The sequence below is a fragment of the Ipomoea triloba genome, chromosome 1 (genome assembly GCF_003576645.1).
Source record: "Ipomoea triloba cultivar NCNSP0323 chromosome 1, ASM357664v1".
NCBI lineage: Eukaryota > Viridiplantae > Streptophyta > Magnoliopsida > Solanales > Convolvulaceae > Ipomoea > Ipomoea triloba.
The window spans coordinates 2822029-2894117 of record NC_044916.1 but is presented as its reverse complement, the minus strand read 5'-3'; the positions used below and the strand labels follow the sequence as shown (position 1 = coordinate 2894117).

Below are 72089 nucleotides of genomic sequence, written 5' to 3'. Positions count from 1 at the left end.
TATTATGTCTGGTCATCTTTCAGACGGAGAAGAGTTACAAGATTTTACTCGGCTACCTATTGAATCCTGGAAAGAAGCTAGTCGACAGTTTACTGCAAAATTATCCAAGCCTGATCTTAATGGATTCATCACCGTCACCCATAGGAAGCGTAAACCAAGAAAAGATTACTCAGCCCAACCACCTTCAGTCACTACTCGTTTGGCAGCGGGTAAGATCGCGAGAGTCTCCTTCTCTCACAGATTAAAATGAAGATTCTCTGCTGGAACATTCGGGGCCTGCTCTCCTCGTGTCGCAGGCTCAAACGAATTATCAGACACGAGAATCTTGGTTTGATTGCTATTATAGAGCCTTTCCTTTCTCCTAACCGAATCGAAGAATTTGCTCGAAGGCTTAACCTGCAATTCTTCTTTGCTTCCACCAAATGTAAGGTATGGTTTTTTTGGTCAGAGGATTTCTCTATTAAAATTGTCACAGATGCTGAACAATTTGTCCACTGCAAAGTTTCATATTCTTGTTGGAATTTGAATTTTGATTTTATTGCGGTTTATGCTAATCATACCCGAGCCAATCGTTACGCCTTATGGTCACAATTAAATTCCTTAATCTCTGACACGGAACCGCTATTGCTTGGAGGCGACTTCAACACAATTTCCTCTATTACGGAATACCGTGGTAATGCAACACCAGATTTGGGTGGTATTTCAGACTTCTCAACTTTTATCTCAAATCAATCGCTACTTGATAAAGCAACAACAGGTGGTTACTATACCTGGACGGGCATGAGAAGTACCGGGAGGGTGTGGAAAAGACTAGACAGATTCCTTATGACAGCAGCTTACAGGGATCTTTTCACAGAAATTAGAACTGAGCTAAGGAGTAGAGCCACTTCAGACCACTCTCCTATATTGTTAACCGCAGACAGATCTGATTTTGATTTCCCCAAACAATTCCGCTTCCAAAATATGTGGTTATCTCACTCTGGTTTCAAAGAATTGGTCTCTTCCAATTGGACCCAACCTGCCGAAGGGGGAGGCATGAGAGCACTGGCTTACAAACTCAAACGTTTAAAGCAATCTCTTAAAACTTGGAACAAGGAGGTTTTCGGGAATATTTTTGATCGTGTCAAAGACCTGGAACTATCAGTTGCTGAAGCAGAACGCAATTTCGATGAAGACCCAACAGATGCGAATAGAGTAATCCTAAGTAAAGAACAAGCTTTACTTTTCCAGGCTCTTCATCAAGAGGAAATCTATTGGAAACAAAAGGCTAGAATAAAGTGGCTTCGTGAAGGAGATGCAAATACAAAATTTTTCCATGAAGCAGTCAAGGACAGACATCGTAGGCAGCGAATCAGTTCAATAAGGAATACTGATGGCATTACACTCACAAAACAGTTGGATATCCAAAAGGAGGCAGTCAATTTCTTCACTAATCTATTCACAGCTGAAGAATGCTCTGGCCTTGATATAGTGCTGCAGTCAATTACAAATGCTTTGACAGATGAAGAAGCCACGATACTCACCTCAATAGTCTCTCGCAAACAAGTTAAAGAAGCAGTCTGGGACTTGGACCCTGACAGTGCAGCCGGACCGGATGGTTTCTCTGGTTCATTCTATCGAAGCTGCTGGGACATAATTCATGAAGACGTATACATGGCGGTCTTAGATTTCTTTGCAGGAGTCCCGATTCCAAAACCAATTGCAAGTGCTCAAATTGTTTTAATTCCCAAAAAGCATAACCCGGATTCTTTCTCTGACTTCAGACCTATTTGTCTATGCTCCTTTGCAAACAAAATCTTCACAAGAATAATAACCACAAAACTCCGGCAGATTCTCCCCAAGCTGATATCCCGGGAGCAGACTGGCTTTGTTGAAGGGCGAAGTATTCAGGATAATGTGCTATTAGCCTCGGAATTGATCCATTTTCTTGACAAGAGATGTCGAGGCTCCAATGTTGCAATTAAATTGGATATGATGAAAGCATTTGATCGACTAGCATGGCCTTTTTTAAAAGAACTGCTTCTCAGGTTTGGTTTTCCAGCGGTATTTGTTCACTTAATTATGAACAATTTGGCAGCCACCAGGCTATCTATCATGGTGAATGGGATTAGTTGTGGTTACTTTCAACCTACTCGGGGAGTTAAACAAGGAGACCCCCTTTCTCCTTTACTGTTTATTCTAGCATCGGAGGCATTCTCATGTATGCTCATCAACAACATTGGGATAGGCTTAATTTCCCCATATGCAACATCATTGGGCTGCCCATCTATTACCCACCTCGCATTTGCTGATGACATCATTATTTTTGTTAATGGTGGAACCTCATCTCTCCGAAGGCTATCAAACATCCTTGAAATTTATCAAGCAGCCTCGGGCCAACGAATCAACTACCATAAGAGCTTCTTTGTCACTTCCAAGCACTGTCCCACACAACGTATTAATGCTATGGAACGCACTCTTAAGATGCAGCGATCGACTCTACCTTTCAGGTATCTTGGCATCAACTTATTTCGCGGCAGAAACAGAGTGCTTTATCATCAACATATTTTGGAGACAATTGATCGTAAACTGATGGGATGGCAACGAAAACTCTTATCCCCGGGAGGCCAACTGACTCTCATAAAACACGTGCTAACAACTATTCCTCTCTACTCATTGGTGGTTACCCAACTCCCCAAGCAAATAATCAAAGACATCGAACAGCGAATGGCACGCTTCTTCTGGGGAAACCTTGACGGTAAACCAAAGCACCACTGGGCCTCTTGGTCCAAGATGTGCTATCCAGTGGAAGAGGGAGGTCTGGGAATTCGATCACTGTCGGCGATTCAACAAGCAAATACAGCTCAGTTATGGTATAAATTCTGTAATAAATCATCCATATGGACTGATTTCATGCGGATTAGATATGCAGATGGAATGAGACATCCATCGAGCTCTCATGTCTGGAAGAGAATGGTAGATATATCTGAGACTATTGACAACTGCATGATTGCAACTGACAACAGCGTCATTTGGAAATTATCAAACTCTGGAGATTTCACAATGGATTCAGCGTACGAATTCTTCCGTCCAAAGGCGGGCATCACAATGTCATCAAAAAGCATATGGGTAAAGCCTCTTCCAATTAAACTTTCCATTTTCATGTGGAAACTCCTCCGCAGGCTTATTCCTCTACCAGACTGCTTGATGCGCTTTGGAATCCATCTGCCGTCAGTTTGTCCATTTTGCTGGAATGCTGAAGCAACTATGAAACATTGTTTCTTTAGATGTGACAAGGTAACTTTGATATGGTCTTACTTTGCTGCAACTTTCAATGTTTCTCATCATAATGCTTCTACAATTCGAGATGCTTGCCATTGTTGGTGGTTAGCAACATCACCATCATCAGCATCGGGCTTAATAATCCTTTTAATGCCATCAATTATTCTGTGGTTAATATGGTGTTCGTATAACAATGCTATCTACGATGGAACATCATTCTCCACAAGCTCGCTGATTAAAATGGTAAAACGAGAATTCCTACTGCTCTCTGTTGCTTCTCCTCTACGATCAAATGGTACTTCTGATTTGTTCCTCATAAAAGAAGGTTTTGTTGCCTCCTTCTCTCCCCCAAAACGCAGAATCACGACATGGATCAAGTGGTTAAAACCTCCCTCGGGGAGACTAAAGCTCAATACGGATGCCTCCTTCACTAGCTCTGGCGCTGCGGGTGGAGCTTGCATTAGAAATTCATCCGGTCACCTTGTAGCAGCCATTTCTTTTCCCCTTGCAGCTACATCTGCTCTGGAAGCCGAAGTCTTTGCTCTTGAATTTGCTCTTTCTTGGTGTGAATCTGCTGCCAGACTTCCATCTCTGATTGAGGTTGACTCTTATAACCTGGTTCATTTTGTTACTTCTGATCTGCCGCACATTCCATGGAAAATCAGAAATGCGATCCATCACATTAAGAGCTTGATTGCTTCATGGAATTCCACCCTGTCTCATGTTTACCGTGAAGTAAACCATGTCGCTGACGCACTAGCTACTTTTAGCATTCACCGTTCTCACCTTCTTTATTTTTGGACTTCTTCTCTTTACCAATTTTTGTGCAAAACGCTTTCATGTACGATTTCAGGGGTTTTTCAGCCCCACGACTGATGAATCAATAAACTTGTTTCTTGTTAAAAAAAAAATAAAAAAATCAGAAGAGTATATTACTATTCACACCAGATAACAGAGATAAACCAAAAGATATGAAAAGGTAGGAGAGACGACAAAGACCACAAGAGTAAAAAATCATAAATATGTTCTAAAAAGGTGACCGAGTGAATGGTACATGATTCTCATACTAAACCTTGATTGAGCCTGTCACACAATGCTTCACCCAAAAAAACAATCTTAAATGTCCACAACTTTTCTGGCTAACTTCTATTCAGAAATCTCAAACTTCTCTTCAAGAAATTAAATCTTCTCTTCTGAAAAAGCTTTCTTTCCAAACTTCAACACAACATTTTAGCCCAAGAAATTCCAGTTTCATTATAAATAACTCAACAATCCATGGCTAGCTCCCCTATCTTGGACAAAGTTCAGAAATTGATGCATCATTTATGGTTACGGACAATTCCAACTCTGTCTCTTTTGAAATCTTCTCACTTCCACTACGATAAAATGCAGGTTCACGAGGTGCTAACCAATTATTAATAGGATAACTATTGAGCATCAACATTACCTCTGGCATTGTAGGTCTTTCATCTACATCTTCTTGAACGCATAACAAAGAAATGTAAATGCATTGGATGACTTCATTTATTATATAAGACTCTGCAAGAATTGGATCAAGTATGTTTAATGGTGTGCCATCCCTCCACTGTTCCCAAGCCTGCAAATTATGTTTTCACTTTGAAGTTCATAAATTGGCCCCAATGACATAATGATATGAAGAAGAGTTTCCCACAAAATATAAACATCTCTATATCTGTACGGCAAAACAAACTTAAAACTACAGAGAAAATAGATGAATTTAACATGAGAGTTTCTACAATTCTACTCACATAGCTAAGAAGGTCTTGTGCTTTATTTGATTGGCAGAAGTTGCGATTTTTTGCTCCAGTAATAATTTCTAAAAGCACAACTCCAAAACTGAAAACATCAGACTTCACAGAGAACTCACCATGCATTGCATACTCAGGAGACATGTAACCACTACAAAGCAATATAATTATAAAATCAACAACTTGGTAAGGAATACAAATAAAAGTAGTGTTTCAAATAATGGCATTTTCTTATTTGCAATAATGGAATAGAAAACACTTGAATGTAAATGATATTGTTAACATAACTAATAATTCAGATAAACAATTCGACATGACTTACTATGTTCCCACAATTCTGTTTGTATTTCCTTCAGTTTGATTAACTCCAAATATTTTTGCCATGCCAAAATCAGCTATTTTGGGATTCATATTTGCATCCAATAGTATATTGCTTATTTTCAGATCACGATGTATGATTCTGAGACGTGAATCTTCATGAAGGTAAAGTAGCCCTCGTGCTATTCCTCTTATAATCTTGTAACGCATTAACCAATCCAGTATATTTTGTTTTTCTTGATCTGAATACATTAAAATATGTACCGAAATTAAGTTGAGAGTTTGGCAATGGCCATTCAAAATAAGAAGAATGGAATAATGAAAGATTTGCAACTAACCAAATAAAAAGTAGTTAAGGCTTTTGTTGAGCACAAATTCATAAATGAGTATCTTTTCTTCTCCTTCATAGCAAAATCCTAGTAGCCTAACTAAATTTCTATGTTGAAGCTTGGCAACTATTTCAACCTCATTCATGAATTCTTGAGCTCCTTGTGTTGAACCTCTCGACAGCCTCTTTACTGCTACATCTTGTCCATTGGGAAGCCTTCCCTGAGCACCATAAATAAGTATAAGTCGTCTAAAATGAGGATTATTCGATCTTGTAGATAGGAAGATTAGACATTGCCTTGTAGACCACACTACAAATAAGTATAATTATTAGTGAACGATGAAATTCATAAGTCTAAAATGAAGATTATTCAATCTTATAGATTGAAAGATTAGCCATTGCCTTGTAAACTGCACCATATCCACCTTCTCCAATCTCATTATCATGGGAGAACCAATTTGTGATAGCTTCAATTGTACCAAATTCATATTGTGTCGACTCCCCTGTTGGAATTTCAGTCATGCCTACACAAATATGGAGTATATAATTGGCAGACGGATTAATTAATTAGTAATACTAACTAGATTACTAGAACTCAGTTGATAATCACAAGCAATAATTGCGTTACCAGTAGTCGTCTCCTTCACATCAAAATGGGACTTCTTTGCTCTTTTCATTTTCAAGAAACAGAAGCTGACAGCGAGGAGTGATATGCCAGTAATTGACACTACAGAGGCTGCAATAATCACTTCTACAGAAGATTTACCTTTACTCCCTACATGAATATATATACACTAATGGAATTATTTTCTATTTCCCTTGAAAACTGAAATTAATCCTCACATACAGCATTTGAATAAAGAGAAAAGTGTTTTGGTTTTTTACACAATTTTTAAAGAGACCATGTAAGAGAGAGAATAAATGGGAGAGAAAAAGAAAAGGAAAAAGAAAAAGAAAAGAATCTAACAATTAAAAATAAATAAAAGAAAAGCAACAAAAACAGTCAGAGTAGCCGCCAACTTTGACGCCCCAAACGAGCATCTGAAGTTTTTTTTCTTCTCCTACAAAATTTTGTATTTGCAAGAGTAAAGTTTCTCCAAAAACCAAATTTCCCATCAGTTTTGTTCTTGTAAAGCAATTTTTTTTTTTTTCTGCAAAAAACCTAACAAAATCACATATATGGATGCACTAAGAGAATTCTCCTAGGATTTTTTTTGTAAGTAAAATTTTTTTGGTGAGACTCATTAAATATGATTAAAAGTAAATCATACAACTGCAGGTGCACGTTTGGCTCACATGCCGCGCTCAACTGGCCTGTGCACTGAACGCGGTCGTGGGGGTTTCAAAGCTAAGAACTTTTTTTATTTTTCTTTTTTGTTAGAATTTTGTTTTCTTTCTTCTCTTTTACTCCATTTTTCATCTTCTTTCTTCCATCTCTTTCTTAGTTGTCATGCACTGAAAAACCCCTTTAAAAAATTGCACTACTGAGGTTGATTTAAATTAAATAAATTTCCATTTGAGTACTTAATTGGGAAGAGTTTACCTTTGCTTCTAACGGACTTGGGAAGCGTAGTTCGTGGAAGATAAGGATGTACAAGAGGGGGTGGCGGGGGTGCTGCCAAGGCTGAGAGATAGTAGAAAGGGTATTGCTCATACCTAATGTTACAGCTTGGATACACGACTCTAGCACCTCTGGATCCAAAATCAAAACTAGGCAGCTTTGCAGTAACATTCCTCAAACATATCTGACATTCAACGTTAGAAAGGTCAGGAGTACACTGACCAAGAGCGTACACCATCTCAAACACACTAAAATTAGCTTCCAACACTGCAAATTTCTTGTCGGAGCCACTGGATGCTCGAGTGATTATCTGATCAAACACCTTTCCCACAAACTGCATGTACCTATTTGGTTCAGTGCCGTTTTCCTTGTTTGTCCATTCAACCCCGGTCGATAGGTCTATTATCCCCAGCATGGACTTCTCCGAGTAACGCACCATACAATTATCGTACCAAATGATAGCCGTCTTTCCATTGTTGCAAAGATCTGGTAGAGTGACACCCGCTTCTACAACGCAGCTTTTGCAAACTTCCGGTGGGACGTCGCCCCGGCACAAGAACAAGCCGTACACGGTGTCGTTGGAACCCTCGCCGCCGACTCTAGCGTGGTAGAAACCATTCTCACGGGTGTCATTGGAGGAGAGAATGGAGAGAAGAGAATCAAGGTTGGCTTTATAGGTGCTATTAGGAGTGTAAGTAGTTGTATTTCTGCAGTGAAGTAGCAGAGCAAGATCAGAGCTAGTTTTGGTTATGAGGCGCATCAACAAGCAAAACCAAATCATCATCATCGTCATCATATTAATTGTGAGGGCCGGGATATCATAGAACAGAACACATTGACATAATAAATTTATTAGGGACAATAGAGTGTATATCCAGTGAAGAAGATGCATATGGTAGGTTCTTTTATTTATTGTCGTGGGAACAACGTAACGTGAAGGAAGGAGTAGAGAGGAGTTGACATTGGTCAAGTTTTAATAAGTTCAAATATACAACCCTCTTAGTCAGAACAAGAATCAACCCTGTTATACTGTATCTGTCAAAAATGTGTATGTGGTTGTTGGTTTTGTGACCGCTAATGCAGTCATCCGGTGGGTCCAACACTACTGGAAATGCTAATAGTTTGTCGGAAAAAAACCCTTTCTCTTAACTCTAGTGTATATTTAAAATTTTTAACCCTTTTCTTTGAGTCCTCTCAGGCCTTTTATACATGGACAAAAAGAGTGAAATGACTAGTTTATCATCAATGCTCATTATTGCTAATAACTCCGCACTAATTACCCTCATTGCTCCCCTCCTGCTGAGCACTCGGGTTACTCTTCTCACTACCCTCTCCGGGCGGCTCCCTCCTCCACAAAGTCGGTTCTTTATCGACTCCTTGAAGACGGCTTAATGTAGCCATCCGATCTGCTCCTCTATCCGACTGGTATAACTAACCATGCTTCTCTCCCTGGCTGTCTACTGACTCAGTCACTCAACTTCTTCTAGCAGACTGGTTAACCCTCTCATCTGGCATAGGACTGACTCGGTTGTTTACCCTTTACTATGTTCCACCCAATTACCTCATCCGTCCTCTCTGTTTCGGTTGTTGTTTCGCTGCCTGCCCACCTCAACCTTTCGGGGCCAGGTCCATATATATCCCATAAGTGGTTATAACCATGGTTACGTTGCAGTAGGCGCTAGGTGCTAGTCGGGCGGTAGACTAGCGCCTAGCGCCTAAGCGGTTTAGGCGGCGACCTATAAAAACAAAAAATTAATTCATGTGTGTGGGTGTATGTCATATATTATATTATATATTATATATATATATATCTCTTACTTCTCTTACTTATATAAATAAATAAATTTAAATATATATATATATAAATATAATAATAAAATTAACAAGGCCGACTAGCTCGAGTTAACTCGGCTAACTCTGCCGAGTTGGGAGAGTTAACTCGGCCAAATTCGGCCTAGTCGGCTGCTAACTCGGCCCAGTCGGCCGAGTTAGGCATTAGGCGGCCTCCTAGGCGGCCGGCCACTGATTGCAGCATATTTTAACAAACAAATACCCGGAGTATTCTGGGGTATCGATCCACAGGGAAGCGGGGCGTACCGAACACTAGTTACTAACATATTCTTATGAAGCTAATCCTAACGAAAATGGTGTTTGAACGGTTGCAAATGTTGTAATAAAATAGAATAAAGAAAACTAGTTGATGAAAACAAATAGAGAGAGAGTGAGATTTCCGGGTTTAAGTGTTTAATCGCCTAGTGTCAAACTAAGGTGAGATATGCAATTCGGGTTCTAACAAATGTGGATGATTGCTTTCACAAAGGGGAAGGAATTACTCCCATAATTCAAACCCACAATAAAGAACTTTGGAATACTCACTCCCATGAGACAACCACAATAACAAATTAAGAACAAGCAATCTAGGAAACATCCCTTAACAAACTTGCCCTCTCCCAAGGTGCAAAAGTCAAGTGCAAATGTGAGTGCTCTAGTCTATGCCCTAACTCCCGTCAAGACACAACTATAGCAAGATACAAGTAATTTAGGCCTTTAATCACAAGCATCACAATAGAAATCACAATTGCATCATAAGTATAAAACCCAAATATAAAACATATATCATTAAAACATTAAGAACAAGGCACAATAGGTTCATAAACAACTTTCACCCAAAAATCCCTAAATAGATTAGCCACTCATGGCTAGTATTGAATTTAAAGCACAAATGTCAAAAGAGTTTACAAAAACTAAGAAAGTAAAGGAAAAGGGGAAGAGATTCTCCCGAATGTAGTCTTCAATTCATAGCCTCTCCTTGTTCCTCCTAAGCTCTTGTAGCTCCTTGATGGTGAGTATCTTCTCCAAAAGTGGTGGATCCCTCCTTGCCTCCTTGAAGAGGAAAACCCCCTTTACTCTCACTCTTTTTGTCTCCAAAAATGCAGCTTAGGTCTAGGGTTTTGGGAAAATGAGCCTTTTATAGTGGGAGCAAAAATAGGGGCAAAATAGGCAATTCCGCGCAGTAGATTTTTGTGTTGTCACAAGATTCTCAACGCGTCGAGAATGGGGCTCGACGCGTTGAGCCTTGAAGATTTTTCCCGAAAATTGTTACGGCATATTCTCGACGCGTCGAGCCCTGACCTTGGCTCAAAATTCTCGACGTGTCTAATTTGATCCTGGACGCGTTGCAGCCTCAATGTAAGCATTCTTCATCCATTTTGACTCCCAAACATGTCTTCGAACGTTCCTTTGCTTCGCGTTTTATCTAAAATGGTTTCAAAACGCTAACAAACGCCATAAAACACTCAAATCAAGAATGAAACCATATCTAATTAAGAAAGCAAGAAAAATGCATTGAAGATAGCAAATTAATACATTTAAGCTCAAAAGTTGATCCAAAATACTTAGAAAAATATGCACAATTAAGATCATATCAGCCACCTAGGCAGACGCCTAGCGAGCAATTCGCCTCGGTCTAGGAGCGCCTAGCACCTAGGCAGGTGCCTAGGCGGGGATTTTTGCAATAGTGGTTATAACAAACAATCTCTTGTGACAAAAGGTGGAATTGTCAATCCCAGACACCCACATACCCAGCCAGACGGTTTGTGAATCAACAAAGATTAGATTTTTGTTTACTGCTCACAATAAACCCCAACAATCTCTAAATGAATTAGAATGTAGTTTCACTGTTTCACTAGGTACTCATCTTGTCAAAGGATTTTGTTCTTCCTGAGTAGTAGTAATTAGCGTGTATAAGTGCTTTACGTACAAACGAAGACTCAAAGAGACTGAGGTTGTTTGTTTGTTTGTGGTGGAACCTCTGATAACGCGTTTGGTTCCGAAACGTGACGTACGGGTAAGGAAAATTATGTGTACAATAGCCGGTAAAATTTACACCACATAATTTATTTTATTAGAAGAATAAAAGAAAAAGATATATTGTGGCTTATTTATTCATTTTAATTAATTATGTTAATATATAAGTCAATATATTTATTATGTCAATATATAAGTAAATTTTAGATTAAAAAGTAAGTAATATTTTTTTTTTGAGTGACGATGGAAATTTCTAGCCACTATTCAAAGATGTGCACTAAGTAAATCTTATCTTGTAATCCTAGGAAAATTGTTAGGAATAATTACACTAACAATGTTTAATTTGGTGTACTTTTGATTGAAGGAAGAAAAGATCGAGTAATGGTGCAAGCAAGCATGAAAGGATGTTAATCTTGGAAAACACGAGGCATTAGAGTACAAGGCAAGCACATGAGGGCACACTGGCGGACGAAAGAGCAAAATGGTAGCGTGAAGGCAATTTGAAGGAGCTCACGGTTGGCACTCACGCCGTGAGTGCCAACATGAGTCCCCTGCTGAGTTTGTGATTAGGGGACTCACGCTAAGACTCGGTGTGAGTCTTAGCGTGAGTGTATTGATCAGATTCTTATCCTTGAGCCTCATGGAACCGTGACTCCTTGTCCAATGGGCTGCGGTTTGGAGCGAACGTCAGACTATAAATAGCTTGGAGTGGTTATTTTGTTTTTATTTTTTGTTAGATATATTTAATCAAATATATCTATGTATTTAATTGAGAGAAAGAGGGGAAAGGACGAATGGATATAGCTATGAAAGCTTTCTAAATTTTTTTCTTTGAATTAATTCTTCACTACATTCATTCACATCAATTCCTACGGCAATACATATATATATATGCATACAAAGATGACAAAAGCTACTCATTATTTAGTCACACATCACTCATCCACTAATCCATGTTTCATGCTTTGTGCCCCACATCCCTTAAAACATTCCATGATTTAAGCTTTCATGTTTTAAGGGATATATCAACTCCATACATCCATGTTTTCAGGGATTATGATCCACTTGGTTTAATAATAATAATAATAATATCATAACATTGCCTCCCTTAAACCAAGTTGGATATATTCGTCATCCCAATTTCCTTCTTCAGTTTGAGAAATGTCTCTGTCTTCAATGGCTTTGTAAAAATATCAGCAACTTGACATTCACTTGCACAGTACTCAATGTTAATTTGTTTTTCAGCTACCAACTCCCTGATCTTGTGATACTTGATATCAATGTGTTTGCTGCGACCATGAAAAACAGGATTTTTTGACAACGAAATGGCAGACTTGTTGTCACAAAAAATTGTTGTAGGTGCCTCCTGCTTTTGTTGCAAAAACTCCAAAATTCTTCTGAGCCAAATTGCTTGAGTAGCACAGTTTGCTGCTGCAATGTATTCTGCTTCTGCGGTTGAAAGTGCTACAATCTGCTGCTTCTTTGAAGACCAGGAAAATATAGCAGAACCAAGATAGAAGGCATATCCTGATGTGCTTTTTCTTGTCTCAACATCTCCAGCCCAATCACTGTCTGTATATCCAACAAGTTTCACTGCATCATTAGTAGAGTAAAAAATTCCATCATTACTCGTACCTTTGACATATCTCAGAATTCGCTTTGCTGCAACCCAATGTGATTCTTTTGGTTCCTCCATGAATCTGCTGAGTATTCCAACTCCAAAAGAAATATCTGGCCTTGTAGCTACCAAATACCTCAAACTCCCCATTAAACTTTTATAAGCTGTAACATTCACATTCTTACCACACTCATCTTTGGACATCTTCAACTTTTCAGCTACTGGAGTTGAAACTGGTTTGGAGTTTTCCATTTTGATCTTTTTCAAAATATCAGCAGCATATTTTTTCTGTGAAATGAAGATTCCACCATTCATCTGAACAACTTCAAGACCAAGAAAGTAACACATAAGGCCCATATCAGTCATTTCAAATTTCTTAATGAGTGCCTCCCTGAATTCTGAGATTAGTTTCAAATTGTTTCCAGTAAAAATCAAATCATCAACATACAGACAGATTATAACAATATCTCCAAAATCTGTGTATTTGACATACAGAGTATGCTCATAAGGACACCTCATAAAACCATTCTCAATAAAATAAGAATCAATGCAACCATACCATGCTCTGGGTGCCTGTTTTAAACCATACAAAGCTTTTCTCAACTTGTAAACCTTATTTTCTTCCCCTTTCTTCACATACCCTGCAGGTTGCTCAACATATATTTCTTCTTCAAGAAAACCATTCAAAAAAGCAGACTTGACATCCATTTGAAACAATTTCCAATCATTTTGAGCAGCAAGAGAAATAAGCATTCGCACAGTATCAAGTCTACTTACAGGAGCAAAAACCTCAAAATAATCAATACCTGGTTTTTGTTTGTAACCCTTTGCTACCAACCGTGCCTTAAAACGGTCAACCTCACCATTTGACTTGTATTTGGTTTTATAAACCCACTTTACTCCAATTGGCTTCTTTTCGGGAGGTAATTCTGTTAACTCCCAAGTACCATTCTTTTCAATGGCACAAATCTCCTCATCCATTGCCTTAAGCCAATGAGTTTCTGTAGCAGCCTCCTCAAATGATATAGGGTCACAATCTGCAAAGAGAGCAAACTGAACAATCTCTTCATCAGTCAAGTCATTATCATTACCCAAAACATAATCTTCCAAACGAGCTGGTAAGTGACGCTCGCGTTGAGATCTCCGAACTGATGACTCTGGCTGTAAAGAAGATTGAACATTATCTGAAACCAATTGCTCATTATCAGGAATAATGGGAACAACAACTGACCTTTCTTCTTTAGTTGACCAATCCCATGCACCATATTCATCAAAAGTGACATCACGACTTATAACAACCTTTTGAGTTTCAGGATTATACAATTTATAAGCCTTTGAAATGTCACTATAACCAATAAAAATACACTTCTCACCTTTATCGTCCAACTTCTTTCTCAACTGATCTGGCACATGTGCATATGCCAAACATCCAAAAACCTTGAGATGTCTGATAGATGGTTTACTCCCACTCCAAGCTTCCTTAGGTGTCTTATCACGAACACTTTTAGTTGGACACCTATTCAACACATGAACAGCACAAGCAACAGCTTCTGCCCAAAAAGGTTTAGGCATATTTTTAGATTTCATCATGCATCTCACCATATCCATGATAGATCTATTCTTTCTTTCAGCCACTCCGTTTTGTTGTGGAGTGTACCTAGCTGTCATTTGATGCTGAATACCATTTTTCTTTAAAAATTCATCACATGCAATATATTCTGTACCTCTATCAGTTCTCAAAATTTTAATCTTATAACCACTTTGTTTTTCAACAAAAACCTTAAATTGTTGAAAAACATCACATGCATCTGACTTCTGTTTCAGAAAATAAACCCATGTTTTTCTACTGAAATCATCAATGAAGGTAATAAAGTATTTACAACCTCCATTTGAAGGAACTTCCACTGAACACAGATCTGAGTGAACAATCTCCAACTGCTTTGTTGCTCTTTTAGACTTGCCTGCAAGAAAAGGTTCTCTATGCTTCTTCCCAATCAAACAACTCTCACAAATTTTGTCAGGAACGTTAATAATTGGCAAATCGAAAACAAGTTTCTTTCTTGCTAAATAATTTAATCCGGAGAAATGAAAATGCCCAAACCGCATATGCCACAACCAATTATCATCTCGGATTTCAGAATTAAAGCAAGTAAGATGTGCATGATTGATTTCCAAAGGAAATAGTCGATTTTGGGACATATTTACCTTTGCAATCAAAACTCCCTTGGCATCAATGATGGTACAACACCCTCCAATGATATTTATTTTATATCCCTTTTCTGACAACTGCCCCATACTTAACAAATTTTGGTGTAAGTCAGGAACATAAAACACATCGGATATAAAATTGTGAGTACCATCCTTCAACTTAATAGAGATTTTACCTTTTCCCAAAATTGGCACTTTTGACTTATTCCCAAATGTCACTTCAGATCGAACTGATTCATCCAATTCTGAAAACAATTTCTTCTTTTCGCACATATGGTTACTACATCCAGTATCCAAGAACCATATGTTTTCATCTGCAGACAAACTGTTACTGGCCAAAAATAAGATTTCAGGTTCAGTAGAACTCTCACCAGATTTTTCAGCAACATTTGCTTGTTCATGATCATCCTCTTTATACCAGCAATCTGCAATTTTGTGTCCATACTTGCCGCAATTGTAGCAATTAAATGGAAATCTACCTTGCTTGGTATTACCTCCACCTCTTCCTTGATTGGAGTTACCACGTCCTCTTCCTCTGAATCCTNTACCTTTTAACTCAGCAATTGACAAGTCCTCGGTATCGTGTGACTCTGTTATTGAAGCCACCACATGGTCATACTTCATCGGCATCGTTCGCAGAACTTTTTCAACCACTGCACCATCTTCAATTGTGTCTCCGTATAACCTCATCTTATTAACAAGATCAATAAGACGAGAGAAATACATATCTACCGTTTCTATAGAGGTCATCTCACAACGATCATACAACCTTCTCAACGTCTGCAGCTTGGACTTCTGTGACCGGTCGACTCCTTTGTTTGACACCTTTAAGATGTCCCAAGCTTCTTTTGCTGTTTGAGCACGAGCTAGTTGCCCAAAAATGGAGTAATGAACACCTTGATGAATTTGTCCCAACGCCAATTGATCTCGCCGTGTAGCAGCTGCATCAGCTCCTTCTGGTAGACCGGGATCAACATAGCTCCAAAGATTTTGAGCTTTCAAATGTGTGGTCATCATAATTTGCCAATAATTGTAATCGAGCTTCCCGTCTAATTTAGGACCCGACCATACAATATTGAAATTATTGGCCATATTTCACTAGAAAAAATATCTCAGGGTTGGAAGGTTGATAGGCTCTGATACCAAATGTAAGATATATTTAATATAAATATATCTATAGTAATTGAGAGAAAGAGGGGAAAGGACGAAGGAATAGCTATGAAAGCTTTCTAAATTTTTTGCTTTGAATTAATTCTTCACTACATTCATTCACATCAATTCCTACGGCAATACATATATATATATGCAAAGATGACAAAAGCTACTCATTATTTAGTCACACATCACACCACTAATCCATGTTTGATGCTTTGTGCCCCACATCCCTTAAAACATTCCATGATTTAAGCTTTCATGTTTTAAGGGATATATCAACTCCATACATCCATGTTTTCAGGGATTATGATCCACTTGGTTTAATAATAATAATAATAATATCATAACATTTTTCATTTTTTTTGTTCTCCCTCTAGATTTCTCTCTACAAAAACCCTTCTTAGAACATTTCCACATTGTAATCCATCATCTATTGGATGATTTAGAGGAAGATTACCCCTTGTAATTACAAATTCAACATCAAATTCCAGATTTACTCTGTCAAATTCAATCATTAAGTTAAGTTCTCTAATTCATGTTTTTGCATCTTACATTCCTTGTAGTTTTGAATTCAATGTTTATTCAATTGCTTCTTAGTTTTACATTTCAATTATGAGTAGTTAAACATATCTAGGGATTTTAATTATTGAACTTCTTAGTATGAGAGCTTATGTGATTTCAATTGCCAAAATTAGGTTTTGTATTGTCTTTCATGTTGAACTTGGTTATGAGTTGGGTGAAATTGAATTATCTCTTTCATAGTTATGCTCAAATTATGCAAGAGGCATTTGGATAATTTAAGTGATCGGCCACCTAACTTAATAGCATGCAATATTTCAATGATAAGGTGGAGATGGATTCCTTATGATTCACAATTTATCTCTTCTAGCGACTCTTGAATTTTGAGAACTTATTATTAATTTGGCGTAAGTTAAGAAAGCTAATGTAAAAATTAAAAAAAAAATATTTCAGCCTAAAATTATCTAGGATACAGCTCTGAAGTGGAAACTTGATTCACTGACAATGGTTGTGGCTTGTTTCTGGATTGATCCGCCTCACATAGCTAGGAAGATCTTGAGGTCCAGTTGATTCCATGATGCTGGGGAAAGAACTATTTTTCATTCCGGTTATAATCTCTAGAAGTAGAACTCCGAAACTGAAAACATCCGACTTCACAGAGAACAAGCCACGCATAACATATTCGGGAGCCATGTACCCACTGTAAAACCATAGCATAAATAGAGGATGTAATCAAACAAGAACAAGTACTGTTCTAAGCTTCCTGAGATGTGTGTTGAACAAACAATTTAGATTTCATACATATGTGAGAATTAAAATTTACTATGTTCCGACAACTCTAACCGACCACCCTTATTTTGAAAGGGCCACTAGCTGAGCCAACTAGTGGAACGATGTACACAAATCAACTCTAACCGACCACCCTTATCACCTCAAGCCCCCTAGATAAGCTAATGTGAGCGGTTAACAAGGGCCTCTCCTACCCCTTAGGACCAACCGTCGGGCGACCCGATCTCATAGAGCTACATGCTTTTTCGAGATAAGTGCAATGGGTGCCCGGTCCTAACGGAATAGATCTCCCCTTTTCTCATTCCCCAAGATAACCTCATCGGGCGACCCGACTTCACATGGATCTCCATGCTTTTTCAAAGACGGTGCAATGGGTGCCCGAATCTTGGCGGAATGGCTCTCTTTTGTTTTCTCGTCTTCTAAAACCTTGTATTGGGACAACCGACTTCACGTAGAGCCCTACGCTTTTTCGAAGGCGGTGCAATGGTTGCCCCAATGTCTTCGAAGACGATTTTTTTTTTCATTTTCTATTTCTTTTTCCACACAAGGTGGCCTCGTTGGGCTCTTTTGAGTATACGATAATAAACTTCTCCTTCACAGCCCCACACGCCACCTTCAAGAGAGCAAATAAGCCTCACTTTTGCCCCAAGCTAGCCAAAGATTTGTTCATTTCCGGGCTTAGCACATTTATCTTTCTAGAGTTGAAAAGTGTACACTCCCACTCCGATGCCTCCTTGACTATGGTCCAAACCAAATAGAGGGTGAACATCATGCAAGCATACAATATAGACAATTTTAAAGTGTAAAAGAGTTTATTTCTAAGGATATTCGCAATTGAGACTCAATCATTCACTCAAAGCACACATTTCCATGCTAGACTAAACAAGGTATTAATTTCAAGCACATGCATAGTTCTATGCTAGGCATCACATATTTGATCAAAAGCTTTAAGCACGAAGTGCTTTCCTTTCCACACTTTAGAAAAGAACATCGTCCTCGATGTTCACTCTTTGAGCACGGTGGGAAAGAAATAAGGTCATTCGTCTAGTGCAATGCCCTTTTCCACACTTTAGAAGTGGGCTATGGGCTAAGAGGATCACAACATTGCTTTTATGAAAGACTTAAAGACATGCAATGTAATGCCAAGTAACCTCCAGTTTCCACACTTTATAAGTTAAGCACATAGGTAATCAAAATGTAGGGAAGATAAAGAGACTCCCCTTTTTCAATGCTTTAACTATTAGGTGCCGGTATACTTGGCTCATCTCACAGCATAATTTCTCCTGTAAAACCATAAACTCAATGCACATTCCCAAAGTTCTTGAATTAGCCATGATTAGAGAATTGAATCTTAAGGTCCTGCAAAAAAACACAATTGAATCTAAAGGTAAGAAATGAAAAGTAAAGCGTGTAGAAAATAAAAGTACCATCGGGTTGCCTCCCGAGAAGCGCTAGTGTGGGTGGGGATGATTTTGGTGTGTGGTTTGCTAATGCATTATTCATGCTAATGGAGGAGGATGTTCTGAATGTTGTAGCAGTATTATATCACATTTGGAGAGCGCGCAACAGGGCCGTGTGGGAGGGCTCCCTTCCTTGGCCGAGGGGTGTGTGGCGTGCAGCACAGGCAGCAACTGCTGCGTGGCGTCATGTGCACACCGCTTCAGACCATCACCAGCCGGCGCAAACTGTGACAGCACCAGGTGGATTCGGAGCTGCTGCCTACTGCTTCGTCGACTACTGAACACTAAACCATGCTCCTCTCTCACAGCAATCGAAATTCTAAAGTTTTTGACAGGTAAATTTCGACTAAGAAAAGTTGAGTTGAATGAACTTTTCTGATAAGCTGTTTGGCCCTGTCTTTTAGCTAGGGGATGGCACTCAGAGCAGCCCAGTGATCTATCATCTGCTGGTACCAAGGGGAATGAGGAAACTGTATCAACTATGCAGAAGAGGGAGATAAATTAGGACATATAATTAATAATTAATTTGATAAAAAATAAAATAGAAATGAAATTACCATGTTAACCTTGTTATTAACACCCAACAAACAAAATTCTTAACAGAGGACTAAAGTGGGTAAAACCATTAAAGTCGAGGGCCAAATAGAGTACAAAAAGTCACTTAAGACTAAATTGAGTAAAACCATTATAGTCGAGGACTATATGGGGTATTAATACAATAGGGAATTAAGAGAGACAAGAGTGGAATTTTGATTTTTGAATCTCAAAATTAAAGTACAAACACAAATCCTTCAGCTTCCCCGTGACCTCCGCTGCCCCATTCATACGAACAAGACTTTTGGCATTTTGCATGGTTGACTAGTTGGTTAACAATATTTAATAAACAATGATTTTTTATCCATGCCATGCCAAACTTACAATTACCGAGCCAATCACCTTGCGTTCAATTGACACCTCTATCGCTCTCCTTAAATGATAGTCATGGTCAGATTTTAGGACGTGCAAGATCGGACAACAACACAGGGCCTCCATTTTTAGAGGGTCTTATATTTATTTTTGATCTAGTTATTACTTAGGAAATAAAAAAAAATCTACAATTAATACTAAAACACATCAGTTTTATCCCAAATCCCTCATCTCTCCTAATAATTAAGACCTAATTAATTGAGCATGACAAAACCATTATGTTTTTTCCCAAGATGTCTCAAGCCCGGAATCTGCAGAGATAACTTGAAGTAAAAATCATATATTTTAGGTATTGATTTTAAATATAGGGCTTATACTTTTGGTAGAACCTCATTTATTTATAAGAATGAAGCCACAAAAAATCCAAAAACCGGTTCGGAGGGAAGTCACAGGATTGAACCTCAGTAGTGGGTACATAAAGTATATTAAAGTGATACTACTCAATAGTACTAAAAAAAAACACTTACAACTAGCGATTTTATTTTATGGAAAAGTTCAAACCCTAGTTCAAAGTATATGAATTTTATTTTTTAGCCAAGGACCTTGTAGTCCAGTGGCATCAAACCCTTCCCTTTATACGGGAGGTGGTGGGTTCGAGCCTCAGTGGAGTACGCATTCTAATAGAGTTAGTAGTATTCAAAAAAAAAAAAAAAAAAAANATGGTCCAAACCAAATAGAGGGTGAACATCATGCAAGCATACAATATAGACAATTTTAAAGTGTAAAAGAGTTTATTTCTAAGGATATTCGCAATTGAGACTCAATCATTCACTCAAAGCACACATTTCCATGCTAGACTAAACAAGGTATTAATTTCAAGCACATGCATAGTTCTATGCTAGGCATCACATATTTGATCAAAAGCTTTAAGCACGAAGTGCTTTCCTTTCCACACTTTAGAAAAGAACATCGTCCTCGATGTTCACTCTTTGAGCACGGTGGGAAAGAAATAAGGTCATTCGTCTAGTGCAATGCCCTTTTCCACACTTTAGAAGTGGGCTATGGGCTAAGAGGATCACAACATTGCTTTTATGAAAGACTTAAAGACATGCAATGTAATGCCAAGTAACCTCCAGTTTCCACACTTTATAAGTTAAGCACATAGGTAATCAAAATGTAGGGAAGATAAAGAGACTCCCCTTTTTCAATGCTTTAACTATTAGGTGCCGGTATACTTGGCTCATCTCACAGCATAATTTCTCCTGTAAAACCATAAACTCAATGCACATTCCCAAAGTTCTTGAATTAGCCATGATTAGAGAATTGAATCTTAAGGTCCTGCAAAAAAACACAATTGAATCTAAAGGTAAGAAATGAAAAGTAAAGCGTGTAGAAAATAAAAGTACCATCGGGTTGCCTCCCGAGAAGCGCTAGTGTGGGTGGGGATGATTTTGGTGTGTGGTTTGCTAATGCATTATTCATGCTAATGGAGGAGGATGTTCTGAATGTTGTAGCAGTATTATATCACATTTGGAGAGCGCGCAACAGGGCCGTGTGGGAGGGCTCCCTTCCTTGGCCGAGGGGTGTGTGGCGTGCAGCACAGGCAGCAACTGCTGCGTGGCGTCATGTGCACACCGCTTCAGACCATCACCAGCCGGCGCAAACTGTGACAGCACCAGGTGGATTCGGAGCTGCTGCCTACTGCTTCGTCGACTACTGAACACTAAACCATGCTCCTCTCTCACAGCAATCGAAATTCTAAAGTTTTTGACAGGTAAATTTCGACTAAGAAAAGTTGAGTTGAATGAACTTTTCTGATAAGCTGTTTGGCCCTGTCTTTTAGCTAGGGGATGGCACTCAGAGCAGCCCAGTGATCTATCATCTGCTGGTACCAAGGGGAATGAGGAAACTGTATCAACTATGCAGAAGAGGGAGATAAATTAGGACATATAATTAATAATTAATTTGATAAAAAATAAAATAGAAATGAAATTACCATGTTAACCTTGTTATTAACACCCAACAAACAAAATTCTTAACAGAGGACTAAAGTGGGTAAAACCATTAAAGTCGAGGGCCAAATAGAGTACAAAAAGTCACTTAAGACTAAATTGAGTAAAACCATTATAGTCGAGGACTATATGGGGTATTAATACAATAGGGAATTAAGAGAGACAAGAGTGGAATTTTGATTTTTGAATCTCAAAATTAAAGTACAAACACAAATCCTTCAGCTTCCCCGTGACCTCCGCTGCCCCATTCATACGAACAAGACTTTTGGCATTTTGCATGGTTGACTAGTTGGTTAACAATATTTAATAAACAATGATTTTTTATCCATGCCATGCCAAACTTACAATTACCGAGCCAATCACCTTGCGTTCAATTGACACCTCTATCGCTCTCCTTAAATGATAGTCATGGTCAGATTTTAGGACGTGCAAGATCGGACAACAACACAGGGCCTCCATTTTTAGAGGGTCTTATATTTATTTTTGATCTAGTTATTACTTAGGAAATAAAAAAAAATCTACAATTAATACTAAAACACATCAGTTTTATCCCAAATCCCTCATCTCTCCTAATAATTAAGACCTAATTAATTGAGCATGACAAAACCATTATGTTTTTTCCCAAGATGTCTCAAGCCCGGAATCTGCAGAGATAACTTGAAGTAAAAATCATATATTTTAGGTATTGATTTTAAATATAGGGCTTATACTTTTGGTAGAACCTCATTTATTTATAAGAATGAAGCCACAAAAAATCCAAAAACCGGTTCGGAGGGAAGTCACAGGATTGAACCTCAGTAGTGGGTACATAAAGTATATTAAAGTGATACTACTCAATAGTACTAAAAAAAAACACTTACAACTAGCGATTTTATTTTATGGAAAAGTTCAAACCCTAGTTCAAAGTATATGAATTTTATTTTTTAGCCAAGGACCTTGTAGTCCAGTGGCATCAAACCCTTCCCTTTATACGGGAGGTGGTGGGTTCGAGCCTCAGTGGAGTACGCATTCTAATAGAGTTAGTAGTATTAAAAAAAAAAAAAAAAAAAAAGCAGCCCTAATTAAGATAGTATGTAGCAGAGTAGATGGAGCCGTGAAGCATAATTCTTATATTTGAAGGTTAAGCTCGATTCTTGCCAACAATTATTCTATTTATTCAGTAGGCCGCACAGGATCTTCTTAAAATTATCTAGGATACAACTCCGATGAGGAAACTTCATTCTCGGACAATGGTTGTGGCTTGCTTCTGGATTGGTCCGCCTCTTCTCCTCCCGAAATCATCTGACTGAAACCGGTGAAAAATGCAGGTGGATTAGGTGTATTCCTTGTAGCAGAATGACTATTGAGCATCAGCACAACATTCGCCATTGTTGGCCTATCTTCCACCTCTTCTTGGACACACAACAACCCAACATGGATACATTGGATCACTTCATTTCTCGAATACAATCCTCCAAGACTTTGATCCACCATCTCTAATGCTTTGCCCTCCCTCCAATGTTTCCAAGCCTGCAACATTAACCAAGCCAGTTCAATTCTCAAGCCAGTATAAAATGTGCTTTAATAGCGATTTTTAGTATTTCTTATGGATTTTTTTTATACTCACATAGCTAAGAAGATCTTGCGCTCCAGTTGAGTGCATGGACAAAGAACTGTTTTTCTTTCCGGTTATAATTTCCAAGAGTAGGACACCGAAGCTGAAAACATCCGACTTCACCGAAAACAAGCCATGCAAAACATATTCCGGAGACATGTAACCACTGCAAAATCATAACATAAATAAAGGATCTAATCAAAACAAGAACGATTACGATTGCGATTGATGAATTGAATATACATATGTGCGTGTGAAAACTAAAACTTACTATGTTCCGATAACTCTACTTGTATTCCCATGAGTTTGATCAAACATAAAAATTCTTGCTAGGCCAAAGTCAGATATTTTTGAATTCATATCTCCATCTAATAGCACGTTACTTGCTTTCAAATCACGATGTATGATTTTGAGATGTGAATCTTCATGAAGATAAAGGATTCCACGGGCTATGCCTCCTATGATCTTATAACGAATGAACCAATTCAATAGATGTTTTTTCTCTGGATCTGCATAATATTTATTAATAGAATTTAAGCCCTCAAGTCAGGTTATTAGTTTGATCTTTATTAGTCAATAAAATCTTGGTTGAAAAAAAAAAAGTCATTTTCCAATTTGAAACTAACCAAATAAAAAGTAATCAAGACTCTTGTTGGGAACAAATTCATAGATGAGTATCTTCTCTTGTCTCTCCAAACAAAACCCTAGCAACTTTACTAAATTTCTATGTTGAAGTTTGGCGACCAATGCAACCTCATTCTTGAATTCTTCAGTTCCTTGTGTTGAATTTTTTGACAACCTCTTCACTGCCACATCTTGCCCGTTTGGAAGCCTTCCCTGAACATCACCAATATATAACATGTATCATTATTGCTCAACAATTAAAATTTATAAGTGTCTAAAATGAAAATCCAATGATGCTGATTAAAAGACTGGCTAGATCAAATTTTACCTTGTAAACAGCACCATATCCACCTTCACCAATTTTATTATCAGGGGAGAAGTAATTTGTGACTGCTTGAATGGTACTAAAATCATATTGTGTCGACTGCTCAGTTGGAATCTCAGTCATACCTACATGCATGATATATAAATGGATTTGTTACTAACAAGAACAGATAGAGGAACTCAATTGATCTGATAATCACAAGCAATATATATAATCGGTCATCTGCCACTATTTTACCACTAGTTTTCTCCTTCACATTAGAACGGGACTTCTTTGCTCTTCTCATTTTCAAGAAATAGAAGCATAAAACGAAGAGTAGTATCCCAGTGACTGACACTACAGAGGCTGCAATAATAATCACTTTTGCAGATGATTTTCCTTTATTCCCTGCACAGATAGATTGAAATGAACCTTACCCACTTTGTTTTTCTAATGGGGAAAAGAAAAATTAGCAAGTTTACCTTTGGTGGTAGAGGAATTGGGAAGTATAGTGGGTGCTGGTCTTCCGAAGGCGGAGAGATTGTAGAAAGGGACGATCTCATACCTAACGTTACAACTTGGGAACACAGCTCTAGCACCTAAGGCTCCAAAACAGTTACTAGACAACAGTGAAATAGCATTTGTGAGGCATATCTGACAGTCATCGTTAGAAAGGTCGGGAGTACACTGTCCAAGAGCGTACACCGTCTCAAACGCGCTAAAATTAGCTTCTAACACTGCAAATTTCTTGTCGGAGCCACTGGATAACGCTGGAGGGATTAACTGATTCAACATGTTTCCCACCAACTGTATGAACCCATTTGGTTGTGTATCGTTGTTACCCTTGTTTGAAGTTATGAAGTAGGTTGATGTGTCTAATATCCCAAACATGGACTTCTGCGAGTAACGCAACATGCACTCATCGAACCAAATAATCGCCGGCGTTACACCGCCGCAAAGCTCCAATATCTCCTTACGGGCATCTCCAATGCAGTTGCGGCAAACGTAGGCGGAGACGTCTCCCCGGCACAAGAAAAAGCCGTGCACGGTGTCGTTGGAAGTCCCGTCGCCGACTGTGGTGTGGTAGAAGCCATTGTCTCGGGTGGCATTGGAATAAAGATTAGAGAGGAGAAGGTCAAGGTTGGCTTTATAGGTGCTGTTAGGAGTGTAGTAATAAGAAGAAATTCTTTTTGGGCAATTAATTCTTAGACTAAGATAAGGGATACCTTTGGTGATGTCAATGAGGCTCATCAACAACCAAAACCAAATCATGACCATCATCGTATATTTTTTGGTATATCACAGCAACATATGATAATCACTATATATACAGTGGAGAAGATGCTTATACGGTCATTTTATTTGTTGTCGTGGCGGGGAATAGCGTGAAGAAAGGATTGGGTAAGAGAGGAGTTGATTGAGTTGTGGTTGGTCAGATTTTATAATTATTAATCAATTCTATTCTCTTTGCTTATCTTATTTAATATTTTTAAATTAAAAATTTATATTTAATAGTACTGGTAATGTAAATTCTAAATATATATATGACCAAGTTCCAATACGATCATGTCTTAACGTGAGGTCGCATTAGTTATGCAAAAATATATCAATAGTACGTGTTAAGAAATGCACAACAAAGAATGCATAATGCACCACAAAACACGCCACACATACAAAAAAATGTACTGTACCTCACCACACTTAATGGTGCCTTTTCGAACATTGTGTGATACGTTTATGCATACTGAATGGTGAGTTTTGTGGTAATGCGTACCTAATGGTATGTTGTATGTTTGTTGGTCCATTGGTCATTTCTTTGTTGTCCATTTCCTAACATTATTTGTACGTTTTTACATAACTAATGGTGCAATCGCACCAACAACACGTTAAGACATATCTGCATTTGAGCTGACACACACATCCTCCAAGATCAAAAATATATTTTTATACTCATGCATTTGAGTTGTATTAATTATCGTGTTTTAAGTGTCTTATTACAAAGGAAGACTCAAAAGCGAAAAGTTTGTTCATTTCATTTGTGGTGGAAATTAAAGCCGTGAACTATAATTGATATCGACAGCCAATGAGATTGGAACTCTGATCTGATTACGCCGTTTGTTTCGGAAACGTGACGTGCTATGTACACTTTCACTTTTTATTTCTATTTTTCCTATTTATTGACTTAATAATATGCTTTGATTGGTTTAAGACAAAGTTCGTCGTCCATTCGTTGTCGGCACTAGTGACTGTCAGTCTGGCATCTAGTAGTTCCATTCCTAATTGTCTGATCTCACTGATCTACAGTACGAGTTCTTAGGTCTAAATTCGTGACGTATTGGAAATTTTAAAAATTTTATTCCTCAACTTATTTTATCCGTCATAATTATTATTTAATGATTAACCCAATTCTTATTTATTTCAATATTTTCTTTACTATATATATATATAAACCGATCAGGTGCGAGGCCTTCTCCCATGCGAACATGCCATCAATTTTGAATCATTGGATGAGCTCAAATCAACGGTTAAAAACCAATGAAAAAGAAAAAAAAATTGTGGTGACATTTTTGTAATTTTGTGTACCATATATATTTTTGTATTGCACAAACTATTAATCTGTGGTGCACTAAGCGATTGTCTATGGTGCTCCACCAAGTGGCTGAAAATCAAGAAAAAGGGAAAAAGGTCGCGACAATTTTGTAATTTTGTGCACCATGTATATTTTTGTAGTGCACTAAGTAGTGGTATGTGTTGCACTAAGCATTGGTCTGTGGTACAATAAGCCATGATTTGTGGTACACCACCAAGTGGGTTAAAAATGCAATGGGTTCGATAGACACATTGAATAGTACTGTTAGACCCACGGGTCTATTGAACCGTTGATATTTCCCGTGACCAATGGGTTTGATACCCCTGTTGAGTGGAGCACTAAGGGTTGGTCTGTGGTGCACACGATAATATTTGACAGTACATTATATTGGACTCAAAGCACCACCAAACACATTTAAATGCACCAACATATCATTGAAATTATCAAAATGACACCAATTTTTCTATTTTTATTGATTTGTAGTCATTGATCTAATCTCAGCCACTGTTGCAAAAATCCCCGCCTAGGCGCTAGGCGTTCCTAGACCGAGGCGAATCGCTCCCTAGGCGTCCGCCTAGGTGGTCGACTGCCTAGGAGGCCGCCTAGCGCCTAACTCGGCCGACTGGACCGAATTGGCGGCCGACTAGGTTGAATTTGGCCGAGTTAACTCACCCAACTCGGCAGAGTTAGCCGAGTTAACTCGAGCGAGTCGGCCTTGTTAATTTTATTATTATATTTATATATATTTTAATTTATTTATTTATATAAGTAAGAGAAGTAAGAGAGATATATATAATATATATTATATGACATACACCCACACACATGAACTAATTTTTTGTTTTTATAGGTCGCCGCCTAGAACCGCTTAGGTACCGCCTATGCGCCGCCTAGACCGCTTAGGCGCTAGGCGCTAGTCTACCACCCGACTAGCGCCTAGCGCCTACTGCAACCATGATCTCAGCCAACGATCACGATATGTTTGCACGTCTGTATGGTATGGTTCAAGACACTTTTCACGTCTGTGTGGTATGGTTCAGGTGACAACATGAATGTGAATAATCAAGTGTCTTGAACTTCCTTTCAAAAAAAAAAAGTGTCTTGAACTGATACACGTTAAACTAGAAAATAATGCACTTTAATCTTTAAACATACGCACCTTACTAAATTAGAAATAAATATTATAGTTTGATATCATTCACACGCACCTTAAACTATAAATATATCATTACTAAATTACTCAATTAATTAGAAATAAATATTATAGTTTGATATCATTCACAAATTAACATTTTGTTGGGCACAAATTGATGAATGAGCATATTTTCTTCCCTTCATTGTAAAACCTCAAAATTCTAACTAAATTTCTATGTCAAAACATGGAACCACATCAACCTCATTAATCCTAAACTCTTGAATTGTAACTCTCCAAGAATGATTCATTTGTGCTGTAAAGTTGTTATAAACTATTATTGATTTGACACATTAAATTCAAATATCATAATTGCAAATTAAAGAAAGATAGATTGAATTATAAGTATAAACAACAAATCAATCTTGAAAGAAATAATATTATTTCGAACTTCTAAAGAAAAAACAAAGTAGGAAGACAAAAGGATTTAATAAATGATGGGTCCCACGAAATTAGAAAGTTTGAAGGAAGACTTTGTCATTATTAGACAAGTACCCCATCTTTAGGAAGACTTTGACATTGACACTAACAATTGCATTGATTTGGTGTACAACAAATTAATCACCTAACTTAATAGCAATATTGCCAAAGACCTTGTTTGTGGTCCATTGGCACCCGGTTTACACTCCCACGGTTAACTCTTTGTGTTTCAATAGGTTAGGTTGAGAACGTAACTATGAACAAATACTACATTGTAACAGAGTCAGTAGTACTCAAAAAAAAAAAAACTTAATAGCAATATTTCGTTGGTAAGGTGGAGAAAAAACTTAATAGCAATATTTCGATGGTAAGGTAGAGATGGATTTCTTATCATTCATGATTGATCTCTTTTAACGACTCTTGAAGTCTGAGAACTTATACTTAGTCTAGCCTAAACTAAGAAATATAATGTATAAAAAAATTTAAAAAAAAAAAATTTCAGCCTAAAATTATCTAGGATACAGCTCTGAAGTGGAAACTTGATTCACTGACAATGGTTGTGGCTTGTTTCTGGATTGATCCGCCTCTTGTCCTGCCAAAATCTGACTTAAACCGGTGAAAAATGCAGGTGGATTAGGTGTCCTCCTTGTAGCAGAATAACTATTCAGCATCAACACAACATTCGCCATTGTTGGCCTATCATCCACCTCTTCTTGGACACACAACAACCCAACATGGATACATTGGATCACTTCATTTCTCGAATACAAACCTCCAAGACTTTGATCCACCATGTCTAAGGGTCTGCCCTCCCTCCAATGCTTCCAAGCCTGCAACATTAACCACTTCCATGCTCAAACCAGTATAAAATGTATGTAAGTGTGTGCTTCAAAACATATATTTTCAGTTTTTTTTATGATGAATTTTCTAATATGTATATACTCACATAGCTAGGAAGATCTTGAGGTCCAGTTGATTCCATGATGCTGGGGAAAGAACTGTTTTTCATTCCCGTTATAATCTCTAGAAGTAGAACTCCGAAACTGAAAACATCCGACTTCCCAGAGAACAAGCCACGCATAACATATTCGGGAGCCATGTACCCACTGTAAAACCATAGCATAAATAGAGGATGTAATCAAACAAGAACAAGTACTGTTCTAAGCTTCCTGAGATGTGAGTTGAATAAACAATTTAGATTTCATACATATGTGAGAATTAAAACTTACTATGTTCCGACAACTCTACTTGTATTTTCTTGAGTTTGATCAATCATAAAAATCTTTGCTAGGCCAAAGTCAGATATTTTGGAGTTCATATCTTCGTCTAATAACACGTTGCTTGCTTTCAAATCGCGGTGTATGATTTTGAGATGTGAATCCTCATGAAGATAAAGGAGTCCACGAGCTATTCCTTCTATGATCTTATAACGAGTGGGCCAATTCAATTGTTGCTTCTTCACTGGATCTGCATAATAATAATTAATAGAACTTAATTAAACCCAAAAATTCAAGTTATTATTCTGATATCTCTATTTTATTTTATAGTCAGAAACTAACCAAATAAAAAGTAGTCAAGACTTTTGTTGGGAACAAATTCATAGATAAGTATCTTTTCTTCTCCGTGCAAGCAAAATCCCAGCACCCTTACTAAATTTCTATGTAGAAGCTTTGCAACCAATGCAACCTCATTCTTGAATTCTGCAACTCCTTGTGTTGAAGTCCTTGATAGCCTCTTCACCGCTACATCTTGTCCATTGGGAAGCCTTCCCTGAATACCGCCATTTACCAAACAGGGTCATGACCAGTAAACAATTAAAATTCATAAATAATCGAAACTGTTGAACATCCAATCTTGCACATTAAAAGACTAGATAAATCAAACTTTACTTTGTAAACAGCACCGTATCCACCTTCACCAATCTTATTATCGAGGGAGAAACAATTTGTGATAGCTTCAATAGTACTGAATTCATATTGTACCGACTCCTCTATTGGAATCTCAGTCATGTCTACATGATTTATAAATGCCAAACGGATTTAATTAATATGTATTACTAATAAGAACAATTGATAATAAGCACATGCAATCTGGTGCTATATTACCAGCAATTGTCTCCTTCGCAGAAAGAGCCTTCTTTGCTCTTCTCTTTTTCAAGAAACAGAAGCATATAACGAAGAGCAATATCCCAGTGACTAACCCTACAGAGGCTGCAATAATCACTTTTCCAGAAGATTTTTCTCTCCCTGCATGAATATATCCAAATGGACCTTAATAATTTTCCATTAACATTGAAAACCCAAATTATAATTAATCCTCAATCACAGATACACTCAAACAATTAGCAAGATTATGGATTACAGAATTTGTACAAATTTCTTGTAAGTGTTACCAGGCCAACTGTATATACTATATTCAATGTGCACACCCTCAAATAGTAGTTACTGATTTTGATGCCTCTGTTCAACAATTCTCACTCTTAGCTAACTGCACAATGTACAATTTTTATTCTTGCTTGGACTACTCTAATATGTGGCCTGACTTTGATGTCACTTGTTTGATCAAGTGCTTATCACTACGCCAAAACTTATACGAAGTAACTTACAAAGAATGTATTACTTGATTCTAACAAGTGATATCAAAACCAAATCAAAAGTTCGAGTTCCAACAAGAGTAAAAACTGTACAATTAACTAACAAGAGAAATTGTTGGAGAAGTCAGTAAAGAGTCAAGTCCAGCATAAAGAATCACCAGATCAAGTTTACCTTTGCTGCTAGCGGAATTGGGAAGCATAGTTGGCGGAGGAGGATGGATAGGAGGCGGCGCCGGTGTGGCCACGGCGGAGAGATTATAGAAAGGGTAGAGCTCGTACCTAACGTAACAGTTTGGGTACACAGCTCTAGCACCCACGGCGCCATTACAGCAACGAGGCAGCAATGCAATAGCACTTCTGAAACATATTTGACAGTCAACGCTAGAAAGGTCCGGGGTACACTGTCCAAGAGCGTACACCCTCTCAAACACACTAAAATCAGCTTCTAACACAGCAAATTTCTTGTCGAAACCAGTCGAAGCTCGAGCGGTTATCTGATCCAACATTTTCCCCACTAACCTCATATACGCATTCGGTTGAGTATCGTTATCCTTGTTATTCATGGTGAACCATGTCGTTTGGTCGAATTTTCCCAACATGGACGTCTCCGAGTAACGCAACATGCAGTTATCGTACCAAATCATAGCCGTGGTTCCATTGGGGCAAATCTCTAGTATCTCTTTCCGGGCATCTCCAATGCAGTTGCGGCAAACGTCCGGGGAGACGTCGCCGCGGCACAAGAACGAGCCGTACACGGTGTCGTTGGAACCGACGGTGGTGTAGTAGAAACCGTTGTGTAGGGTGGCATTGGAATAAAGATTAGAGAGGAGAACATCGAGGTTGGCTTTGTAGGGGCTGTTAGGAGTGTAATAAGCTCGATCTGGGCAGCGATGCCTTAGATCAAGATTAGAGCTGCCTTTGGTGATGGTGATGAAGCTCATCAACACGAAAGACCAAATCATGATCATCTTATTGCGTGATGTGTATACGTGTATGATATATCACAGCAACACAAGTACATATCTAGTAGTAGTAGGTTGTTTTATTTATTGTCGTACAGTAGGAACAACGTGAAGGAAGGAGTAGACAGGAGTTTAGGCTGGTCAAATGTAAGACTATCTTTAACTCTGTCATATCTTTATCCTTGCAATACTGTATTTTGTAAGATTAGTAAATTTGCTGCAATAGCAGGTTTGCTAACCATGTCATCATATAAAAAGAAAAAATTATTTTTTAATGTGTCATCTCATCTAGCAAGGGAAAGATTGACTAGGATAAGGACAGCCTAAGGGTTTTCTTAGCTCGTATTTAATTTATTCGGTATTTGATTAAGTACTCATAAAGATTTCCTTAGCTACTAGATTAGAGCTCTCAACAGTGAATCCCTAAAAACGCTCCATCAATAGTGCTTTCTCCTTCACGGCTATGGCGGCGGCGCCGGGGGCCGACAAGCCCCCTTCCCGCTCCTTCGCTGACATCCTCTCTAAATCCTCTGTTGTCTCCAACCTCAAACCTCCAAGCAAATTCAAAGGAATGCCAGCTGTTGCTTTTTCAGATCAAGAAATTCATCGTTTCTCTCAAAAATTTAAATTTGCTCTTATCGGCAAGTTCAATAAAGGGCGCCCAACAATGGCAGATCTACGAAAAACGTTCGATCTTATCGGATTTGGTGGAGCCTTTTCCCTTGGCTTGATTGATCAACGACATGTCCTCATCAACTTCGATCTTGAAGACGACTTTCAGCGCTGCTGGCTCCGAAAATCTTGGTCGATTCAAGGTTACTTCATGAATATCTTCAAATGGACGCCAGATTTTCGTCCAGACATCGAATCGCCAATTGTCCCCATTTGGATAGCATTTGAGGGCTTGCCAACACATCTACAGGACAAAGAAGCTCTTTGTTCAATTGCCAATCTCATAGGAACTCCTTTAAAAGTTGACTCCTCCACTTTGCTGCAAAACCGACCATCCATAGCTCGGGTCTGTGTGGAACTCAATGTTAGCATTGAAAAACCAGATCAAGTTTGGATCACCAACGGTTCTTTTGGAGGTTTTGCCCAACCGGTTATCTATGAGTATATACCGCCTTACTGTCTTAACTGTCAAAAGTTTGGTCACCTTGTCTCAGATTGCAAAATCACTCGAGCNGTTCAGTACATCCGTTCTTGCCTTTCCTTGTGGGGTTCAACCCTGACACATATCTATAGGGAGGCCAACCAGGTGGCTGACGCACTTGCTTCAGAAGGACTTAACAGTAGCTCGCCCGCTCTTTTTCACTCTTGTACTTCTTTACCTATAAAGGTCAAACTGGCTCTTTTGTATGATCAGCGGGGATTTTCATCCCCTAGGTTTTAATTATCAATAAAATTCTCTTTGTTAAAAAAAAAAAAAAAAATAAAGATTTCCTTAGCTTGTCTTTAATTTATTCGGTATTTGATTAAGTGCTCATCAGATGAGATGTCATGAATCTTATCTGGCACACATAAAATTACTCTTTGAATTAGTCTCAATGTAGCTAGATTATATCTGGCACGAACAAAATTAGTACGTCTTAGTGTGACTTAATTAAGTGGTTATTGGAGGAAAATGTTTTGGTAAAAGATTAGGGGACACAATAGTTTCACTGCATATTTGCTCACAAAAGGGGATAAATCACCACAGGGTAGTCAAATTATAGAGGGTTAAATCCTGCTTACCTATAATCAATCACTTGAGGACTTGTCAAAGGATTTCGTTCTTCCCCTGAGTTGTATTATTAATTGTTGGTATAGCGTGTTTTACGGTTTAAAAGGCGAAGACTTGAGGAGACTGAGGTAGTTTGTTCATTTACGGTGGAAATTAAAGCCAGGAATTAACATCGACAGGAGTGGAAACTTTGATATCGAGTTTGGTTCCTAAACGTGACAGACAATTTAGTTTTTTTTTTTTTTTTCTACCAATAAGTCTAAATTTAATAAAAATACATATAAATATAATTATCCTGAAGTCATTCATATGTCCAAATAGTGTAAGGTGTGCCAATTGTAACGCGCTGGGCACTTTCCTACACATTTCTGAGACGCGTGGGACATCTTGCCAAGGTTTGCTACACTTTTCCGGACTTTTCTAAAGGTTGTGTATAGGTTTCCATAATTGCTAGAATGATCTAGAGTCATGTACATAAGTGTAGAGGTTGTAGGAAACCATAGAATATTCTAGAATTTTATGGAATCCTCAAGTGTGTAAAGATAGTTAGGGAGGATTCTAGAGAATTAATTCTAGCCGTAGGATTATTTAGATCTCCACCATCCATTGAGGAGGTGGAATGGGTATAAATACCCCTCAAGNATCTAAAAAACCATCCAAGTGTAGAATAAAATGTAGAAGTATTACAAGTTCCCTACCAAGTTCGAGTGTTTCTTTTAGCTTCTTGCCTAACTTATTTCCGTAGTCATCTCATTGCTTACTTTGTAAGTGGAGAGGCGTCCACTTCGACACCTAGCCCAAGGGTAGAGGTTCCAAGGCCGGAGTACTTCAAAGGCGTTAGAGATGCCAAAGAAGTCGAGAATTTCCTTTGGCAAATGGAGCAATATTTCGAGAATCTTGGTCTCAACGACAAAGCGAGGAAGATCAAGGCTGCTACCCCATACCTTACTGATACGGCTATGCTTTTGTAGAGACGAAAGCATGCCGATATCGAACGAGGGGTTTGCCGCATAGACACTTGGGAGGATTTCAAAAGGGAGCTCAATCGACATTTCTACCCTGAGAACGTGGTCTATGAGGCACGTAGACAACTTAGGGGGTTGAGGCAACGAGGGACTATCCAAGACTATGTGCAAGAGTTTACCACTCTTATGCTTCAAATCCCCAACATGTCCGAAGACGAGTTATTATTCTACTTCATCGATGGATTGCAACCGTGGGCAAAACAAGAAGTGCAACGACGAAATGTTCAATCAGTGGATGAAGCGATTACCGTCGCCGAGTCCTTGATCGACTTTCGTCCTTCAAGCAACGTCAATCCATCAAGGAGAAGGGACAAGAGTCCAATAATAGGTGGGGGAGAGCAGCACGATGGCCAAGCGAGGGATAACCAAAGAAAGCCACCAACTGGGACTAGGGATAGAGGCTTCGCACGAAGGGAGTATGAGGAAAGGAAGAATGCCTTCATGCCGAAGCTAGCATGTTACATATGTAAGGGGCCGCATCTTATGAAGGATTGTCCAAAACTTGGTTCCCTTTCGGCCATGGTGGAACAACAAGAGACCAAGATTCATGAGGGAGAGGAGGTGAGCAGGATGGGATCGCTACAACTCCTCACTGCCTTGGAAGCCCAAACAACGGCGATGACTTCGAGCAAGGGACTAATGTACGTGGAAGCATTGGTGAATGGTAAACCCACTCAAGCCTTAGTGGATACTGGTGCTACACATAATTTCGTGACCGAGGATGAGGCTAGAAGACTCGGCCTCCGTTGGACGAAGGGGGAAGGTTGGCTCAAGGCCGCTAATGCGAGAGCTCAACCGCTTAACCGCGTAGCGCGAGGCGTAAGGCTACACTTAGGCACTTGGGAGGGCCAAGTGAATTTTTCCGTAGCACCCATGGACGATTATAAGATTGTGCTTGGGATGGACTTTCTTCAACAAGCCACAGCCATCCCAATGCCATCGTTTAACACTGTGTGCATTCTGAAGAAAGGGGCTACATGTATGATTCCAACCACCGAGGGCCCCATAAAATGGGTGAAAGGAGGATCACATCTATCGGCCATGAGAGTTATTAAATGGGTCAAGAAGGCCGATTCCTTGAGGATACCAACACGAGCACCACATGTGATGACTAAGTCTTTCGAACAAGACATTGAAGAGGTGCGCAAGACAAATAGGCTATCCGAGTACTAGGCAGCATGGGAATGCAAAGATGATCTATGGCACGTCCGAAACGCTTGGAGGCATACAAGGCGACGAGGACGTCGCCGAAATAGGTGGGGGAGGATGTAACGCGCAGGGCACTTTCCTACACATTTCCGAGATGCGTGGNTTTGTAACCAATCCAAGGAATCTAAAAAACCATCCAAGTGTAGAATAAAATGTAGAAGTATTACAAGTTCCCTACCAAGTTCGAGTGTTTCTTTTAGCTTCTTGCCTAACTTATTTCCGTAGTCATCTCATTGCTTACTTTGTAAGTGGAGAGGCGTCCACTTCGACACCTAGCCCAAGGGTAGAGGTTCCAAGGCCGGAGTACTTCAAAGGCGTTAGAGATGCCAAAGAAGTCGAGAATTTCCTTTGGCAAATGGAGCAATATTTCGAGAATCTTGGTCTCAACGACAAAGCGAGGAAGATCAAGGCTGCTACCCCATACCTTACTGATACGGCTATGCTTTTGTAGAGACGAAAGCATGCCGATATCGAACGAGGGGTTTGCCGCATAGACACTTGGGAGGATTTCAAAAGGGAGCTCAATCGACATTTCTACCCTGAGAACGTGGTCTATGAGGCACGTAGACAACTTAGGGGGTTGAGGCAACGAGGGACTATCCAAGACTATGTGCAAGAGTTTACCACTCTTATGCTTCAAATCCCCAACATGTCCGAAGACGAGTTATTATTCTACTTCATCGATGGATTGCAACCGTGGGCAAAACAAGAAGTGCAACGACGAAATGTTCAATCAGTGGATGAAGCGATTACCGTCGCCGAGTCCTTGATCGACTTTCGTCCTTCAAGCAACGTCAATCCATCAAGGAGAAGGGACAAGAGTCCAATAATAGGTGGGGGAGAGCAGCACGATGGCCAAGCGAGGGATAACCAAAGAAAGCCACCAACTGGGACTAGGGATAGAGGCTTCGCACGAAGGGAGTATGAGGAAAGGAAGAATGCCTTCATGCCGAAGCTAGCATGTTACATATGTAAGGGGCCGCATCTTATGAAGGATTGTCCAAAACTTGGTTCCCTTTCGGCCATGGTGGAACAACAAGAGACCAAGATTCATGAGGGAGAGGAGGTGAGCAGGATGGGATCGCTACAACTCCTCACTGCCTTGGAAGCCCAAACAACGGCGATGACTTCGAGCAAGGGACTAATGTACGTGGAAGCATTGGTGAATGGTAAACCCACTCAAGCCTTAGTGGATACTGGTGCTACACATAATTTCGTGACCGAGGATGAGGCTAGAAGACTCGGCCTCCGTTGGACGAAGGGGGAAGGTTGGCTCAAGGCCGCTAATGCGAGAGCTCAACCGCTTAACCGCGTAGCGCGAGGCGTAAGGCTACACTTAGGCACTTGGGAGGGCCAAGTGAATTTTTCCGTAGCACCCATGGACGATTATAAGATTGTGCTTGGGATGGACTTTCTTCAACAAGCCACAGCCATCCCAATGCCATCGTTTAACACTGTGTGCATTCTGAAGAAAGGGGCTACATGTATGATTCCAACCACCGAGGGCCCCATAAAATGGGTGAAAGGAGGATCACATCTATCGGCCATGAGAGTTATTAAATGGGTCAAGAAGGCCGATTCCTTGAGGATACCAACACGAGCACCACATGTGATGACTAAGTCTTTCGAACAAGACATTGAAGAGGTGCGCAAGACAAATAGGCTATCCGAGTACTAGGCAGCATGGGAATGCAAAGATGATCTATGGCACGTCCGAAACGCTTGGAGGCATACAAGGCGACGAGGACGTCGCCGAAATAGGTGGGGGAGGATGTAACGCGCAGGGCACTTTCCTACACATTTCCGAGATGCGTGGGACATCTTGCCAAGGTTTGCTACACTTTTTCGGACTTTTCTAGAGGTTGTGTATAGGTTTCCATAATTGCTAGAATGATCTAGAGTCATATTAGAGGTTGTAGGAAACCATAGAATATTCTAGAACTTTATGGAATCCTCAAGTGTGTAAAGATAGTTAGGGAGGATTCTAGAGAATTAATTCTAGCCGTAGGATTATTTAGATCTCCACCATCCATTGAGGAGGTGGAATGGGTATAAATACCCCTCAAGGGGGCTCATTTGTAACCAATCCAAGGAATCTAAAAAACCATCCAAGTGTAGAATAAAGTGTAGAAGTATTACAAGTTCCCTACCAAGTTCGAGTGTTTCTTTTAGCTTCTTGCCTAACTTATTTCCGTAGCCATCTCATTGCTTACTTTGTATATTTTCCGAGGGAGGAACGAGGCTGACTTGACTATTAGAGGTGAAATATAGTCAAGGCCGCACGAGACATCGTTAGGGGTAAACGAGTCCGTGACACAATGCACCCCACCAACCCCGTTCTATAACCACCAGGGAAGGGTGTTGAGGCCTGGTGAGGCTATAACTATATTCCCCCAACTATGAATCGAGGGTTAGGAACAGTCGGTCAGCTAGTCAGTCGGTTAATCGGGTGAGCTGGAGTGACCGTTACGAATTAAATGTGAATGACTTCCTCTCTCAATGATTGATGTTTAAATGGATTAGAACACACCTATTAATTTTTGCACTAGGAAAGACAGAGAGTTGGGTAAGAATCGAGTGTAACTTTATTGATTAACCATATTTTTGTATGTCACAGGAGTGGATAGAAATTTAAGGCAAGTCTCTCAATTACTTTTGTGCTTTGTACTAATTTGCTTGGTATTTTATAGATCCCACTAACTTAGACAATTACGCCACACATTGCCACATTGGGAAGACTCGACATTGACAATATGGACATTAGTATTGATTTAGGTGTACAACAAATAGATCTTGTAAGATCTATTGATGCATATATAATTATCTTGGATACAGCTCTGAAATGGAAGCTTCATTCACAGACAATGGGAGTGACTTTCTTCTGGACTGATCCGCCTCTTGTCCTGCAGAAATCATCGTATTATTTCTACCGTTGAAAAATGCAGGTGGATTAGGTGTCCTCCTTTTTGAGGAATTACTATTGAGCATCAACACAACATTCGCCATTGTTGGCCTTTCATCCACCTCTTCTTGGACACACAACAACCCAACATGGATACATTGGATCACTTCATTCCTCGAATACAATCCTCCGAGACTTTGATCCACCATCTCTAATGCTCTGTCCTCCACCCAATGTTTCCAAACCTGCAACATTAACCAGTTTAAATTAAAATATAATGTGCTTTATTTCAACTAACAGTGATAGTTTTTGTTGTGGATTTTCTAATATACTCACATAGCTAAGAAGATCTTGATGAGCTCCAGTTGAATCCATGGAGAAAGAACTGTTTTTCCTTCCGGTTATAATCTCCAAAAGTAGAACTCCAAAGCTGAAAACATCGGACTTCACAGAAAACAAGCCATGCAAAACATACTCGGGAGACATGTATCCACTGCAAAACATCAAATCAAACAAGATCGAACAACTACTACTCTAAGTTTCTATGTCAAGAATGGTTAATGGTACTACCTGAAATGATAGTGTATCTAAGTGCATGCTATTCACAATTGATATTGCATACATTTGTGAAAATTAAATTAACTTACTATGTTCCAATAACTCTACTTGTATTTCCTTGGGTTTGATCCACCATAATCCTTGCAAGTCCAAAGTCTGATATTTTTGAGTTCATATTTCCATCTAGTAGTACATTGCTTGCTTTCAGATCACGATGTATGATTTTGAGAAGTGAATCTTGATGAAGATAAAGGAGTCCACGGGCTATTCCTTCTATAATCTTGTAACGAGTGGGCCAACTCAATAGTTGTTTCTTTTTTGAATCTACATAATAATTAACAAAATTTAATTCCCAAAGTTATGTTATTATTTTGATATATCTACTTCAATCAATAAAATCTCTAATTTGAAAGATAAGTTATTTTAATTCTAGTTTGAAACTAACCAAATAAAAGGTAATCAAGACTTTTGTTGGGAACAAATTCATAAATAAGTATCTTCTCTTCTCGATGCAAGCAATATCCCAATAGCCTTACTAAATTTCTATGTTGAAGTTTGGCAACCAATGCAACCTCATTCTTGAATTCTTCAACTCCTTGTGTTGAACCCCTTGACAGCCTCTTCACCGCTACATCTTGCCCATTGGGAAGCCTTCCCTGATCGAGCACCACAAATAAAATAATCAATACAAAAAGTTCAAAATGAACCCCCAATATAATCTTGCACATTAATTAAAATACTAGACTTGACCTTGTAAACAACACCATATCCACCTTCACCAATCTTGTTATCAGGAGAGAAGCAATTTGTGATAGCTTGAATTGTACTAAAATCATATTGTGCTGACTCCTTGGTTGGAATGTCAGTCATGTCTACATAATGGCAAAAAGATTTGTATTGCTAACAAGAACAGATTGAGGATATTTAAAAAAAAAAAAAAAAAAAAAAGATTGAGGAACTTAAATTGGTAATCTGGTACTATATTACCAGTAGCTGCCTTCTTTGCTCTTTTCATTTTCAAGAAACACAAGCATAAAACGAAGAGTAATATCCCAGTGATTGACACAACAGAGGCTGCAATAGTCACTTTTCTTTTATTCCCTGCATCAATAGATCAAAATGGACCGTACTCATAATATTCTATATATATACCTTAAAAACTGAATTAGGAATACAGAATTTGTGCAAATTTTGATTTAGGAACCGTTTAGAAACTCGATAAATGACTCATTTTCAGATTTTCACCTGTTTGGGTATTAAAGAAATCATTTTTTTAAAATATTAATTCCTTCAAAAAAAAAAAAAAAAAAAGTCTTCCTAAGTCCTAACTAAATTTTTAATAGTCAAATATTTTTAAAATTTTTTATTTTCCTATTTCTCTCTTTCCTCTTATCTCTCTTCCCTTAAGCTTGTGACCAGTCTTTAATACCACTTATTAGATGAGTGTAGTCATGGTGTTGTCCTTCACAGGCCTCCACCCAACATTTATAAAGAATCACCATATCAAGTTTAAGTTTAATTACCTTTGCTAATGGCGGAATTGGGAATCATAGTCGGTGGTGGTGGAGGCGGCGCCGGTGGCGGTGCTGCCACGGCGGAGAGATTGTAGAAAGGGTAACGGTCATACCTAACGTAACAGCTTGGGAAAACCGCTATACCACCTACGGCTCCAAAACAGCAACGAGGCAGCATATCAATAACATTCCTGAAACATATCTGACAATCAACGTTAGAAAGGTCAGGGGTACACTGTCCAAGACCATACACCCTAAAATTATCCGAGAACACCGCGAATTTCTTGTCGGAACCACTGGATGCTCGAGAGATTATCTGATCCAACACGTTTCCCACCAACTGCATGTACCCATTTGGTCGAGTATCGTTATCCTTGCTCTTCGCGGTAAACCAAGTCGATACATCTATTATCCCCAACATGGAATTCTCCGAGTAACGCAACAAGCAGTTATCGTACCAAACAATACCCGTCGTTTCATTGGTGCAAAGCTCCAATATCTTTATACGGGCCTCTCCGATGCAGCTCCGGCAATCGTCGGTGGAGACGTCGCCCCGGCACAGGAACAAGCCGTGCACGGTGTCGTTGGAAGCGCCGGCGGCGGCGATTGTGGTGTGGTAGAAACCATTGTTTCGGGTGGCATTGGAATAAAGATTAGAGAGAAGGGAATCAAGGTTGGCTTTATAGGTGCTTTTAGGAGTGTAAGTAGTTGTGTTTACGCAGTGATATCGCATACCAAAATTATCAGATCTACCTTTAGCGACGAGGTTCATCAACAAGCAAAACAAAATCATTATCATCATGTTGTGAGTATATAATTATAATCACTATTACATTACTAGGATAGGTAGCAGTTGGTTGTTTTATTTATTGTCGTGTAGTAGGAACAGCGTGAAGGAAGGAGTAGACAGGAGTTGAGGTTGGTCAAATGTAATAGCTTCCTTGTACTTTAATTTATTCAATATTCCATTAAATACCCACCCAGATGAGATGTTGTACATTTCTATTAAGTTAATCTGTGAGGAAGTGATTTGTCACTTTAGAGATTTTATCTAGCAAAAATATGATAAGATTTTTGTGTGCGATTCTTAGTCAACTGACTGAAGAAACTATGGTTAAATTAAATTAAAAAACAATCGATCATATCCTAATAATTCAGTGATTATTGGAGGAAAGTGTTCTGATAAGGGATTCGGAGACGTTCCAGTTTCACTGCATAGTTGTCAAAGGATTTCGTTCTTCTCCCGAGTTGTATTATTAATTGTTTTGTATACCGTGTTTTACACGGTAAAAGACGAAGTTTTGAAGAGACTGAGGTAGTTTGTTCATTTGTGGTGGAAATTAAAGCTAGGAATTCATGTCGACAGGAGTGCAACCTTTGATATCGAGTTTGGTTCCTAAACGTCACAGACAATTTGTTTTTCTACGAATATGTCTAAATTAATAATTGTCAACTATTATGTGATGTTGTAGATATAGAAAATTTGAAACAGATAAATGGACGGATAGAATTATTATTGAGGCTAATTTCAGAGTTGATTATTGACTCCATTTAATTGATTGGATCATAATTATTAAATTAATTTAATTAGCCCAAATTATACCTGTGGACCATATCCACAAAGCTAGTTGTTACACGATGGACCATGGTTCACAATGCATTGTGGACCATGGTCACAAAACGATACCGTTTCAGTAAGTGGAGAAACGACGGTCGTAAGTCGTAACGGAGCTCCGTAACTGATACTACAATTCATCTCAAAAAATACTGCCTCACATTTGTTTTTATATTATCGAATGAAAATGTAGTTTTTTTGGGTGTATATTGTCCAATGAAACTGTAGTCATATCGAAATGATATTGTAGTTGTGTTTGCAAAATGGTCCCACTTACTATGCTATGAACCATGTGTTGCAGATGATCTTCTACCACTCTCTCTCATCTTCTCTTGCATGCCAAGTTGACCATTTATTGACATAAACCAATGAAAAAATCATGAGTAATGGAGAGAATGAAAGAGGTTTTATTGATGTTTTTCAAAGGGTTACATTTACAAATGAACATACACCTAAGAAATAAACTTGACCCTTCAATACTCCAAAGAACACTTGATTTTCATGAATCCAGAAATATAATAACTGAGATAATAACCACACAATATAAAAATATTTACAACAGTTTTGTCTACATATATACAGTTTGTCCTTCTATGCTTGAATTTCATGTCTGTCTTCTTTATCTTGGACAGTGCTCCGAAATTGACGTTTCATTTATGGACAAGGACAGTTCCAACTGTATCTCTCTGAGTCTGTTTTCACTTCCACCATGATAAAATGCTGGTTCACGAGGTACAAACCAACTACCAGAATAACTACTGAGCATCGATATTACTTCCGTCATTGTAAGTCTGTCATCTGCATTTTCTTGAACACATAACAGACCAATGTGTATGCATTGGATGCCTTCATTTATAGTATAGGACTCTGTGAGAGTTGGATCTAGTATTTTTAATGGCGAATTATCCCTCCATTGTTCCCAAGCCTACAACATTATCACATTGGTGCTCATAAGTTCAACAAGATGACATAATATACTGGACTCCCAACAAAATAGAGTTAATTTTATTTTTGTGACAATTCTAAATTTAGTCACAAACTATCGTTTTTGTCATTTAACATCTCAGACTTATTTTTTGTACACTTTTAGTCTTTTTCATGGTTTTTCCTATTTTTAGTAAGGGCATTTTTATCTATTCATATTTTTTTTTAATTTTGTTATTTTTCAGATTTAAACCGATTTAATTGGTTTAAGACTACTAAAACGAGTTGAAAAATATGGTTACTAAAAATCAAAGACCTAATGTCTTAAACCAATTAAACCAGAAAAATAACAAAAGAAAAATAATGAAGAAACAAAAATGCCCTTAATAAAAATAGGAAAAGTTACGAGAAGGACTAAAAGTGTCAAAAAAAAGAATAATTTGACATGTTAAATGATAAAAACGATGGTCTAGGACTAAATTTGGAATTACCACCAAAGACAAGGGACTTCTGGTGAAATTAACTCCAACAAAATATATATATATATATATATATATATATATATATATATATATATATATGAAGATCTACACGATAAAATAAACTTACACGGAAAATAAATGTATTTAACATGAAAGTTTTTACTCACATAGCTAAGAAGGTCTTGTGGCTTATTTGATTGGTAGAAGCGATTTTTTCTTCCAGTAATAACTTCTAAAAGTAGAACACCAAAACTGAAAACATCTGACTTTATAGAAAACTCTCCATGAATTACATACTCTGGGACCTGTAACCACTACAACATTGAACAACTAATTAGTATAATTAAGGAGTACAACTAAAAGGAGTGTTTCAAATTAAATAATGAATATTTCTGCAACGATGATGGATTGAACGCACCTAAATGTTTAATGTCACCTAGGAGTGCAAATATACATAGCTAAGAGATGCATAAGTGGCATAGCATAACTTACAATGTCCGACAATTCTGTTTGTAGTTCCTTCAGTTTGATCAACTTTAAAAATTCTTGCCATGCCAAAATCAGCTATTTTTGGATCCATATTTGCATCCAATAATATATTATTTGCTTTGAGATCACGATGTATGATTTTAAGACGAGAATCTTCATGAAGGTACAATAGACCTCGTGCTATTCCTTTTATAATTTTGTATCGCCTTGACCAGTCCAATAGATATTGTTTATCAGGATCTGAATATATCAAAATCTCAAATTACACCCAGTGTTGGGCAAAGACCATCGGAGTTTAGTACAAAGGAAGTATGAAAATTTTGAGATATGAAACTAACCAAATAAAAAGTAGTCAAGACTTTTGTTGGGCACAAATTCATAGATGAGGATCTTTTCTTCTCCTTCGGAACAAAATCCTAGTAGCCTTACTAAATTTTTATGTTGGAGCTTGACGACTACTTCAACCTCATTCTTGAATTCTTGAGCTCCTTGTCCTGAGCTTCTCGAAAGCCGTTTTACAGCTACTTCTTGTCCACTTGGGAGTATTCCCTGAGTATTAGTAATCAACAAACAATTAGAATAGACTAAAATGAGCATACATACATGCATACATACATACATATGTATATTGATGTGATGGATCTTGATGGAGCTAATGATTTACCTTGTATACAAGACCATATCCACCTTCACCAATTTTACTTTTGAGAGAGAAATAATTTGTAATAGCTTGAACAGTACCAAAATCATATTGCGAAGACTCCTCAGCTGAAACTCCAATCATTTCTACAGGAAAGAAGAGGGATGTTACAAAACTCTAAATTGCAAAAACTCTAATTAGCTTTTCCAGTGGCAAATTTCTTTAACCCATACTCATCTTTAGCCGCCTGATTGGCTACTTGATCCAACATTTTTTTCAAGAAATCCATGAACCTACCTGGTTCAGCATGTTTCTGTGTATTTATCAAACCATAAGAGACGACAATATCCTCCTCTCTTATCCCGAATACGTTCTTGTCCGTGTAACGCAACATGCAATAGTCGTACCAAACTATAGCTGTCTTCTCCCAGGGGCATTTCTGCCGTATTATTTTGGTAGCTTTACTAACACACTCACTGCATACGTCGGTCGAGACATCTCCCCTGCACATGAACAAGCCGTACACCGCAGTTTCACGTTTCTGGTACCACCCATTTTGTTCTTCGCCATGCAAGGAAAGTGTAGAGAGAAGAACATCAAGGTTGGCTCGATACGTGCTGTTCGGGGTATAGGTAGAAGTATTTGGGCAGGCATATGCGAGAAGAAAATTTTCGGCGGTGACTCTGCTAATTAGGCTCATAAACAAGCAGAGCCAAAGGATAATGCAAGTGAAACCTGCCGGAGAGTCGCTGGGAATAATGGAGCTCAACAAAGGAGACATTATTGTAACACTATTTTCCTAATGTAATCTTTGGAGAATAGAATGGACTATGGAGATATGGATTGAGAAGTAATGGTTAGGAGGCTAGAACATTTCCCAGTCACTCAACAATAATTGTGGAATTTCAATTCTGGGAGATACACTACTATGGCTAATTGGCTATTCAACTCCTAATCAATGACTTTTTGGGACCTCCATCTGCAATAAGTCTAATTTCTTGTTCATGGTGTTTCACTTTTACAAGCAACCTCTGTTAGGCAGAACTAGTCGAAAGTTAACACTTAACAGTACACTTAATCACAATTTTGGTCTCTCAATTGTTTCCTAACTGTCAATATAGTCTATAGTTTTTAATTTCAAACAATTTGGTTCTCGAATTGTTTAAACCTTCGTTAATTAAACCCTTTCATGGACCAAAATGGTGATTTTCATATTTTTAAAATTTCGCCAATTTTGTCTCTGGAAGGGTATAGTTGACGAAATTTTAAACTATTCAATAATCAAATTAGTTGAAATTGAAAATTAGAGTACATTAACAATTGAGAAATAATTAAGGGATCAAAATAATGATTTCTCTTAAAAGTCAGTTAAATGTGAGATGTTAATAGGTCAGATGTGATGAAGTAACCAATAGCTAGCTTTCAAAAGAACTATTGTTTAATTTTCCTTGCTAGTTAGTTTTAGTTGGTTAGTTGGTTAATACAACATATATAATAAAGAGCTGTGGCTCTCTTCCCTAACAGAACACAACAACAAACCAGTACCAACTCAATGACATTTTTCCTCTCAATTCTTCAGTGCAATTCTCCAGTGATTCTTTCTGTTTGTTATGCACTGACATAATTCGTCATGGTATCAGAGCGCGGCAGCCGGAGCTACGCCGCAGCGGTGGTAATGGAAGCAGACGGAGACGGGAATCGAACAGATCGAGCCGGAACCTCATCCAATCAGACTTCCGCGAACCAAAATCAACGGAGCGATGATTTCGATGATCCTCTGTATCTCCACATCACGGAGAACCCTAACATAGGCCTCGTATCGCCTCCTTTATCCGAAATCAATTACGCCTCGTGGAGTAGGTCAATGAAGATTGCTCTTGAGGCCTTGGTCAGCTGAATTATTTTTTGGGAATTGAGGCCTTCAGAACTTCCAGTGGCATTAATCTATGCCAAAGGAAATACACTATAGAGATCTTACAGGAGAATGGTTTGTAGATGCAAAACCTGCAAAGACACCATGTGTCACAGGGCAGAAACTCACCAATATTGAGGGTTCTTTGCTTGACAACCCTGAAATATTTAGAAGGCTTGTTGGAAAGCTTTTGTACTTAACCAATACCAGGCCTGATATTTCTTATGCAGTGCAACAGCTGAGCCAGTTTGTAGATAAACCCAGAGATGTTCACTTAATTGCAGCTCACAGAGTGTTGAGATACCTCAAAGGTTCTCCTGGCAAAGGTTTATTCTATGCTTCTAAATCTCTCATTAAGCTGCAAGGGTTTTCTGATTCAGATTGGGCTACCTGCACTGAAACAAGGAAGTCCATAACAGGTTACTGCATTTATCTTGGGGATTCTCTTGTATCTTGGAAGACTAAGAAACAAGCCACTATGTCAAGGTCCTCCTCTGAAGCTGAATACAGAGCTCTAGCTTCCACAGTTTGTGAAATTCAATGGCTCTTATACATGCTGAGAGATTTGAATGCAGACAATAACAACCCGGTTGCTCTATTCCGTGATAACAAATCTGCTGTTGCCATAGGGGAAAACTACGTGTTCCATGAGCGTACTAAACACATAGAGGTAGACTGTCATGTAGTGAGGCAAAAGGTACATGAAGGGGTGATTAAACTGCTGAGCATTCCATCACACAAGCAGATAGCAGATGGTTTTACTAAAGCATTGTCCGAACCATTGTTTGACAGTTTTCATGATAAGCTGGGCCTTCAAGACCTTCACGCGCCAGCTTACGGGGTGATGAAGTAACCAGTAGCTAGCTTTCAAAAGGACTATTGTGTAATTTTCCTTGCTAGTTAGTTTTAGTTGGTTAGTTGGTTAATACAGCATATATAATAAAAAGATGTGGCTCTCTTCCTTGTAACAGAACACAACATACAACAAACCAGTACCAACTCAATGACATTTTTCCTCTCAATTCTTCACTGCAATTCTCCAGTGATTCTTTCTGTTTGTTATGCACTGACATAATTCGTCAAGATGCTGTAACTATTAATAGGTAATTACAATATCAAGTGTGTTGGTTTTATGACTACTGGGGGTAGTCAGTTGGGATGCTAACATATTCGGTTGGGCAAATAAAGTGTGGATAACTGAGAGAAAAATAAAGACACACAGTATTTTTAACGCGAAAACTGAAAGGTGAAACTACGGACTTTCTGGGGTGGTGCCAAATCGAAATTTACTACTTTTATATGTAGTTTGTACATGTACAATTATGCTCTCTTCCTCAAAGACGTAGATGATCACTCTTGTATTTGGCTATGGCCTTTTATAAGTTAGATGAGATGTTGTGGATTTTTTTTAAGTTAATCTGTGAAGAAGTGATTTGTAATTTTAGAGATTTTATCTAACAAAAACACGATAAATTTTACTGTTTCATTCTTAGTCAACTGGCTGAAAAAACTATGGTTAAACAAGTGATTATTTGAGGAAAGTGTTCTGATAGGGGATTCGGAGACGTTCTAGTTTCACTCTATACTTAGCTTGTCAAAGGATTTTGTTCTTCTCTCGAGTTGTATTATTAATTGTTGTGTATACCGTGTTTTACGGGTTAAAAGACGAGGTCTTGAAGAGACTGATGTAGTTTGTTCATTTGTGGTGTAAATTAAAGCTAGGAATTGATGTCGACGGGAGTGCAACCTTTGATATCGAGTTTCGTTACGTTCCTAAACGTGACAGACAATTTAATTTTTTTTTTCTACGAATAAGTCTAAATTAATATATGTCAACTATCATGTAATGTTGTAGACATAGAAAATTTAAACCAACAACTGGACTGATAAAATTATTATTGGACCTAATTATAAAATTGATTATTGAGTCCATTTAATTTATTGGGTCATAATAATTAAATTAATTTAGTCAATCCAAATAGATATCTGAGTTCCTCGAGTATACTGATTTTGCAACGTTTAGTCCTAAAATTTAAAAGTGACCACTCATGATTCTTCGACTTTCAAGTTATTACTATTCATGGTCCAAGTTAACTACTCATGGTCATTCAATTATTAAATTTTAACCAGTCATGGTCTTTCCAAGAGGATCTATCACAACTGGTTAAAATTTGAAAGTTTAAAAACCATAAATGATTAACTTGGATCATAGATGATAACAATTTAAAAGTTAACTCTTTTAAGTTAATACTAGTAATAGAATTAAGAGTTGAACACAAATTTACAATAATAAATTATTTATGTTTAACTCTTAATTTTGTAGCTAGCATTTATTTAAAATTATAATTATAATATTGTAAATGGTGTTTGTTGGAAAAGAAAGTAATAATTTTTAAATATCTATTTTGCCCTTTTTTTTAACAATTCAAAAGTTCATTTAGCAAAGAGATAGAAAAATCATCACTTGATAATATAATTCAATGAGAATAAGTATCAATTTCCATTATTATAAATGGGCATAACAAATCTTTTTGTCAATTGAAAGACAAAAGAAGAACTCAAATAAATGATCAATTTATACCATAAACCACGGTATACCTTGTAAGGTGGATCAGTAACATAAAGTAAAATTTTAATATACTAAAAATTTATTTTTTAAAGATACATTATATTATATATGTATTGAAATTTCATTATTTAGTAGTGCACAAATAATGAACCTTCAGTTTACAAATAATGTACCTTCAATATATTAAAAGAATATTTATTCATGATCTACGTTACAATGTAGACTATCTGGTTCACAATATAATTTGCCATAAACCATAGGTCCCATAATAGAAAAACTTCCAATGTTCTACATCTAGAACTATCTTGGAGACAGCTCTGAGATGGAAACTTCGTTCACCGACAATGGAGGTGACTTGTTGGTTGACTGCTCCGCTAATTCCTGTCCTGCGGAAATCGTCATCTCATGATTTCCACCATCGAAAGATGTCGGCGGATTAGGTGCCCTCCTTGTAGCAGAATGACTATGCAGCATCAACACAACATTCGCCATTGTTGGCCTTTCATCCACATTTTCTTGGACACACAACAACCCAACATGGATACACTGAATCACTTCATTTCTCGAATACAATCCTCCAAGGCTTTGATCTACCATCTCTACTGCTGTGTCCTCCCTCCAATGTTTCCAAGCCTAGATCAGTTCCATGCTCATATCAGTATAAAATGTATTGCTTCAACTAAGATAGATTTTCAGTTTTTGTTATGGAGTTTCTAATATATACTTACATAGCTAATAAGATCTTGAGCTCCAGTTGATGATTCCGTGGAGCAGGAGAAAGAACTATTTTTCTTTCCTGTTATAATCTCCAAGAGTAGAACTCCGAAACTGTAAACATCTGACTTCACAGAATACAAGCCATGCACAACGTATTCGGGGGACATGTACCCACTGCAAAATCAAAACATAAATAATAATGGATCGGATCTAATAAAAACTGCACTATTGTTCTAACTTTAATTTCTTCAGCAAGCTAGAATTAATGATTAATAGTGCTTCCTAATTAAGATGATTGAATAGCAGAATCTAAGTTCATGCTAGTCATCACTACATATATATAAAACTTACTATGTTCCGATAACTCTACTTGTATTTCCTTGAGTCTGATCAACCATAAAAATCCTTGCCAAGCCAAAGTCGGATATTTTTGAGTTCATATCTTTGTCTAAAAGTACGTTGCTTGGTTTCAAATCACGATGTATGATTTTGAGACGTGATTCTTCATGAAGATAAAGGAGTCCACGGGCTATTCCCTCTATGATCTTGTAACGAGTGGACCAATTCAATAGTTGTTTCTTCTCTGGATCTGCATAATAATAATAATAATAATAATAATAATAATTAACAGAATTTAAGGCCTTGAGTCAATTTTTCTTTTGATCTCTCTACTTCAAAAACTAACCATGATTGTAAATAATAGCTATTTAAATTTCCAATCTGAAACTAACCAAATAAAAAGTAGTCCAGGCTTTTATTTGGAATAAATTCATAGATGAGTATCTTTTCCTCTCTGTGCAAGCAAAACCCCAACAGCCTTACTAAATTTCTATGCTGAAGTTTGGCAACCAATGCAACCTCATTCTTGAATTCTACGGCTCCTTGTCTTGAACCCTTTGATAGCCTCTTCACCGCTACCTCTTGCCCATTGGGAAGTCTTCCCTGAGCAGCATGAAAATATGTATATTCAATCAACAATTAAAATTCAAAGTCTCGCTAAAACAAACATTCAATAATATATGCACATCAAAAGACTAGACTTTGCCTTGTAAACAACACCGTATCCACCTTCACCGATCTTATTATCGGGAGAGAAGCAATTTGTGATAGCTTCAATAATACTGAATTCATATTGCATCGACTCCTCTGTTGGAATTTCACTCATGCCTACACAAAAATATAAATGGCAAAATTTGTGTTACTTACAAAGAACAGATTGAGGAAAATTGATAACTAATTAATCACAACCAATTCAATCTGTTATTGCTGCATTACCAGAAGTTGTCTCCTTCACATCAGAACGGGACTTCTTTGCTCTTCTCATTTTTAAGAAATAGAAGCATGAAACCAAGAGTAATATCCCAGTGATTGACACTACAGAGGCTGCAATCACTTTTGTAGAAGATTTTCCTTTACTCCCTGCATATTGAAATGGACCTTAATTACTCATAATTTGATTTTACCTTCAAAACTGAATTATTTGTGCAAATTAAACCAAATCCATAAAATGCAATTTCTTAACTTTCAGCCAGAATGAAAAGATAGTTTTCTCGGCCATACACAAAAACGTTGAAATATTTTTCAAAAAATTAGTTATTTTTCGAAAATCATTTCCCAAAAAAAACATTTTTCAGAATTCCAAACGGACTCTAAGTGTTGCTATGTATATTGCATTCAATAGTTCTTAATTAAAGAATCACCAGAACAAGTTTACCTTTGCCGTTAGCGGGCTTGGGAAGCAATATAGTTGCCGGAGGAGGAGGAGGGACAGGAGGCGGTGCCGGTGGCGCTGCCACGGCGGAGAGATTATAGAAAGGGTAGAGCTCATACCTAACGTTACAGCTTGGGAAAAGAGCTCTAGCACCAACGGCTCCAAAACAGCAACGAGGCAACAATGCAACAACGTTTTCGAGGCATTTCCGACAATCAACCTTAGACAGGTCCGGCGTACACTGTCCAAGAGCGTACACCTTCTCTAAGGCGCTAAAACTCGTTTCCAACACCGCAAATTTCTTGCCCCCGGAACCATCGGCCGACGCTTGAGTGGCTATCTCATCAAACATGTTCCCCACAAACTTCATGAACGCATTCGGATTAGTATCGTTATCCTCGTTCTTCATCGTGTACGAGGTGGATTGGTCCATTATCCCCACCACGGACTTCTCCGAGTAACGCAACATGCACTTATCGAACCAAATCATAGCCGTCTTTTCGTAGTCGCAAAACTCCAACACCATTTCCCGAGCTTCTCCCACGCAGTTGCGGCAATCGTCCCTTGACACGTCGCCCCGGCACAAGAAGAAGCCGTGAACGCCGCCGACTGTGGCGTGGTAGAAGCCATTATTGTCTGGAGCAGCATTGGAAGAAAGATTAGAGAGAAGAGAATCAAGGTTGGCTTTATAGGTGCTGTTAGGAGAGTAAGAAGTTGTATTTCGGCAGTAAAAATGCACAATAAGGTCAGAGCTACGAGCGTTGTTGATGAAGAAGCTCATCAACAAGCAAAACCAAATCATGATCATCATCATATTAATTGTGATGAGCTGAGCGAGGGATATCACAGTTCAAGAACGTATATATAATAAAATTTATTACGGAAAATAAAGTATATATCCATTGAAGAAAATGTATTTATGGCAAGTAGGTTGTTGTATTTAATGTGGTAGGAGCAACGTGAAGGAAGGAGTAGAGTGGACTTGGTTTGGTCTAAGTTTTAATTCATTAATCATAAATAGAAGCCTTTACAACAAAGTTGGATAGAATGAAAGGTAAGCTATTCCTTATTGTCTAAGCAAAATAACTTTTCTAACTATGATATAAAAAAACTTGATTCACATATTGTTTTACATTTAGGAAGCTAGGATCCTCAAATGAAATTAAAACTTCTTTAAAGTCAAGTTTTAAGGAGTTAATTTGGAAGATATGATTTTGTTATTTTTTTCCATAAATAGCGGTTTGAACTAGAATGAAATAAAATTATAACTAAATTACAGAAATTTGTATGTATTTAATCAATTGAGGTTGACGGGCAACATGGTGAGTAGATCTTATAATAACATTGTTTGGTCCCTTTGATTTACGAGAAAGTCCGCAATTACTTATAATCGTGTCTTGTAACTTTAATCGACTTAAGATAAATCAACTTATGTTATCTATAGTTAATCAGTTCAAATTAGACAATTTTGCTAAGGAGTAGGTCAAAATTAAAATTTTATAATATCAAATTAATTGTCCGATCAATTTGGATTCAACGTGGTTTGGACTCGAAACGTGGCAGACGGAGAATGAAAATGATGTGTGTACTATATATAGCAAGTAAAGTCCTTCAGCTTCCCCGTAACGGCGGCTGCCCCATTCATACGAAGAAAACTTTTGACGTTATGTTTGCTTGTCTGTACTAATACACCAATTGGTCAACAATATTTAATAAACATGGAACAATGAATAGATTGATCTAAACTAAGCCAACTTACAATCAGAAAGTTTTTTTTTTCGAATAAAATATTTTAAACTTATAAGTACCTTTTTTACTTACCCTGTATTTTTGAAGGTTTGGTACTTAATAGAATTTGATTTGCTACCTTTTCGGAATGTAGGTAGAGTTGAAGGTTAGCTCAAAGTATATGAATCAAATTTAAATAATGAAAAGAATGAAAAAAATATTATTACTATGATCGAAAGTATTGTGTGTCTTTAATAATGCAATACTTTTTTATTTTTAACTCAATCAAAAAACAACATTAGTATAGTACTACATATACATAATTTTATAACTTCAAGTATATATTTTCTTAATTACATGTTTATAAAATCAATATCTTAAATCCTTAATAAAAACTTGTTAATTTTCAACCAAATATCTTTAAAACTGCTATATCATACAAAACATGATTACATGTCAAACACTTAGGGTGTGTTTGGAAACCCGGAAAATGATTTCCGGAAATCATTTTCCGGGTTTTTGGTGTTTGGGAAGGAAGGGGAAAATAGAGTCAATGGAAAATAGCATCTTGGTCAATAGAAAATGAGCCCCATTTTGTGGAAAATGTCTTCCCTTTTTTTGGGGGGAAGTCATTTTCCAGATTGCTTCTTCCTTCTCCTTGAGCTCCCTTCCGCCTCTTTAACACAAACTGATCGCCGACGGACGGCGAAACCAGTCGGCCGATGGCGACTGGTTTCCGACTGGAAACCAGTCTGGCCGACTGGTTTCGGAAACCAGCCGGCAGTCTGGCCGACTGGTTTCGGAAACCAGCCGGCAGTCTGGCCGACTGGTTTGGAAACCAGTCTGGCCGGCTGGTTTCCAAACCAGTCGGCCACGACTGGTTTCACCGTGAAACCGTTTTATTTATTTATTTTTAATTTTTTTAAATATTTTTGTTGTGATTTTGTTGATTGTTATATTTGTTATAAATGTTGTTATATTTAAATAAATTAATTAAAATATTCAATTTTACAATTTTGTTCATTTTCCTATCTATTTTCTGGAAAATGAATCAAACACTCAAAGACAGTTTTCTGCTTTGCAACCAAACACAAGAAAGGAAAATGTTTTCTGGAAAATGACTCATTTTCTAGCTTTCCAAACACACCCTTAATTTATAAATATTTAGCTTTAAGTTTACTTAACTACACTTCATATATACTGAACTTAAAACAAGGTTAAAATTATTTGACATACATGATACATTTATTTTTAACAGATTATGTATGCATTCTTATCACTCTTTTAAATTGTATGCATATATAGTTAAACTACTCCATCCTAGTATGCTTGAAATCTATGGTCATATCCCTTATCTTGGATAGAGTTCAGAAATTGATACTTCATTTACGCTCATAGATTGATCCAATTTTATCTGTCTCAGCATCTTTTCATTTCCACTACTACGATAAAATGCAGGTTGATGGGGTGTTAACCAGTTGTTCGTAGAATTACTATTGAGTATTAACATCACATCTGTCATTGTAGGTCTTTCATCGGCATCTTCTTGAACACATAACAAACCAATGTGCACACATTGAACTACTTCATTTATTGCATAAGACTCTCCGAGAGCTAGATCTAGTATTTTCAGAGGCCAACTATCCCTCCACTGTTCCCAAGCCTACAACATTATCACTTTGATGTTCATAAGTTGGCCATGATGACATAATATTATGAAGGTTTTCTAGTAAAATATGAGCATCTATACATTTGTATAAAGAAACGAAGTGTGAGAACAACCTCTCAAAGTGAGGGGTACCTTGTGAGCCTCTGTGTTCAGATTTACATCATATCAGATGTTCTGTCGGGTCGGACATAGGGGGTCATTGAGGTTAGGGGTTCAACCCTTTGAGAAGAAAGAAACAAACACATAGAAATGAGATATAGATGGAAGTTTCAACTCACATAGCTAAGAAGGTCTTGTGCTTTATTTGATAGGCAAAAATTGCGATTTTTCTTTTCGGTAATAATCTCCAAAAGCATAACACCGAAACTGAATACATCAGACTTTACAGAAAATTCTCCGTGCATTGCATAGTCAGTAGGCATATAACCACTACAAAACAATACATTAGTTCAACAACATAGAATAAGGAATATAGTTTAAAATAGTGCTTCAAATAAAGACATTTTCTGCAATGGAATTGAAAAATGCAAATGTTCTGCATGCATGTATATCCTAGTAGCCTTACTAAATTTCTATGTTGGAGCTTGGCAACTACTTCAACCTCATTCTTGAATTCTTGAGCTCCTTGTCCAGAGCTTCTCGAAAGCCGTTTTACAGCTACTTCTTGTCCAGTAGGAAGCATTCCCTGAGTATTAGTTATCAACAAAATATAATTAATTAGACTAGACTACATATTGATGTTGCAGAACAAAGAAATTTACCTGGTATACAGAACCATATCCACCTTCGCCGATTTTATTTTCAGTAGAGAAATCGTTTGTGATAGCTTTAATAGTAGCAAAATCATATTGCGTTGACTCCTCAACTGAAACCGTAGTCACATCTACACAGGAAACATGTGCTAACAACATTCAAATTTGCAAAGGCTTGAATGGCAACTATTACACACAAGAACAGGGAAACTTAAACCCAATCAATCTGTTACCTGTGGTCTGTACTATAGTACTTCGTTTCTTTACATTTCTAACTCTCAGAAAACAGAAGATTGAAATGAAGAGTAGTATAATTCCGATGGCCGGTATTACAGTGGCGATAATCAGTTTTGAAGAAGAATTTCCGCTCCCTGCATCAACTGAAATACACCAAATCCAGAAATTTTCAAATTATTTTTATAATTTAATTCATACGTTTAAAATCTTCTTCAATTCTTTCATTGTTCTTGAGATTAACAAGAACAAGAAACAGTAATAATAGTAGAAAAAGTAAAGCAAGATTGACTTTCTTTCCTTCCTTATAAGAGAGGGGCTGCGGGGCTTATTTCTTTAAAATATTAAAAAGGGGAAGAAAGAATAGAAAGCCCTCACTTTATTGATGGGACATTTTGATCCCCTTTTTCTCTCATCCTCCCCCGATTCTGGTGTGAGACAATTAATGTATTTATAGGCATCTATTCTTATAGAATGAGTTTGATCAATTCACTCTTATTCCTTATATGAGACAAACTCAACAAAATATGCTCATTTAACCAATGGCATAGTATAGATTATAGATAAAGATGAACCAAGAAACTTTTACCAGATGTAGTGTTGGGTGGAGGAGGACGGATAGTTGGTGGTGAAGGAGGATTGATAAGAGGAGACGACGGTGACGGTGCTGACGGTGGAGGAGGAGGTGGTGAAGGAGGATTGTTAGGAGGAGACAACGGTCCTGGTGGTGGAGGAGGAGGTGAATGAGGATTGTTAGGAGGAGACGACGGTGCTGGTGAAGGAGGAACGAGAAGACATGACTTTCCCGATGCTGCTGAGCAGTAATTGTTGAAAGAGACGAACATAACGTTGCAGCTTGGGAACACAGCTCTAGCCATGAACTACAACGGTCTTAAATGGAATTATTCTCATATTTGATTTTTAAGTTTTTTTTTTTTTTTCTAATTTTTTTTATGCATTCCAGTGTAATTTTTTTTTATAGTCAAATTTAATTCTTTTGATAAAATCTTAAGTAGAAAAAGTCTAAATGTCTCACTTTTTCAGAGCTAAATATCAAAATAACCTAATAGTTGTAATAGCAAAAATGAAAGTAATTTCTTGGAAGTTGGAAGGTAGGGGTCCGCAAGTTAAGTGTAACATGATTCTATGTCAAAGCTATATTGCGTAGTAGTAAAGGTACACCCTTATTTATTTATTCTTGTGTAATATGTACTTAATGTCATGTTTTGATGACATAATACTGGACTAGTCCTTCAAACTACCACCCAACAAACCTATACATCATTAACATCAATAGTAGTGCATATATATAGGGGAAGGTTCAAGTGAAAACATGCTGATTCATCAATAAGGTAGATCGATCAACACTAGATGGTTTATGCAAAATAAGAGAAAAAGTGAAGTTCTTTTTATAAATATTGAAAATTTAAAAGTTTTAATATTTTTACTAAACCTTCTATCAACCATGATGAACCTTGATGGATGGTTGAGATTAATCTTCACTTTTACAAGAAAACATTGTTATCACTCCCATATGTGTGTGTGTGTGTGTGTGTGTGTGTGTGTGTGTGTGTGTGTATATATATATGGTAAATGGGTTCCCATGCGGTTAATGGTTTCAGGTGCAGTTGTGCGGTTAAATTTGAGCCATTGATCTTGCCTAAATTAACATTCAGGATTAACAATGATTATAAAACGCGCGTTGGCAATTTGGTTTTTTTTTTTTCATTTAGGTCAAATTTAAGGTGCGCAAATTTCCTTTTTAAGGTGTGTGGTTTCCTTGTTAAGGTGCGTGGGTTTGTGTGCTTAAGGTGAATTAGTTTTTGAAAGAGCAAATACCAATTTTGATCCCACGAGTATTAGCAAAATGACAGTTTTGATCCACATGTTTAATTCCTACCAATTTTCATCCACAACTATGTTTTAGTACCAATTTTCATCTGTCACTATTATTTTAGTGTCAAAATTCATCCCACAGGTCACCCCTTCGTTTAAGACATGCCAAAATATGAAATTATTCAAGAGTATTTTCGTTCTTTTCAATTTAAAATCCCAATTTGAGCATCAATAAAGTGATTTAAGCCTTAAGATCAATATCAATTCATAGTTTTCCTCCTCAAATTAAGGTAGAATGATCAGTAGGAGAACTACGAATTGTGATCGATCTTAGGGCTTAAATCCCTTTTAATTATTCATGCTCAAATTGGATCTTAAGTTGAAAAGGATGAAAATACCCTTAAAAATTTTAGATTTCGGCATGTCTTAAACGGATGGTTGACTAATGTGATGAATTTTGGCACTAAAACAATAGTCATTGATGAAAATTGACACTAAAGCAATAGTCGTGGATGAAAATTGGTAGAAATTAAACATGTGGACCAAAACTGTCATTTTGCCAATACTCGTGGGATCAAAATTGGTATTTGCTCATTTTTAAAACTTAAGGTGCATGAATTTCTTTCTTTTGGTGCGTGGTTTTCCTTCTTAAGGTGCGCGGTTTTTCTTCTTAAGATGCATGGTTTTCCTACTTAAGGTGCACGATTTGTATGTGAAGATGCGTGGTTTGTGTACTTAAGGTGCGCCATTTTAACCTTTAGGTGCGTAGTTTGTGTGATTAAGTTACGTTGAGTGGTTTGTGTACTTAAGGTATGCCATTTAAAATTTTTAGGTGCGTGGTTTGTGTTCTTAAGATGTTTTGTTTGTGTGCTTAAGATGCGTGATTTGTGTACTTAAGATACACCATTTTGATGCTTAAGTTGCATGGTTTGTTTATTAATTTTATAAACAATTTCATGAATTCATTTATGTTGTCTGTCATCCCAGGTGCTCAGATGAAGGGAGAATATACGTTCTTTTTTTTCCATTGATTCGAGTCATTGATTAAACTTGATCAATGGCTCAAATCTAACCCATTTTTTTACCCGGGAACAATCCCGCACCTAACATTATTGTATTTTCAAATTAATTAGGAAAAAAATTGAGATATAATTTTTATGTATTTTTCTTAAAATAATATTAAGAGATGTAACTAGGGTTTTACTATTAAATTTCATTAATCATTTTCCAAATTAATTTTGGAGATCTTATGAGAAAAACATGGATTGAAGATTGATGTTGGGAGATTTTTGTTTTTTTATTTAAAGATTGATGTTGGAAGGTGGGAAGACTTCATGGTCCGTCAACCATACTTTTTCTTATACAACTGTGGATGTATTGAGACACAGACTGACGGCGCAATCAGTGCAATTGTTATTATATGGAGTATGGTTCACATTGCATTATAAATTTCGATACAAATTAAAAATTTTGTACTTTCAATTAACACATGTTATACTTACAGTTAACAGTGTAAACAAATAATTTGATAATTGCTGACATATAATATGATAACTACTGGTATATAATTTGTGAATTGCAAGTACAAAATGGGTCAATTACATATACAAATCTGAAAATTATTTTTGGATCAAGATCGACAATACAAAAGAGAGCCTAATCCATGGTATACTTTTTTCAATCCGTGTTGAAACGACCGACAAATTAAAAATGACACAATAATTCTAAAGCAGAGCTTTACCCGGACGGTACTCTGGATTTTTTTAAAAAAATTATATATTTTTAACTACGTTTTGTATGTTAGTATTTTATAGTAATAGTTTCCTTTATGAAAGATAACCAATATTTATAGAGGAAAACTGTATTTTTTGCATCTTATTTGTTTCACTTTTGAAAATTTTGTTTTTGTTAATTGATTTAAGGGTCACACTTGTGTGAGACCGTCTCACGGATCTTTATTCGTGAGACGGTCTCACACAAGTTTTTGCCTTGATTTAAATATATTTAGTCCTTTAATTGTCCATTATGTTGTACTTTCAGTCTGTAGTGTTAAATAAGAGTTAATTTCACTAGAGGTTCCTTATCTTGGTGGCGATTCCAAATTTAGTCCTGGACTTTCATTTTTACCATTTAACATCTCAGACTATTATTTTTCTATCATTTTCTAGACACTTTTAGTCATTCTCATAACTTTTCATATTTTTAGTAAAGATATTTTTGTCTCTTCATATTTTTCTTTTGTTATTTTTTCTAATTTCAACCGGTTTAATTGGTTTAGGATTTTATTAAAAACTGGTTGAAAAATAATAGTCTGAGATGTTAAATGGCAAAAACGATATATAGTCTGTGACTAAATTTGTAATTGCCACCAAAGACAAGGGACCTCTGGTGGAATTAACTCTGTTAAATAATTATCAAACTCTTTTTATGAGTTATTTTGTCATTTAGAATAAATATTCATGGTTAAAATTTCATTCTCTTTATACGAACATCATTTCTAAATGTTCATATTAATTCTAAATGTTTATGTGTTTATGGAATTTGACAATCATATAATACTAGAGATTAAAGTGCAACATTATAAGCAATTAAGATATTAAATTTGTTTAAATTAATTTACAAATATTAAACTTTTAAAAGTGAAACAATTCTGGAGTTAAAAGCGGCGTTTTCCTCAATGATAATATAAATTATATTGATAATATTATAAGGATATATTCAAGTAAGGTTATATCAATAATAAATGTGAAATTTATGTTGTGGATCATAATTCATATAGTAATATGAACTTAAACTTTAAAATTCATTTAAAATCACAGATGGAAGAAAACAATAAATTTAAGGTAAAAAGAAAAAAAAGTTGAATTTAGACAGAGAAGTTTTAATTTATTAAAATTTAGAAGTAAAAAATATGAAACACTTAACACCAATCATAATAAGTTTGTAAATAACTAGGAGGGTATGATTGAGTGGAAGGGACTCATTCATCCTTAACCAAAAGTCAAGGGTTTGATCCCCGAAAAAAATAATAGCTTTGTAAATCTTTTTTTGAGTAGACACTCTGTTACATGGAAAAATAATGAGTTTGTAAATCTTTTTTTGAGTAGACACTCTGTTACATGATAGTATCTGTTTGATCTGACATTCCCTCAAAAAAAGTTATAAAGGAGCACAATGTGCTTGACAATGAGTTTGTAGACTTGTTTTATTATATATACAATAAATTCAGAATTTTATTGAAGATGAACTTAGAAGTCTAGACTTATTTTTACTTTTATCAACATTTTAACTTAAAAAATTCACTTCTTTTATAAATAACCCAACAATCCATAGCCATCTCCCTTATCTTGGATAGAGTTCAGATATTGATACTTCATTTACAGTCATAGATTGCTCCAACTCCATCTCTCTTGGCATCCTCTTACTTCCATTTCCGTAAAACGCAGGTTATGACGTGTTGCCCAATTATTAGCAGAATAATTATTAAGCGTACGCATCACCTCTCCCATTGTAAGTCTATCATTTGTATATTCTTAGACGCATAATAAGTCAAAGACCTTGTGGTTAAGTGACATAGTTGTGGTCCTCCCAAGTTAGAGGTTACAAGTTCAATTCCCAATTCTCAATGGGGAGGATGTTCATCCTTTTGCAAGACAAAAACCTCCCATGGAGGGGTGGGGAGGGAAATGAATGATTTAATATTATTTTATGGTCTTTTCTATATTTACCTTTGAATTTATTTATTTTTATTTTAACCAGTTGATTTTAACTTCAATCGTTATATCGTGGAACTTGATCTAAAACCCCTAAAACGATCAATCGATTATATAATCGACTGTGATTTTTGACTCTTGTAACCGATCGAAAACTGACGATCAATTTTTGTTCCGTTACCAAAAAACCGACTTCAAACCACGTAAGCAATAATTAAACACTTAATACATACTATTCACTGCAAAAGTGCCAAATGCCAATGCCGAAAGTGAGTCGTGGGTGTTCTCCACTAAATAATGTTACTGAAAAGGTTTGTTTTTTTTTTTTTTTTTTTTTTTTTTTTTTTGAAATCTGATATATGATCTAAAATAATGTACCAAGTACCAACTTTTTGTTATTAATGTTATTTTTTATAATGAACACTCAAGGAAGGGTAAATAAATTATGTGAATTCCCCAATCACTAATAATAAACTCAAATGAATGTTAAAACATTCAATAGAGACATGAAAAGTCGCTTGCATATTTGACAAAAACACGATAAGTTTTTGTGCGTGATTCTTAGTCAACTGGCTGAAGAAATTATGGTTAAACCAAAAATAAAACCGATCATAGCCTAATTAACGGTGTGTTTGGTTGGTGGTTTAGGCATAAGGTATGGGTATCAAAGCGATTGTTATTGTTTGGTTGATAGGTTATTAGAATACTACTTTGGGTTTGTAATACCCCATTAATTGGAAAATTCATACCCTAATGAAATAAGTGTTTCATTCCCCTTTCTCATTTCTTCCCCAACTATTAATAATCATTCCCATTCCACCATGCTACCAAACATGCAACATGCTTTCACCAAAACCCATTACCCTTACCAAGTATTTGATACCCATACCGATTCCAATTCCCATGTGTTGCGCCCGCGGAAGTAGGATAGATCAGATTGCAACAATAATTTGAGAAAGAAAAATAAATGAGGCACAGATTTTACGTGGAAAACCCCTAAACAAATTAGGGTAAAAACCACGGGCAAGGGTAGAAGAATTTCACTATGAGAAAATAGGAGTTACAACCACTCTCTAACTAACAAGGAGAAAACAAGGATAATTCTCTCTTGCTAGGAAGGAGAAATACACTCAACAAACTCTCTAATATCTCTAGTATATGAGGGAAGAATAGAATGATTTGGGATGACAAGAATGACAAATGACCTCCCTATTTATAGTTGANCTGCCGACAATCTCCCACTTGAAGATTAGATTGTAACAATCATATCTTCACACCATTCTTTCTACCTTGCACTTTCCATGTCGCTTACGTCTCTATCAGGCCACAGGAAGATCGACACCAAGTAAACTTATCAACATTGATTACCTTTGTTAGGAAATCTGCTACGTTGTCCGTGGTATGGATTTTCTGCAAATCTACTGTCCCTTCTTCCACCTTCTCTCGGATGAAATGGTATTGCACTCGTATGTGTTTCATCCTTGAATGAAATGCAGGATTCCTTGCTAGATGCAAGGCACTCTGACTGTCACAAAACAAAGAGACAAACTCTTGTTTGTGCCCGAGCTCCTCCAATAGCATTTTCAACCAAATTGCTTCTTTACTGGCTTGTGTAGCTGCTACATATTTTGCTTCTGTTGTTGACGTAGCCACAACTGCTTGCAGTTTTGAAACCCAGCTTACAGCTCCACCAGCAACTTTGAACACATATCCTGTCGTAGATTTACTTTTATCCAAATCCCCTGCATAGTCAGAATCCACATACCCGTTGATAAGAAAGTCTGATACTCCATAACATAATGCAACATCTGAGGTCCCCTTGATGTATCTTAGGATCCTCTTCACACAGTTCCAATGCTCTTTGCCTGGATTCGCCATGTACCGACTAACTACTCCCACTGCTTGCGCAATGTCTGGTCTTGTACATATCATAGCGAACATTAGACTCCCCACCGCTGATGCATACGGTACTCGAGACATCTCCATCCTCCCTTCTTCATTGCTAGGACTCATACTTGATGATACTTTGAGATTAATAGGAAGAGGGGTAGAAATTGGCTTACAATCTTGCATGCTGAAACGTGACAAGATTTTCTTTAAATAATTCTTTTGAGAAAGCCAAATCTTCCTATTACCTCTGTCTCGGTGAATTTGCATCCCTAGAATCTTGTCTGCTGGTCCCAAGTCCTTCATTTCGAATTCCCTAGCCAGTTGTGCCTTCAATTCATCAATGTGATCTTTGTTGGGGCCTGCGACCAACATGTCATTTACATACAACAGCAATATAACAAAGTTATCTTTTCCAAACCTCTTGAAATATGCACAAGGGTCTGCATTCAGTCTGTTGTATCCAAGGCACATGATGAAGGAATCAAATCTCTTATACCAACATCTTGGCGCCTACTTTAAACCGTATAGAGATTTGTTCAACCTGCAAACCAAGTTCTGATTCTCTTTGTCTTCAAATCCTTCAGGCTGGAGCATATATATCTCTTCTTCAAGATCTCCATGAAGAAAAGCTGTTTTCACATCTAGCTGCTCTAGATGTAAGTTGAATATAGCACACATCGCCAAAACTACACGAACTGTTGTTAGTCGAACCACAGGTGAAAATATTTCATTGAAATCAATACCTTCTTTCTGAGCATATCCCTTCACCACCAGTCTTGCACGATACCGCTCCAATTGGCTTCCTTCCTTGTGGTAGTGGCACAAGTTCCCATGTATTATTTTTATGGAGAGCTTCTATTTCTTCCTGCATTGCTGCCGTCCATTGAGAAACATCTGAGCTGTTTATCGCCTCCTGAAAGGTTGATGGCTCATCATCCTCTGTTAGAAGGCAGTATGCAACATTCCCTTCCATAACATAATCTGAGTGCCAAGTGGGACGTCTTCTTTCACGGTCTGATTGACGAGTTGTTGGAGCTCCAGAGCGTTCTGGTTCTGGTTCCTCGTGCGCCGGTTCTGCTTCAGAAGAATCTTGTTCAAATTCCTCCTCTACCTGTATCTGAGTAGTTTCTGGCTTTTCTTTTTCCGTGCTATCATCAACTTCTCCTCTTTGTAGCCTGTCCTCTACAAAGATAACATCCCTGCTGATGACAACTTTGTGGGCAGTGGGATCCCACAAGCGATACCCCTTTACTCCATCAGCATACCCCAAGAATTTACATTTCCTGGACTTCGGATCCAACTTTGTAATTTCCTGGGCATTGTACATTGCATACACAATGCTTCCAAATATATGGAGGTTTGAATAATCAACAGGCTTACCAGTCCATATCTCCATTGGTGTCTTCAGCTCGATTGCAGTTGATGGAGCTCGATTCACCAAATNCTGCCGACAATCTCCCACTTGAAGATTAGATTGTAACAATCATATCTTCACACCATTCTTTCTACCTTGCACTTTCCATGTCGCTTACGTCTCTATCAGGCCACAGGAAGATCGACACCAAGTAAACTTATCAACATTGATTACCTTTGTTAGGAAATCTGCTACGTTGTCCGTGGTATGGATTTTCTGCAAATCTACTGTCCCTTCTTCCACCTTCTCTCGGATGAAATGGTATTGCACTCGTATGTGTTTCATCCTTGAATGAAATGCAGGATTCCTTGCTAGATGCAAGGCACTCTGACTGTCACAAAACAAAGAGACAAACTCTTGTTTGTGCCCGAGCTCCTCCAATAGCATTTTCAACCAAATTGCTTCTTTACTGGCTTGTGTAGCTGCTACATATTTTGCTTCTGTTGTTGACGTAGCCACAACTGCTTGCAGTTTTGAAACCCAGCTTACAGCTCCACCAGCAACTTTGAACACATATCCTGTCGTAGATTTACTTTTATCCAAATCCCCTGCATAGTCAGAATCCACATACCCGTTGATAAGAAAGTCTGATACTCCATAACATAATGCAACATCTGAGGTCCCCTTGATGTATCTTAGGATCCTCTTCACACAGTTCCAATGCTCTTTGCCTGGATTCGCCATGTACCGACTAACTACTCCCACTGCTTGCGCAATGTCTGGTCTTGTACATATCATAGCGAACATTAGACTCCCCACCGCTGATGCATACGGTACTCGAGACATCTCCATCCTCCCTTCTTCATTGCTAGGACTCATACTTGATGATACTTTGAGATTAATAGGAAGAGGGGTAGAAATTGGCTTACAATCTTGCATGCTGAAACGTGACAAGATTTTCTTTAAATAATTCTTTTGAGAAAGCCAAATCTTCCTATTACCTCTGTCTCGGTGAATTTGCATCCCTAGAATCTTGTCTGCTGGTCCCAAGTCCTTCATTTCGAATTCCCTAGCCAGTTGTGCCTTCAATTCATCAATGTGATCTTTGTTGGGGCCTGCGACCAACATGTCATTTACATACAACAGCAATATAACAAAGTTATCTTTTCCAAACCTCTTGAAATATGCACAAGGGTCTGCATTCAGTCTGTTGTATCCAAGGCACATGATGAAGGAATCAAATCTCTTATACCAACATCTTGGCGCCTACTTTAAACCGTATAGAGATTTGTTCAACCTGCAAACCAAGTTCTGATTCTCTTTGTCTTCAAATCCTTCAGGCTGGAGCATATATATCTCTTCTTCAAGATCTCCATGAAGAAAAGCTGTTTTCACATCTAGCTGCTCTAGATGTAAGTTGAATATAGCACACATCGCCAAAACTACACGAACTGTTGTTAGTCGAACCACAGGTGAAAATATTTCATTGAAATCAATACCTTCTTTCTGAGCATATCCCTTCACCACCAGTCTTGCACGATACCGCTCCAATTGGCTTCCTTCCTTGTGGTAGTGGCACAAGTTCCCATGTATTATTTTTATGGAGAGCTTCTATTTCTTCCTGCATTGCTGCCGTCCATTGAGAAACATCTGAGCTGTTTATCGCCTCCTGAAAGGTTGATGGCTCATCATCCTCTGTTAGAAGGCAGTATGCAACATTCCCTTCCATAACATAATCTGAGTGCCAAGTGGGACGTCTTCTTTCACGGTCTGATTGACGAGTTGTTGGAGCTCCAGAGCGTTCTGGTTCTGGTTCCTCGTGCGCCGGTTCTGCTTCAGAAGAATCTTGTTCAAATTCCTCCTCTACCTGTATCTGAGTAGTTTCTGGCTTTTCTTTTTCCGTGCTATCATCAACTTCTCCTCTTTGTAGCCTGTCCTCTACAAAGATAACATCCCTGCTGATGACAACTTTGTGGGCAGTGGGATCCCACAAGCGATACCCCTTTACTCCATCAGCATACCCCAAGAATTTACATTTCCTGGACTTCGGATCCAACTTTGTAATTTCCTGGGCATTGTACATTGCATACACAATGCTTCCAAATATATGGAGGTTTGAATAATCAACAGGCTTACCAGTCCATATCTCCATTGGTGTCTTCAGCTCGATTGCAGTTGATGGAGCTCGATTCACCAAATAACAGGCGGTATTGATTGCTTCTGCCCAGAATGATTTTTCTAAGCCTGCAGCCCTCAACATTGCTCTTGTCCTTTCCAGCAAGGTTCTGTTCATCCGCTTTGCCACTCCATTTTATTGAGGAGTGTATGCCACCGTGAACTGCCTTTTGATGCCTTTCTTCTTGCAGAAGTCATCAAATTCCTCACTTGTATATTCCCCTCCATTATCTGTCCTGAAACACTTGATCTTCTTCCCGGAATCAAGTTCTACCCGTGCTTTGAAGGCTTTGAAAGTCGCAAACACATCTGACTTTCTCTTGATAGGGTACACCCAGCATCTCCTAGAGTAATCGTCGATGAATGAGACAAAATACTTTGCCCCTCCTAGGGATGGAACCGGTGCTTGCCACACATCAGAGTGAACCAATTCTAGAACAGCCTTGCCTCTAGAATTTGATGTGCTGAATTTAAGACGATGTTGCTTACTTGTTATACAATGCTCACACAAAGGAAGTGATACCTTTGTTAACCCCGGAAGTAGCTTTTGCTCCACAAGAATCTTCATTCCTTGTTCTGACATGTACCCAAGTTTCTGATACCATAGCAGCGTAGAGTCTGGACTACATGCGGCAACCGATGCCTCTGCTTCTTGCAAAGTCTCTCCCTTCAGCATGTATAGATTTGCAGCTATCTTCTCCCCTTTCATCACCACAAGCGCTCCTTGGAAAATCTTCATGACTCCTTTCTGTGTTTCAATCTTGGTTGCACTATTATCCAATATTCCATAGGATAATAGATTTTTCTTCAAGCCCTTCACGTGCCGCACATCCTGAACAGTTTGGACTATTCCATCGTACATCTTCAGCTTGATGGTTCCAATGCCGATAATCTCCAAGGCATGATCGTCGCAGCTGTACACAGATCCTCCTGAGATTGGTTCACAATGATGGAACCATTCTTTCCTTGAGGTCATGTGATATGTGGCTCCCGAGTCTATGAGCCATATATCCGCGAACCTTTTTTTGCCTTCCCTGGCTATTGATGCTTCACAACAGAGATCACTTCCATCATCTGAGATACTTGCAACATTTCCTTGAGGATTGGAATTTTGAGCTAAATTCCAACAATCTTTCTTCAGGTGACCCTTCTTTCCACAGTTGTAACACTTTAAATTCTTCTTACTTGATTTTGATCTACCACGACCACTGCTTTGGCCACGTTCTGTTGACCTTCCTCTCATCACCGTTAACGCCTCTGCCTGTTGCAGATTGACTTGTCTGTCCTCCTTGTTCTTGGGCCGACTTTCTTCTTCAAGAACCGCAGCTGCAACATCATCGAAGACTAGATAGTCTGTAAGGATGTTTGTTAAGTTGATGATGAGCTGATCATACGAATCAGGTAGACTCTGAAGTAGAAATTCCGCACGCTCCTGTGGCTCTATTTTACAGCTTAGAGATGTAAGCTGGGAAAATAGAGTATTCAGCGTATTTAGGTGTTCCGTCACTGAAGTAGATGCTGACATACGAAGAGTATATAATTTCCTCTTAAGGAAAATTTTGTTGTGCAGTGACTTGGCCTCGTACAACCGGTTGAGGTGATCCCAAATCTCCTTGGTCGTCTTCTTCTCCTCGATGCTTGACAATACTCCAACTGCTATTGATAGGTATAGATCCGCCATAGCATCCTCGTTCATCTCGCTTCATTTTTTGTCATCAGTAAAATCCACCGGCCTTTCACTGATAGCCGCTAGACAGTTGTCTTTCCTCAGGATAGCCTTCACCTTCAATTTCCACAATGAGAAATTTTTCCCATTGAATTTTTCAATCTCAAATTTCGCTGCAATATTGTTCTTGAAACAAATTCTGAACAATATATCTGAAGGCTCTGATACCAATTGTTGCGCCCGCAGAAGTGGGATAGATCAGATTACAACAATAATTTGAGAAAGAAAAATAAATGAGGCACAGATTTTACGTGGAAAACCCCTAAACAAATTAGGGTAAAAACCACGGGCAAGGGTAGAAGAATTTCACTATGAGAAAATAGGAGTTACAACCACTCTCTAACTAACAAGGAGAAAACAAGGATAATTCTCTCTTGCTAGGAAGGAGAAATACACTCAACAAACTCTCTAATATCTCTAGTATATGAGGGAAGAATAGAATGATTTGGGATGACAAGAATGACAAATGACCTCCCTATTTATAGTTGAGTATTAGGGGTCATTTTGTAGTTAGTCTAAAGTTTAGGGATCAAACAATAAATTGTTCTTCAATGCCTAACTTTGACTTGCCTAACATTGCCTAATTTTGCCAACAATGTTGATCAAAATTTGCAGCTTGTGTGCTGCCTAATTCTGCCGACACCATGTACGAACCAAACACACCCTAAGTGATTTTTGGGGCTGAGGAAAGTGTTCTAATAAGGGATTCGGAGACATTCTTCATTGCATACTTGTCAAAGGATTCCGTTCTTCTCCCTGAGTTGTATTATTAATTGTTATACCGTGTTTTACGGGTTAAAAGACGAATTGAAGTCTTGAAGAGACTGAGGTAGTTTGTTCATTTCTGGTGGAAATTAAAGCTAGGAATTGATGTCGACAGGAGTGCAACCTTTGATATCGAGTTTGGTTCCTGACAATTATGGATATGATCCGTTAACACGACACGAAAATAACGGGTTAGTGCTCCATCTCAACTAAAAGTCTAAGCTGATAGTTGGATTACATATTTGTATTATATGCTCAACAGTCATTAGTCAAATAATTTGTTTTAAAAGTATATCATAATTCTTGTCAACTTTGAGTTGCAATTGATCCTGAGAATTCTTTTTTCCCAAAGGTTGAATCTCCAATCCAAGTTAGGATCTCCTACATCCCGATCTGACAGAACATCTGAGAGCATGTGAGAATTCTTGAATACCCATTGCACTACTATATTCACAAGAATATATATATTAAGTTCATGTTTTTTTCCCCTTTTTTAATACTAAGGTAGGGAAAGCAAAAAACAAAGAAATTACAAAGATTACAAAGACATGGCCACACCACGCTATTTCATGCAATAAGATATTAAATAAATTTTTAATAGTAAAAAAAGTGTGAAGAGTAATTGAATACATATTTCCTATTTAAATTGAAAATCTAATTTAAATCACAAAATTTGACTATGTAATTAAATGATGACAGTATAAATTCAAACGAAATATATCTTTTATTTTTTCTTTAATGAAAACAAAATGGAGAATGAATTGGTGGGATATTTCAGAATATGCATATTGAGAAATTTACAACATTTATGAGTTTTCTGACCTTATATTCATATTTTACCTATCTAGAATATTATTACTATATATTATTATATTAACAACCAATGAATATATGCTATTTAGTGTGCACACGCACATACACACCCAGAGACGATAACATAAGTTAAGTGGTTGCATTGGTCACAAAGTAGGTGCAACACGGACCACATTCATTTTCTATTTTTGAAATACATGTTTACATACAAAATTAATTGTAAAAATTCTCTAATATATATAGTTTTAACAAATTATTTAGTCTCATTAGCTATTATCACATATGTTCTCGGGGCACACAACTCAACTAGTGAACTAATCTAAAATAAGTTCGATCATATGTTTTGCTTTGCTAGCAACATTGGGATGCATGGTTCAAGCCATCGCTTGGCGCAAGGTTCAAATTGTAGGACATCATTTTTTCCGCACAGGCAATACACACCCGTGCGACACCCGTGCAGCGCCTGTGCAAAATTAATTAATAAGCTACCCAACTTTCTTATATGCATATAGTTGCTTATTGAATACAAACATCCAAGGACATTCAAGAAAATCATATGGAATTAAATACTGAACTTATTGCATTTTTTACATCTTGTTTTAAATAACTATCAATTCAACATGTGCTTAGAATTAATTGTTCATTGCCAAATATACATTTTAGAGACTTCAATCACAACACCATTTGCTTACTTCTTTAATCACTTTGACTTGAGTCTTTCTACCTCCACCTTAACTTACGTCATAGTCAATATCATACACGTTTTAATAGTCTAGTACTTAACTTGACTCTTTCTACCTACCTCCACCTTAATTAACACACAAAAAAAAAAAATTTAAGACAAATAAATTTGTTATTATGATAATGATTGTGACACTAACCAATTAACATCATGGTCCTCGCCACTCCTCGCGGTGGGAAATATAAACATTAAATTAGAATAGTAGATATGAATTGGAATTATATAGAGGAGGACCACTATAAGTTGTGGCAACTGGCTTGCCATATATGTATGATGCATGAAAACAACAAATATAATGGAGATTTCTTTGTAAGTTTAGGACATTATTTTTTCCACACAGACAAAAACACACCCGTGCAGCACCCGTGCAACACCTGTGCAGCGCCTGTGCAAGGTTCAAATCGTACCAAGAACTACAATATTTGAGAGTTTAAGACTAAACGTGACAAAACCACTATGCTCGGAGAACCTTATTATATGATATTAACTCTTTTTTTTTAATATTAATATGTGTTACAATTTCAATTGTGTAATTCACACTACTATGTGTGCATGTGTACACCCTTGTGATTCATAGATTGATTTTAATTAGATATATGTATAGGGCTAGCAGTGTTAGGATTGTACATTAACTAACATTTACGAGGATGCATGTTATTAATATTTGGCCTTAGATTCAATATGAAAGGAGTGACCAGACAAGTGAAACACG

At 37.6% G+C, this 72089-nt stretch overlaps 4 protein-coding genes across 5 annotated transcripts; all 4 read right to left on the bottom strand.

Annotated features, from left to right (window-relative positions):
• Positions 1 to 4256: 4256 nt before the first annotated feature.
• LOC116029144 (cysteine-rich receptor-like protein kinase 25) lies at positions 4257 to 8043 on the bottom strand. 2 transcript variants are annotated; one of them, XM_031271054.1, is made up of 8 exons: positions 7220 to 8043; positions 6305 to 6451; positions 6079 to 6200; positions 5687 to 5897; positions 5353 to 5590; positions 5031 to 5181; positions 4709 to 4858; positions 4568 to 4637 (listed from the first exon to the last, which is right to left on the bottom strand). In XM_031271054.1, exons 1-8 carry the CDS (start codon positions 8031 to 8033, stop codon positions 4629 to 4631), a joined length of 1842 nt encoding a protein of 613 aa, XP_031126914.1. In that variant the 5' UTR covers positions 8034 to 8043; the 3' UTR covers positions 4568 to 4628. The 2 variants fall into 2 exon arrangements, with proteins under 2 accessions (XP_031126909.1, XP_031126914.1); XM_031271049.1 differs by having other exon boundaries at positions 4257 to 4858.
• Positions 8044 to 22851: 14808 nt separating this feature from the next.
• Positions 22852 to 31996, bottom strand: LOC116032578 (cysteine-rich receptor-like protein kinase 25). The gene is made up of 13 exons (XM_031275216.1): positions 31187 to 31996; positions 30325 to 30423; positions 29995 to 30205; positions 29665 to 29902; positions 29382 to 29541; positions 28958 to 29265; positions 24716 to 25479; positions 24492 to 24641; positions 24258 to 24379; positions 23932 to 24142; positions 23577 to 23814; positions 23318 to 23471; positions 22852 to 23220 (listed from the first exon to the last, which is right to left on the bottom strand). Exons 1-13 carry the CDS (start codon positions 31994 to 31996, stop codon positions 22897 to 22899), a joined length of 3789 nt encoding a protein of 1262 aa, XP_031131076.1. The 3' UTR covers positions 22852 to 22896.
• A 6712-nt stretch (positions 31997 to 38708) lies between these two features.
• Positions 38709 to 52615, bottom strand: LOC116032491. Its single transcript, XM_031275085.1, has 17 exons — positions 52010 to 52615; positions 51315 to 51429; positions 51001 to 51211; positions 50621 to 50858; positions 50281 to 50443; positions 49866 to 50185; positions 45369 to 45754; positions 45096 to 45217; positions 44770 to 44980; positions 44435 to 44671; positions 40931 to 41698; positions 40395 to 40508; positions 40158 to 40279; positions 39853 to 40063; positions 39497 to 39731; positions 39186 to 39342; positions 38709 to 39094 (listed from the first exon to the last, which is right to left on the bottom strand). The coding sequence occupies exons 1-17, from the start codon at positions 52504 to 52506 to the stop codon at positions 38768 to 38770; spliced, it is 4434 nt and encodes a 1477-aa protein (XP_031130945.1). The 5' UTR covers positions 52507 to 52615; the 3' UTR covers positions 38709 to 38767.
• Positions 52616 to 55059: 2444 nt separating this feature from the next.
• LOC116032450 (cysteine-rich receptor-like protein kinase 10) lies at positions 55060 to 57241 on the bottom strand. Its single transcript, XM_031275021.1, has 6 exons — positions 56953 to 57241; positions 56363 to 56509; positions 56139 to 56260; positions 55938 to 56062; positions 55752 to 55806; positions 55060 to 55371 (listed from the first exon to the last, which is right to left on the bottom strand). Exons 1-6 carry the CDS (start codon positions 57239 to 57241, stop codon positions 55060 to 55062), a joined length of 1050 nt encoding a protein of 349 aa, XP_031130881.1.
• Between the last annotated feature and the right edge of the window lie 14848 nt (positions 57242 to 72089).

Bases quoted from the DNA above. Each gene is read 5' to 3' on its own strand.
- LOC116032578 (XM_031275216.1), bottom strand. From the start codon at position 31,996: ATGATCATGATTTGGTCTTTCGTGTTGATGAGCTTCATCACCATCACC. The intron at 29,266-29,381 runs GTGAGTATATAC...TTAATGTTGCAG, and splicing joins CTCAAGATCTTCCTAGCTAT to GCTTGGAAGCATTGGAGGGA. The intron at 23,815-23,931 runs GTTAGTTTCAAA...AATATTATGCAG, and splicing joins TCTTGATTACTTTTTATTTG to ATCCAGAGAAAAAACATCTA.
- LOC116032450 (XM_031275021.1), bottom strand. From the start codon at position 57,241: ATGGCTAGAGCTGTGTTCCCAAGCTGCAACGTTATGTTCGTCTCTTTC. The intron at 56,510-56,952 runs GTAAAAGTTTCT...GGTGTATTTCAG, and splicing joins TCCACCCAACACTACATCTG to TTGATGCAGGGAGCGGAAAT. The intron at 56,261-56,362 runs GTAACAGATTGA...TTTCCTGTGTAG, and splicing joins TACTATAGTACAGACCACAG to ATGTGACTACGGTTTCAGTT.
- LOC116032491 (XM_031275085.1), bottom strand. From the start codon at position 52,506: ATGGTGTTGGAGTTTTGCGACTACGAAAAGACGGCTATGATTTGGTTC. The intron at 40,280-40,394 runs GTAATATAGTAC...GCCATTATGTAG, and splicing joins AGCAAAGAAGGCAGCTACTG to ACATGACTGACATTCCAACC. The intron at 39,732-39,852 runs GTTAGTTTCAAA...ATTATTATGTAG, and splicing joins TCTTGATTACCTTTTATTTG to ATTCAAAAAAGAAACAACTA.
- LOC116029144 (XM_031271049.1), bottom strand. From the start codon at position 8,033: ATGATGACGATGATGATGATTTGGTTTTGCTTGTTGATGCGCCTCATA. The intron at 6,201-6,304 runs GTAACGCAATTA...ATATTTGTGTAG, and splicing joins TGTGAAGGAGACGACTACTG to GCATGACTGAAATTCCAACA. The intron at 5,591-5,686 runs GTTAGTTGCAAA...TAATGTATTCAG, and splicing joins CCTTAACTACTTTTTATTTG to ATCAAGAAAAACAAAATATA.